The sequence below is a fragment of the Solenopsis invicta genome, chromosome 1, assembly GCF_016802725.1.
Source record: "Solenopsis invicta isolate M01_SB chromosome 1, UNIL_Sinv_3.0, whole genome shotgun sequence".
Lineage (NCBI taxonomy): Eukaryota > Metazoa > Arthropoda > Insecta > Hymenoptera > Formicidae > Solenopsis > Solenopsis invicta.
This window is the reverse complement of record NC_052664.1, coordinates 319,113-391,201: the sequence shown is the minus strand read 5'-3', so window position 1 is coordinate 391,201 and position 72,089 is coordinate 319,113. Positions and strand designations below refer to the sequence as shown.

General features: G+C 32.9%; 7 protein-coding genes across 11 annotated transcripts; 4 read left to right on the top strand and 3 right to left on the bottom strand.

Annotated features, from left to right (window-relative positions):
- The first annotated feature begins 15,146 nt into the window (after nt 1–15,146).
- LOC120358728 lies at nt 15,147–17,319 on the top strand. Its single transcript, XM_039453962.1, has 6 exons — nt 15,147–15,564; nt 15,633–15,722; nt 15,856–16,061; nt 16,471–16,608; nt 16,721–16,820; nt 16,919–17,319. Exons 1-4 carry the CDS (start codon nt 15,294–15,296, stop codon nt 16,606–16,608), a joined length of 705 nt encoding a protein of 234 aa, XP_039309896.1. The 5' UTR covers nt 15,147–15,293; the 3' UTR covers nt 16,721–16,820; nt 16,919–17,319.
- Nucleotides 17,320–31,863: 14,544 nt separating this feature from the next.
- LOC120357652 lies at nt 31,864–36,181 on the bottom strand. Of its 2 annotated transcripts, none has more exons than XM_039448696.1 (6): nt 35,682–36,181; nt 35,208–35,321; nt 34,761–34,949; nt 34,563–34,667; nt 34,364–34,468; nt 31,864–34,119 (listed from the first exon to the last, which is right to left on the bottom strand). In XM_039448696.1, the coding sequence occupies exons 2-6, from the start codon at nt 35,316–35,318 to the stop codon at nt 31,903–31,905; spliced, it is 2,727 nt and encodes a 908-aa protein (XP_039304630.1). In that variant the 5' UTR covers nt 35,319–35,321; nt 35,682–36,181; the 3' UTR covers nt 31,864–31,902. The 2 variants fall into 2 exon arrangements, with proteins under 2 accessions (XP_039304630.1, XP_039304623.1); XM_039448689.1 differs by lacking the exon at nt 35,682–36,181 and adding an exon at nt 35,442–35,652.
- A 296-nt stretch (nt 36,182–36,477) lies between these two features.
- On the top strand, nt 36,478–44,051 carry LOC105205454. Of its 4 annotated transcripts, XM_039448709.1 has the most exons (8): nt 36,478–36,762; nt 37,718–37,905; nt 37,992–38,145; nt 39,919–40,305; nt 41,049–41,146; nt 41,210–41,331; nt 41,586–41,937; nt 42,574–44,051. In XM_039448709.1, the coding sequence occupies exons 6-8, from the start codon at nt 41,284–41,286 to the stop codon at nt 43,104–43,106; spliced, it is 933 nt and encodes a 310-aa protein (XP_039304643.1). In that variant the 5' UTR covers nt 36,478–36,762; nt 37,718–37,905; nt 37,992–38,145; nt 39,919–40,305; nt 41,049–41,146; nt 41,210–41,283; the 3' UTR covers nt 43,107–44,051. The 4 variants fall into 4 exon arrangements, with proteins under 4 accessions (XP_039304643.1, XP_039304650.1, XP_039304660.1 ...); XM_039448716.1 differs by lacking the exon at nt 39,919–40,305; XM_039448726.1 differs by lacking the exons at nt 36,478–36,762; nt 37,718–37,905; nt 37,992–38,145 and having other exon boundaries at nt 39,809–40,305.
- Nucleotides 44,052–48,033: 3,982 nt separating this feature from the next.
- LOC120358532 lies at nt 48,034–48,727 on the top strand (the record flags this gene model as incomplete). Its single annotated transcript, XM_039453033.1, has 1 exon — nt 48,034–48,727. A coding segment is annotated over one exon (612 nt), but the record flags the coding sequence as incomplete, so codon positions are not given.
- A 1,103-nt stretch (nt 48,728–49,830) lies between these two features.
- Nucleotides 49,831–50,528, top strand: LOC120358579. The gene is made up of 2 exons (XM_039453175.1): nt 49,831–50,256; nt 50,344–50,528. Exons 1-2 carry the CDS (start codon nt 50,059–50,061, stop codon nt 50,524–50,526), a joined length of 381 nt encoding a protein of 126 aa, XP_039309109.1. The 5' UTR covers nt 49,831–50,058; the 3' UTR covers nt 50,527–50,528.
- A 2,831-nt stretch (nt 50,529–53,359) lies between these two features.
- On the bottom strand, nt 53,360–53,713 carry LOC120358530 (fatty acid synthase-like). The gene has a single exon (XM_039453027.1). The coding sequence runs from the start codon at nt 53,711–53,713 to the stop codon at nt 53,360–53,362; it is 354 nt and encodes a 117-aa protein (XP_039308961.1).
- LOC120359166 (fatty acid synthase-like) lies at nt 53,707–60,163 on the bottom strand. The gene is made up of 4 exons (XM_039455798.1): nt 60,115–60,163; nt 56,130–56,276; nt 55,699–55,992; nt 53,707–54,936 (listed from the first exon to the last, which is right to left on the bottom strand). Exons 2-4 carry the CDS (start codon nt 56,233–56,235, stop codon nt 53,870–53,872), a joined length of 1,467 nt encoding a protein of 488 aa, XP_039311732.1. The 5' UTR covers nt 56,236–56,276; nt 60,115–60,163; the 3' UTR covers nt 53,707–53,869.
- Between the last annotated feature and the right edge of the window lie 11,926 nt (nt 60,164–72,089).

Sequence of the window (72,089 nt, the reverse complement as noted above, 5' to 3'; positions counted from 1 at the left end):
TAGAAATATTGCTGTATGAAATGTTACATATTCAGCATGGTAATATTGTAAATAAAGAATCAAACGATTTTTTAAATAATGGTGAAACATTCATATCTCAATTTTAGACCTATCTCATTTTTGACAAATATTCCTTAGAGATTTTATTTTGACTTAAGTGCTTTGTTCTATTTGTAATAATTTATCATCCTAGTGCAGTTATTCAAAATTTTTGTCAATTCGTGATGCTATTATTGTACAATATTATTCACGCAATATACTTATCAAAATTATTAATTATCCAAGGAATTGACGAAAATTTTATAATATTGTTTTAAGATGAAGCGTTAAAACGCAAGAATTTTATGAAAATAAAATTTCTAAATAATATTTGTCAAAAATTAAATCTCTGTTTAAGCTGCAAATATTTTATAATTATTTCAATACCGTTTGGTTTTTTTTATTTAAAATGTCACTATGCTGAATATGTGTAACATATTTCATACTGCAATATTTTTACATTATAATTTTGAAAGAATTAACATTTTTGTAAACATTAATATGGATTATATTTATAAGTGTTTCATCCATAACGCAGCTATATTTTTTTTCAATTTTTTTCTAATTTGGTAAATATATCATGATAAAAAATCGATATATATATCGTCATAGTTTTGTCAAAATACTATTTCGAAATTACATCGGCAGTTACTAATGCTTTACAAAAGGTCAATACTTTTACATCTATTTTTCTAAATGTACCTACATAATTGCTGATTAAAATTGTTATGCAAGATTTTATTGTCATATAATTTAATAAATGTTGTCCTATCGAGATTTTCCTACTAATATATGTAATATATATATATATATATATATATATATATATATATATATATATATATATATATATATATATATATACAGCCGCGACTGTTGCGGCGCTGTGCGGTGAGGAGGGAAAAGCAGTAGCTGTTTTTCCCTCCTCTCCGCACAGCGCCACGTCTACAGCCGCGGCTGCCTACGTCTCGGCGACCGGCGGGCGGTCCTTGCGCGCGGTGATACGCGCTTATTCGCAGACTTTATTAATTTTTTTTTCGTTAACTATGGCAAATATTAAATAATGGTACAGGACTTTTCCGCTCAGTTTTACTTGATCTATCAATTCACGAAACCATGGGCGGTAGTTACCTGACACCCTGTATACATATATTATACGATAGTAATAGTATAATATATACATATAACATTTTATAGAACGGGATCCGATAGCGCACGGTGCGATAACCAACCAATCAACTTGACTTTTAGCCGCTGTGAGTGGTGATGGACTATCGGTCCCGTGCGCTATCGAGATCCCCGAGATTTTATAACAAGGCTCGATAGTTAATAATTATTAACTTCAATTTTATCTAACAAAGTTTATGGCTGATATTCATAGCAGAATCTTATACTTAAAATTACTTTAAGTACTATCTTAAGATATAAATTAATTATAGAGCTGTATTTTAGGATCTTAAAATGTTACTTAAGATGAAAACAATAATTGATTTGAATATCGATTTACATAGAGCTGTTGGTTTTCCAAGATTAAGGCCCGTATTCAAAATGAATTTCTAGCAATATTTGTGCTCTTCTGTGACATCCTTATTTTATGGCTTATGTATATGTAAACGTCTTATGTATATGTAATCAAGATATAATGACGCATTCATGTGCTAATTTTACTATAATCATTGAATACGGACTCTAACCTCCCAGATAGCAATGCATTCTTTGCACAAAAGAAGAAATATTTGCTAATTACTATACAAGTTTCCCTTCGGTTGCAGTCACGTTGTTATATTGCAGCCGCAAATTCTTTTGTATAAGACCATCTAAACGCAACAGGAAGGAAACTGTTTCTCAGGCAACTGAAGGACAATAGTGTACGAAACTTATTAGTATAAAATTTCCAAACTTGTTATAAAATTCCCAACTTGTTATAAATAGTTTTCGACAATTCTTTATTATAATATTTTCTCCAGATATAAAGAAATGTGTGTTAACATCATAAATTGATAAAAATTATATATTTATGTATTTTAATGTATTTCAATGAAATATGTATGTTATACCCAGACAGCACACAACATTTAAGATAAATATTAATAAATATTTATCATAATTTTTTTTATAAACATTATAGAAATATTTCATATATATACGTTATATACTTGACAGAAAAAGATTATAAAAATATTTATCCTAAGTATTGTTAAAATATTTATTAAATATTTTTTAAAATATTTATGGTAAATGAAGAATAAATATTTACAAAAATATTAATATAAATATTTATAATAAATAAAAAAATATTTGTAGTAATATTTTGTTAACATTTTTCTAAATATTTTGTTCATTTATAGTAAATATAAAAAAATTTATTCTGTTTTAATAATATATATTATATGTTAATTATTTAATGATTTTTTGTTTTTACTGCCACATATATTTTTCTTATAATAGAATACAAAAAAGTACTGTGTATTTAATGTACACACATGGAATTTGATTCTGTCCATGGGGAAATTTTCTAAATTGAGAAGTCACCACTTTCTCCATACTCGCAGTTTATGATTAATGTAACGACTAGATTTTATTGGTCGTTACGTTAATCATAAACTGTAAGTATGTAGAAAAATAGCGACTTCTTAGTTTGACAAATTTCTTTATGGACAGAATCAAATTCCATGGGTGTACATGTATAGTCGTGAGCTAAAAGGTTGCAACACATTTTCTTCGATGGTTTTTGGAATGTAAACTTGCTCATCGATAGGCGAACGTAATTGGTTGGATCCACAGGTAAGAACCAATGACGTTTGCCGTTCGATGAGCAAGTCTAGATTTCAAAAACCATCGAAGAAAATGTGTTGCAACCTTTTAGCTCACGACTGTACATGTGATGATACATACGCTACAAACACAAAATAACTAGTGATATCGTTACATTATCGTTGTGCAGTTTTTTTTTCTTTTTTATACTGTGCCGATATATAATCATATGAAATTATAGACGAAATAGATTCATAAATGAAGAAACCTCGATCTACATCTTAATGCGCAGACCATATTTTTTAAATGTTTTTTAATAAGAATATTTTGTATTTAATTTAATTATAATTATATATATAATATATTGTATCATGTATTTTCTAGTTGCATTTTTATTTAAAAAAATAACAAAAGTTATTCCAGATACTATTCCGCATTTGTGAAAACTATAATTTTATACATGTTTATATAAACAATATGCTTTAATTATACATATTTTATTTTTTCGATAAAGTATATTGATCTGATCTACCAGTTATACAGGGTGTCAGATAACTACCGCCCGTGGTTTTGAGGATTGATAGATCAAGTAAAACTGAGCAGAAAAGTCCTTTACCATTTTTTAATATTTGCCATAGTTAACGAAAAAAAAATTAAAAATTCTGCGAATAAGCGCGTATCACCGCGCGCAAGGACCGCCCGCCGGTCGCCGAGACGTAGGCAGCCGCGGCTGTAAGCGCGGCGCGGTGAGGAGGGAAAAGTAGCAATAACTCGAGGGCGTAGCTACTGCTGCTTTTCCTTCCTCACCGCGCCGCGTCACAGCCGCGGCTGCCTACGTCTCGGCGACCGGCGGGCGGTCCTTGCGCGCGGTGATAGGCGCTTATTCGCAGATTTTATTAATTTTTTTTTTGTTAACTATGGCAAATATTAAAAAATGGTAAAGGACTTTTCTGCTCAGTTTTACTTGATTTATCAATCCACGAAACCATGGCGGTAGTTACCTGACACCCTGTATATATATATATATATATATATATATATATATATATATATATATATATTTTATATATATAGCCAGCAAACACAGTTACATAACGGCAATGTTAATAAAATAAAATCGAAAGTAACACGCAATGTAACATGCGCGTTACATGTAATGTCCATGTCAGTTGTAATTTCCCACTCATAAGAAAAATAACAGTTACATAACAATTGTATCATATTTGTTATACAGCCCTGCCAAAAATGTACGATTAAAACCGATAAAAAAAAGTAATTTATATATATATATATATATATATATATACGTAAAAAACGTATATAGAATAATACGGCGCGTGCGCGCGCGCGCGTTGCAACTCTGATCCGCGACACAAAAATCTGAAATCGTTTCGCTAAGCTGTGCAGTATTGCCGGCTTGTAATGAGAGAAATCAAGAACGCTCGAGACAGAAGAGAATAGGTCGAGAAGAATAGACTGCTTGAGAAAGAAGAAGACAGTAGAGTTCCCCACGCATCTTTCTTACTTGACGCTAGGCCGAGAGAGAAAGCATGATGTGACGTAAACTTATGGACAACTGCGGTGTCCTCGCCGTTACGGATGTCGATCGAGTACACGTGTATTGGTCGACGATAGTTAGCGTGCACGGAGCGCCGTTCTAGGCGCTTTGTTACATCCTATTAAGGTTTTTCTACTAAAAAATATTCTCGTTTTTGTTAGCGATAGAACAAAAATTTTGCAATATTGCGGGAACTCGGCGATCCCTGATCAAAAATTTCATGATTATGTAGTATTCGTTCATAAATTTACTACATACAGCAAAATCATAGAACCGGCTATTAAGGCATTCTCGAGAAAATAATAAAATATTTCTAGCACCTATAGTAACATTACGGAAGAAGAATTACTAGTTAGCATGCGTGGAAAAACATTGACTACTATGCTCGAGTTTCCAGATTCGATCCTCAGAATGAGAATAATTCTTTTTCGTAAATTTTGAATTACAAAAGATCGAGAATTCAAAACTGCTCTTCTATTATTAAATTAAAATTGAATACAAAAGATATATAACAATTTTAATACTTAATTTGACGTTTTTAAAACAATCATTATAAAATTTGATGACAAAAATATTTACTATGTTCATGAAAATAAACATTGAAATTTTAATTTTATAATAGAAAAGAATTTTTGAATTTCTTAATTTTTTGAAAAATAATTTTGTATTAAATAATTAAAAACGATTTAAACATTTTATATGTATAATGAACGAGATTAGAATAGACAGCATCTCAAGAAATCTTATTGGCTTATGTAATCCACTAAAAATTTCAAAAAAGCATTACAAAAATAATATTTAAAAATGCAGCAAGGTATCTTTTTTCTCTTAGGTTCCATATAATTTTGATGAAAGTATTAAAATGTAGATGCACATTTGCATCTACTGATACATAATTCACAAAAACAATTTTATATGCAATATGTCTACACAAATTCCAACTTATTCTTTACTAATGAGGCATTAGGAAAGTATATAAAATCACACAAATAAAAACAAGCACAAAAATTTAGCTGCGACCGTAGAAGGCAAAATATGTAAAGTTTTATAGAACAAGTTTCCTCTAGAAAGTTTCCTATAAATTAAATTACTTTTTTTCTCATTTTTTTTTCATAATTTTAAGAAAATAAACTACGTTCATGGTCGCATTTACAATGTTACCTCAAGTTTGCAATTCAACACATTTTTATTTATGTCATCATGTTACCATACAAGAGTTCTACATAATAAAAAAAAAGTAAAATATGTAAGTTCTTCTCAAAGGCAATGCAAAAATTCTAGTATATTATGAGAAATGAATATTGTAATTGATATTAGTATTCTCAACTTATATATTTATAAAGTAATATGATTTATGCAGATTTAAAAGGTTACGTTATAGTAAGAAACTGAATAAGAAGTTCAAATATATTTGACAGTAAAAGTAAATCTAGATCAATAAGTAAAAAATTGTTTAACATATATTTTTTATTTATAAAAAATTTGAGCGTAATTTGATAAAAATGAGTTATAAGTACATGTCATTATAATATAGCTCAAGAACATATTATAGATTTATCATTCATATTTTATCATGTCACTCGAACTTTTCATAGAAAAATCCCATTCCTAATTAATATAAATAAAAGTATATGTGAAACGGTTTTTAACTTACTGATATAAATTTATTTATACTGCTAAATATATTTGAATTCCTCATTTACTTTCTTATTATGTAATTATATTTAAAACTGCATAAATCACATATTACTTTAAAGTAAGAATATTTTAGACTAATATCAATAAGACATATATTACTTATATAGCAAGTCTTATTTATATGAAAAGTTTTATGTATTGTTTATTTTTGATTTTATTTATGTTGAATTCTTGTGTGCTAACATAACAATATAAATAAAAATGTGTTAAATTGTAAACCTGATGTAACATTGTAAATGCAACTATAAACGTAATTCAATTTATTTTCAATTATAAAAAAATTAGGAAGAAATATCAATCCAATAATTATTTTATAAAACGTTACGTCTTTATTAAGTATTGTTCGCCTGTATATAATAAAACATTCATATTCTCTCTAAATTGGAATCAGTGTATTACTCATTGACAGACAGTGAATAGTCTAGCTGTTTTCAGTGATATACTTATAAGTATTTTATTCATTGTCAGTAATGTATCACTAAAAAACAATGAATATTCACTAATGACACAATTATAAGTATAGCACTGTAAATCGGTAAAATTTCACTGATTCAGTTTTAGAGAGTAGGTAATGCAAAGGGCTGCGTTTCGAAATTCACTTACTGAAAATCTATAGTGTACATAACGTCTACAGTATATGGAACTATAGATTTGTAATACTAGCAGTGAATTTCGAAACGCAGAATGCCGAAGCAGATAATCTGCTTGCAGAGTTAAATTTGACAGGAAACCTAACCTATTATCGCTTAGCTTAGATTCAATCTAATCGATCGATAAACAGATCGATTCCCATACAACACAGAAAATTCCAGCAACATTGCAGCAACGTTGCAATGTTACAGATTGCAATGCAATATTACGGAGATATTGCAGAAACATAAATTAACAATATGCCTGCAACATCGCATGGCATATGCCAGTAATAATCCGGAAACATTGCAATATCATAATTTTTTAATAAAATAATGGCAATAAAGAGCCAAAGCAGAATATTCGCATATAATAATTTATTAACTTATCCATAATTGTTAACCGAGAAGGTTTCCGGATAGATGCCACGTGCGGGTTGGGCACTTCGCCGACGTTTCGCAAACATTGCAGCTTGCATCATCAGAGCTGAGAGCTCCGATATTGAGCTTCCTTCGGTTGTGGTAGTCCTTATATATCTCCGTTGCGCTCGGTGGGGGTTGGGATGGGGAGTTTGATTTGGTCAGCCAATCGGAGCGTTTTGATTGACCGGCCGGTCAATTAAAAAACCATAAATTATCCATAATTATTCATCCGCATACAATAAATTTAGGGTGGGCAACGTTACTAAATTTTCCGCTGAATCTCTACATTGATTTATTAAATTATTTTTAAAAGTAAGAGCCAATCACGCGCAATCGCCTCACAAACGGTTGGACGAGGCGCGAACGACGAAGATTATCGTGTGCGTTTCCGGGTGTGACGGACGTGATGATCGAAGTACGGTATCGGTGCGCGGTTTCTACCGGCAATATCGTGCACAAAGTGGTATTGTGTCCGACGAGAGTGGCCTCCGTAGGGGCGAGGTTCAGGAGGCATTCCCTTGCTAGAGTCTGCGGCGCTATTTCATGAGAGCGTACGTGCCGAGCCCGGCCACGAAGAGGACGTACTTGTAGATGAAAAGCGGTATGCAGCACGTGGTGCATCAGATATCTCCTGTCTCGACTTGCACAGAAATATTTTAATAGCGCCACGTCAATTGTGGTAGCGAGCGGTAAGAAAAAAACAGGGACTATTGCAAATTATTGTACGAGCACAAAGTCCGCATCTGGGAAGTTTGTCGCCCTAAAACAGAATAGCATGGTTGGAGGAATAGGCGTCGCATAATCTATAGAGGCATAATTCTAAAAACCCCCAGCATCGTTGCAATGATTGCAAGTGAATCGTTATTATCATTGCCGTCATCATTATCGTCGTTACTGCCTAGCCAAATGCATCAAACGCATATGTAGTACGCAAGTACGCATCATCACAACTTCTTTTTATTAAGAACGTTTGACATATGTCAAACAATATATGTTTATTGATTTTATAAATAAATTTAGACAACATTTAAACTATTAAAAAATTAAAATAAATGCCCAGATGACATACCAATTGTGTCTTGTAGACGTCTAGGAAACGTCCTTCTGACGTCAAATGGACGTCATTAGGACGTCTCAGCAGGACATAAAAAGGACTTTTATGGACGTTGTTTGGACATTATTTTATATTGCGTGATTAGGACTTTATTTAGCAAAAAATAATATTTATTAGTAAAAGTAGTATTAACCCTGCTGAAAATGTGCGATTAAAATCGATTAAAAAAAAGAAGTAGTCCGAATCGTTCGAGATTTCTGCACCGAAAATATGGTGTTAAGACAGATTGAAAATATTATAAAATCGGAACCCAAATAGATTTATTAAAACAGAATACATTAATATAAAACGTTATAAATGTTTAATTTACAAAAAAATATTTCTTGTATCCTTTTCGTTAAAAAGGACTAAAAAACGATTAAATTTGAATTAAATATTTATTTTTTGTACAAGATTAAATAACAATACAAATTGTTATTTACATGTAAAAATTATAAAAATTTATGTGGAACAGCGTTCCACATACACGTCACATTTGAAAAGACTGAGAGCAAGTATTCGTCTCGAGATTACAACAAGCAGCTCCTAAAAATCTTTCTGAAGTTATGAGCTGGGGAGTCGGCCGCGGTGGCGCCTAGATATAACGCCCGTGGCCGCATTCGACTCACGAGAAGATCTCTCGCGGCGTGGCCGCCTAGCGGTGGTGCCAGCACTCACTTGTTAAATTCATTTCAATCCAAAATTATAGGATTTCATAAATTATAATTAAATCGAATTTTAATGTATACATGTATTTGATTCACAGAATCATGTAAACAGATATGATTCTGTAAATCAAATATATATACCTTGCTGCTAGATGTATAATTACTTTCTTTATATTTTAAGTTTACGTTCCAAAACTTTTTTTCTGAGAAAAATTTTACTTGATATAATATACTGTAAGGACGTCAGGGAGAATTGAATAAGGCGCCGGGAAGGGAAAGACTGAGAGTCGCTTCAACGGCAACACTTAAATTAGTTAAGGAGAGAGATGAAAGGGCATCACCACAAGGAGCCTCGCGAACAAACACTCACGTTAGTTATAAAGGCAATGTATTTAATCAGGGTTCAGACAATACAAGTCCAGGGGAAGTCGGACAGACCCGACTGCACGCGGCTGGTTCGGCCCGTAGTCCCCAACGAACAATGACGACCCCCTCGGCGGTGCTCGGTTCCCCAAGAAAGCTTCGAGGCGCGCTCTAGTAGTCAGGCGTAGCCAATCGCAGTAGCGGGTGAGACGCCTGGCGAATACGCGAGCAGTATTGCCGTGACGTAGGCAATATGGCTTATGAACCACGCCACTAGCGGTAGAGCTAGGCCCTAACGGGTAAGGTTAGCGGATATAGCCGATAACTTACAATACGTTATTATTTAAATAATATATTTATATTTTGAGTAGGATTTTCCTCACAAATAAAATAGCCATTAAATAGCATATTAAATTAATCGTTATAGTATTATACATATGTATTAAATATTACATAATTTAAATATTATATATAATGAAATATTAAATATTAATGAATAATATATTTTATTAAAAAGCTATATACTGTATATTAAAGCTTCTCATATTATCAAAATTTGTAGTTTATGTTTATATATGGTTAAATATATCTTTTGTTAAATATTTTTTAACACGAAAAATTATCTTTCTAATTTTATAATTTATAAAATTCTTGTGTTATAATAATAATGATAATGATGATAATAATAAAAATACTCAACTTCGTTGACATATACAGGGTGATTCAAAATAACCTATTGGTCCCGAAGCTGGCATATTCATAATCGAATTCAGAGATTTTTCCTTTTGCAAAAATTTGTCCGGAGCTTAGTTTTCAAGTTACAATAAGAATTAGTTAGCGTATGACGGGTCAGGTACAAGTGGTAGACAGGGGCGGCGCAACTCACTGTTACACGTGGGTGTTTCCGTGGGGCACCTCCTGCGCTCAAATGACTGACAAAAGTACATGGACAGCACATTCCTATTTAAACTTTCTTTCTCTCTCTTTCTCTCTCTCTCTCTCTCTGTCACTTTAATTGTGCTACATTTAACTTGTCAAATTTCAATCTGTCATCCGGCCGTCAAATATCGGGATAACCGTGAAATCTTCAAGTAAGTTTACATTATTATAATAAATGTACGCCCGCGAATAATAAAAATTAATGCAAATAAGATTACTTAAATGTGCACTTGCAAGTTAAAAGTAGCACTTTTAAAACGCACAAAAAGGGATAGAAAGAAGAGAGAGAGAGAGAGAGAGACGGGGGGGGGAGGGCTTTGAACAAGTTTAAGCACGTTTACTTACGCACACGGCGATCAGCTTATTGTTTCCACGATGCGACAGTTCAATTTAAATTTGTCCTTTATCCAGATCTATCCCTCGAGGTTGTTTCATAGTTCACCACATTTACACTATTTACTCTGCATTTGATTGATAAACGCGGAACTACGCGACGAACCGATCGATCGACTTTATTAATTACTATTAATCACTACTGTAAACACTACAATCATTTGATGCGTTAAAATTACTCGAAGAAACATATATTTACGTTATGATCACACAACACGTGTTCACTCGATGATATGAAGCAGTCGACTGAATGTTATTGGTTATGTCATTATAAGAGTGTCGAATGATTGATTAAAGCCATAAGTCAAAACGCGGTAATTCAAAATGAAAATATTGATTAATACGATTTACATCGATACAATTTATTAGAAAAATGTGGCAAATGCATGTTTATTATTACTTGTTAAAAATTGTAAGTGACTTTATCAAGATAATTATTTAGAATATTTATTATAAAAAAAACTTCAAAGATATAATTTTTGAAATCTCCTTGCAGCAACGGATAATCTGCCCTTTTCAGGGCAACCAAATATTTTATTTTGAGGAATATTTTCACAGTTTTCGTAAATATTCAAAAATAAGAAATAAAAAAAAAATGTTTAGAAAAAATTGATTTTGATAAAATTATTTCTTGAATATTTAGAATGAATAATAATTATCTTGATAAAGTCACTATCATACAATTTTTAACAAATATTGATAAACATGCATTTGCAACATTTTTCTAATAAATTGTATTGATGTAAATTGTATTAACCAATATTTTCATTTTAAATTGCCGCGTTTTGACTTATGGCTTTAACCAATCGTTCGACACTCTTATAACAACATAACCAATGACATCCAGTCGACTGCTTCATATCGTCGAGTGAACACGTATTGTGTGATCGTAACGTAAACACGTGTTTCTTCGAGTAATTTTAACGCATCGAATGATTGTAGTGATTAGAGTAATTAATGAAGTTGATTGATCGGTCGCGTAGTTCCGCGTTTATCGATCAAGTGCAGAGTAAATAGTGTAAATGTGGTAAAATATGAAACAACTTCGAGGGATAGATATGGATAAAGGACAAATTTAAATTGAACTGTCGCATCGTGGAAACAATAAGCTGATTGCCGTGTGCGTGAGTGAACGTGCTTAAACTTGTTTAAAGCCCCCTTCTTTCCCGTCTCTCTCTCTCTCTCTCTCTCTCTCTCTCTCTCTCTCTCTCTCTCTCTCTCTCCTTTCCTTTTTGTGCGTTTTAAAAGTGCTACTTTTAACTTGCAAGTGCATATTTAAGTAATCTAATTTGCATTAAATTTTATTATTCTCGGGCGTACATTTATTATAATAATGTAAACTTACTTGAAGATTTTACGGTCATCTCGATATTTGACGGCCGGATGACAGAAATTTGACAAGTTAAATGTAGCATAATTAAAGTGACAGAGAGAGAGAAAGAGAGAGAGAAAAAAAGTTTAAATAGAAATGTGCTGTCCATGTACTTTTGTCAGTCATTTGAGCACAGGAGGTGCCCCACGGAAACACCCGCGTGTAACAATGAGTCGCGCCGCCCCTGTCTACCACTTGTATCTGACCCGTCATACGCTAACTAATTCTTATTGTAACTTGAAAACTAAGCTCCGGACAAATTTTTGCAAAAGGAAAAATCGTCTTAGAATTCGATTACGAATATGCCAGCTTTGGGACCAATAGGTTATTTTGAATCACCCTGTATGTATATAGCGGACCTTTTCGGAACGTACCACCAATATCTGCTAGACATTTAAAGGACGTCCTTAGAACATCTTCAAAATGTCTTATTTAATATAAAGCACAACGCAATTTTCGAATGCATATTTATTATGTATGTATACATAATATGTTAAATATTACGAATCATCCCAAATATGTCCTGCGGATGTTCTATAAACGTCATACTACAGCTATGATAAAGGATGTCCTTCGGACGTCTTTGGAACGTACGAGATCCTATGGACGTACGAGATACTAGGACATTACAAGGACTTTTGTGGACATGTATTGGACGTCCGGGGACGTTCATGTGTCGTGTGGGTATTAATACTTGTATTGAAAATATTGATAATACAGTTTGTACTGAAACTTTTGAAGATGAAAATCATCAACAATGTCTAATAATAACATTGACTTTCAAATAAACTCTGATTATGATGATAAATAATAATAATAATAATAATAATAATAATAACGAGGATGATCATAACTTTTACAATCCTGCCATAAAAATTATAAACGAAGTTTATAATGATGTTGATGAAGATAAAAATTTTACAAATGCTATAGCTGCATGGGCTGTATTGTATAATATTAATCATAATGCATGTAATGCATTACTAAAAATTTTGCAGCAATATACATTATGCAACTTTCCAAAAGATGCACGAACATTATTACAAACTCCACGACAAACCAATGCTATAAGTGTACGTGATGAAGAATATTTTTATTCAAGTTTGGATAATATTATAAAAATAATGTTATTAAAATCACGCGAAGAAAGTATTAATTTACTTATAAACATTGATGGTCTTACATTATCAAAGTCATCACAAGCATCATTATGGCCTATCTTATGTTCGAATACAATTAGTAATGATGTTTATTTTGTTGGTGCCTTTTTTGGAGATACAAAACCACAAGATTCTAATACTTTTTTACAACCTTTAGTCACTGATTTAATTAAGTTAAATAATGGTTATATTTATAATAACGATGTAATTAAAATTTAATTATTTGGTTTAATATGTGACGCACCAGCAAAATCTTTTGCTTTAAATATAAAAGGTCACACTGGATTTGACAGTTGCACAAAATGTACAATCAAAGGAAAATATGTGAATGCCAGAATTTGCTTTCCTCCAAATTCATCATTTTCTTTGAGAACTGACGAATTATTTGCTATCAATGCTTACAAGAAATTTCAAATTGGTTATACTATTTTAAATAATATTCCAGAATTTAAATGTATAAGTCATACTCCATTAGACTACATGCATTTAATATGTTTAGGCGTTGTTAAAAAACTACTACTTTTATGGATAAAGGGGCCACTTTCTATACGTTTAAGCAGAAGATCAATTAATAGAATATCATGTTTATTATTGTTGTTTAGACATACAACACCAAGTGAGATTGTTAGAAAACCGAGATCCCTTAAGGATATTAAACAATGGAAAGCTGTCGAATTTAGAAATTTTCTCTTATATATAGGACCTGTAGCGTTAAGACATGCATTAAGGAAAGACATGTATCATCATTTTCTAACGCTTCATGTAGCTGTGTTAATCCTTGTTCGTCCAGACTTGTGTAAAAAAGAATTTATAGATTATGCTGAAGCTTTACTGCAAAATTTTGTTTCATCTTTCGAAATATTATATGGGAAACAATATATATCACACAATATCCACAATCTTTTAAATTTATGTTCCGATGTGAGAGTATTTGGTCCATTAGATAATTTTAGCGCCTTTCGTTTCGAAAACTATATGATGAGTATTAAAAGAAAATTAAGAAAGAACGAAAAGCCTTTGCAACAATTAATTAAGAGATATAGTGAAAATGAAAATCTTAATTTTCTATTACCAAAACCCATTAATAATCAATGTTCATATTTGCTAAAATATTTACACAATAATGGACCAATATCTTATGATTGTGGTAATTTTCAATCACAATATTTACAATTATTAATTGAAAAATTTAATCTAAACTGTAAATATAACAATAATTATATTAATAGTTGTTGTCTTTTAAAAAACGGACATTATATTGTTATTCTGAACATAATAAAAAAAAATGAAGATATTTGCTAAAAAATGTACGATTGCTAAAAAATGTACGAGATATATGTACAAAATCTATATAAAATACCTTGTAAATTTAGCGAATTAGATATTAAAGTTATGACGATTAACAATGAAAAAATGTTTTCCTATCCAATTACTGATGTAAAATGTAAAGCATGGATCCTTATATGAATGAAACAAATAGATTTGTAACCTTTCCATTCAATCATTCAATGTGAATTTGACATATATAATGCATTACATATATATATTGTCACTATTTCTCAATGTGCACAAGTATTTTATGTCCCCATCACTTCAACTTGCAGAAAAATGGCTTTTATAATAGCAGAATTAAATGATGGTCTGCAATTGATACCGGAATTATGGTACAATGAAGACAAAAAATCATGCATTTGGCCTAGTCATTTTAAAAGTAAATTTCGAATAAATAAAGCCATAATAACAAGAGAGATGCCACAAAATAATATACAATGGGACGAATTACCGATTAAGAGAATTTTTGGTAAAGCAGATAAAAAAGCAGTTATTATATTTTAAAATCACAAAATAGATAAAATAAATATTTGTTGAGGATATTTGCACATCAAAGTACAGTGCCAAGAATATGTGTGTGTGTGTGTGTGTGTGTATTGCTATTTTTTAAATAATTTTATTTAAAAACATTACTTATAATACTAATAATACTTTATTTTAACATATTGCAAATAAAAACAATATTTAACTAAATGCAAATAAAAACAATATTTAACTAAGAAACTTTTTAATAACTTTTTTGCTTTGTCTAACATATTTTAATAGAGATGGAATGTGTAAACACTTTGCTTAAGATACAAATTATTATTTTAATTATATTGTATTTATTGCTTAATGTTGTTTTCATTGGTTAAGGTACTTATGAAGAAGCAATGGACAAATTAGTGCTTGCAGAAGATACATCAAATATTGATATGTCTCCTGATAAATTACACAAACAAAATAAAATAAGAAGACGAATGAAAGCAAAAAAGAAATATTTATCGCACTCATCTTCTTCAGACAAGAATGAAGACGATTGTGTGAGATCAAATAAAAGCCTGCCTGACATTCCACAAATAGGAAATTTTGTATCATCAAATAAACAGCATATTAATAAATCACGCAATTCTATAAGTAAAAATAATACAATAAGCAGTGATGGTGAGTATATGAAATTTTAAATAATGCATGTTATTTTAAAAACAATTATTAATTTTTTTACTTTTCAGATATTGACATTCCAGTTCTTAAAAATAACATAGAAAGAAATTTTGCAGAAAAGCCTAATGAAGATGTTGATAAAGAAAATTATACGTGTGGTATGTTTTACTCATAAATTTTAAATATTTTATTAATTATATATTTACTAAGAGACAGATGAATTTATTTTATGATTCTTAATAGTAAATATTAGTATTTAAAATAATTAGTAAGTAATGTATATTGTTTCAGAATTTAAGAAAATAGTTCTAGCAAAAATGAATAAAGTTATATTTCAACTTTATACTCTTGAAAATAAAATGAACATACTCGAGGAAAAAATACAACCAACCAATACTTCCAATGAAGAAAATGATATTCAGTTACCTATAACTACATTCGAAGAATTAATATATTTTGAAGAACAGTTGCATGAAATACAATTCAAGAACGAACTGGTACGATATTATATGTATTTTATTCTTATTTACATTGTAGAATATTTTAAATATTTAAAACATAAAGATACAATACATAAAATTTAAAGCTCTAAGCTAGTTTAATGTTACTTTCTTTTATTTTTTATCTTTTTTTATGTTTTATTTTTTAAGTTTATGTACATTTATATCTATGTTGCAGATTAGTAGTAAAAATTAAAAAATAATATCTATAAGAACATTTTAGAAAGAAAAAATGATATTGCTGTTTTTATTTAACAATTAAATATTTTAAATAAATTATGTAAATTACAAACATATTACAAATAATTTAATATTTATGCTAAAATTGATTTATAATTTGTTTTTCTATTAATTTATATACGATATCTATACATTAGACTAATATTTAAATTTGTTTATTTTTCAGCTTAATGTATTTGAACGCGTAGGTGGACCTAGTGCGCATATAATGATACGCAATATAATGAAAAAAACTATAACAAATACTTTTGCCCAAAATTTTAGTTGGGCAGGAAAAAAAACAAAGAAAAGTTTCAAGACTTAGGTATGGCACAAATAATTATCCATAAGTGTATTTTTGATGTAATTTTAAATTGGATTAATTACAATTAAAGATGTGTCTAAATTACTCACTGCTTTGAATATTTTTTTATCAGAAGCTGTTCGCAAAACTTTCAAACAGGCGACAGATAATGACATTGCAATGTCTGTATCAAAATGGCTTGCCCAAGCCACTTTAATAGTTCAAAGAACCAAGTACGTATTTATGATTTTAATTTGATTATATACTTTTAATAGTACTATTAATAGTTATTTTATAAGTAATTATTTTATAATTTTATAATTTTTTGCAGGTAAAGTCAATTAAAGTAATAAATTTATTACATAAGCTAAAGAGCACAGTTGCTAATCGGAGGATAAACAGGGAGGAAGAAGTACAATTGTGATTTATTTTGCATCGATGTTGGCAAAACGCGACGACAACGATTTAGTCCGGTGTTCCTAAATTGTTGGTTGGCAAAGCATTCTTTGAAAAACATGTTCAATGACCTATACCAAGGAATGCAGAAGTCCCAATCGGCATTAAGTCAACAGTTGATGCTTTATAGTGCTACGTTTTGTGCCTTGTCTTTACTAGCATATACGGGATCCAGCACTTCCAGAGAGCGGAGTACAGACATTTGAACCTATTTCAAAGTACATACTACGTTGTAGTGACGTTCTTTACGGTACGCTACGGAAATTTTGTGCTGGACATTTGGCCTTTGCAACTTTACATGGTTATTATGATCTGCGTTGCTCTCATAATGTTACCAACACAGTTCGAACAGTTAGCTTTCACATGGATGAAGCGACAGAAGATGGACGACTCGTATTTGTTTCACAGAGCGCAAAGTGAGAAGCATGTGGTAATCTGCAGTACGACGCTACAAGCCGACACGATTATGGACTTACTAAATGAGTTTTACGCCTATCCTTTTACCATTTTCCCAAGATCTATAAATTTTCTTGTACGTACTGCAAATTCTTTTGTAAGTAACGCGACGAATTATAAGCCAAGCAATTTCAACAGAATTCTTATAATTTGTCCCGTTACCAGATAAATGAACACACAAAGAGTTTGCTTAGTCTGGCACAATCCCTCCGTGATTATTTAGTTTCTCGTAAAAATATAATAATCAATTTTGAGTTAGTTTTCTGAAAGTCCAGTGAAGTTGACTTTGTGCTTCACGCTTTGTTTCTTTTTTATTTTACAAAATTAATTTTTATTGAGACGTTCAATTGACTTGAACAAATAAGCATAATTATATGATAGGGCGAAAGAGCATGCGAATCATTGGCAACGATATAACTTCTCAGATATTTTTAAAGACTGATGTACATTTACATGAATCTTTGAAAATACCTGAAAAGCTATATAATTACAGTGTAGGAATAATCAACGAGGGCCATTGAGCCGAATCAAAACGAGTCAATTAATTTTAATTTCCAATTTAGGCAATCCAATATTGTTCTGTACAGCGATTGACTTTCTTGTAACAGCCAAAAGCATTTCACAAATTGGATTATATTAATTATATCGTTCATCTTTGCATTTATTTGAAAGTAATTGATAGATTTTGTTTAGTTTTCTGTTATAGATGAATTTTATCTCACCTCACGTTAGAGATGTCTACTTTTTATTTGAGTAATTTGTATTTTGTGTACGGGATGCGTCAATGGCCTTTCCTCTTGATTAGATAGCCCTTTTGATTTCTTATATTTTTTTGAAAATATTTTTGGATCACACGTCGCGAAAACGTCATCAGGGGGTCAATCATGTAATTTCACGTGGAACTTTTCACGTTTCACTTTTCACTTTTCACGTTTCACTTTTCACTTTTCATTTTTCATTTTTCACTCATAGAGAGTTCATGTAAATCTTTTCACGCACAGCGATTATGTATGAATAATGCGCGGAAGTTTAGTTTGCGTTCCGAAATTCACCATTAGAGGCTCTGTTATTGCAACTATCAAGCGATCGTGAAAAAGGTTTCTCCCTTCTTTTACAGTATAACTTTTACTGTAAAAATTTTATTATATAAAAAAAAATTGTAAAAAAAATATTCATAAATAAATAGCAATATTTCTTAGTTATATTGCATAAACTTAATTTACAAATATAATATATATTACATTTATTTTTAATCCATATACGAGGTGTGTTCAAAAAGTATCGCGAATTTTGAATTTTCGCGGGTTACGTATATTCGAATTTCGATCTTTTTGTGGCGTTATGTTGGTACTCATGTCTCTCACTTATGCCGACAAGCTCGGCCATTTTGAATGTTCACTTAATTGTTGACAGCTGCTTTGCTTGCACGTGTTTTGGATCGTCTTCGATTTTTACCTATTCAAAAAAATGGATCAAAGAACCTGTATCAAATTTTGTGTGAAAAACGAAATTAAGTGCGCGGATGCATTCCGAATGTTGACTGTGGCATACGGAGAAGCTACCTTGGACCGAAGCAACGTTTATCGGTGGTACAAAATGTTCTCAGAAGGCCGAGAAGATGTGAACGACGAAGAGCGTGTCGGACGCCCGAGCACTTCAACAACAGACGAAAAAATTAATGAAGTGGAGAAAATGGTATTGGCCAATCGTCGAATCACCGTTAGAGAAGTTGCTGAGGACCTAAACATATTGGCTCGTGCCATTCGATTTTTATCAATGATTTGGGCATGAGACGGGTCGCCGCGAAATTCGTACCAAAATTGCTCAATTGCGACCAAAAACAGCATCGCATGAACATTGCTAATGAGATGTTGGACTCTGTCCGCGACGACCCAAATTTGCTCCAGAGGGTCATAACTGGTGACGAATCGTGGGTTTATGGTTATGACGTGGAAACCAAAGCTCAATCATCTCAATGGAAGCTGCCGCACGAACCAAGACCGAAAAAAGCGCGCCAAGTTCGGTCGAATGTGAAAGTTTTGCTGACAGTTTTCTTCGATTGCAGGGGCGTGGTGCATCATGAGTTCTTGCCACAGGGTAGAACGGTCAATAAGGAATATTACCTGCAAGTTATGCGCAATTTGCGCGAAGCAATCCGCCAGAAACGCCCGGATTTGTGGAAGAACAAAAATTGGCTTTTGCACCACGATAACGCCCCTGCTCACACATCGTTGCTTGTGCGCGACTTTTTGGCCAAAAACAACACACTAATGATGCCGCAGCCACCGTATTCCCCAGATCTGGCCCCCTGTGACTTTTTCTTGTTCCCTAAACTGAAGAGGCCCATGAAAGGACGACGTTACGCTACGCTTGACGAGATAAAGACGGCATCGAAGGAGGAGCTGAACAAGATAAAAAAAAATGATTTTTTGAAGTGCTTCGAAGATTGGAAAAACCGTTGGCACAAGTGTATAATATCTCATGGGGATTACTTTGAAGGGGACAAAATAGATATTCATGAATAAATAAATAATTTTTGAAAAAACACAAAATTCGCGATACTTTTTGAACACACCTCGTATTGTAACAACTATTTTATTATGTAGTAATCTAATACTCAAAATTACATTGTAATTTAATTCAAACATTGTTTTTCAAAATTAATTTTAATTAGTTTTTTATGTGTGCAAATTTTAAAGTAAATTAATTTTATTAGTCATTAAATTTAACTTTGTTTAATTAAAAAATATTGAATAATTTAAAATACGGACCTTGATCAAAACTGAATTCTCCGCTCACACATGTATTTTCCAAATTTATAAGTTATAAATACTTACATGATTGATTAATATTCTATTTCACAAGACGCACCTTTCTTATATCATTGTGTATCAAAATGCGTTTAAAGTATATTTTTATCTAAATTTGCATTTGATGAAACCTCATTCTATATAATTATCAAAATATCAATTTGTCAAATATAAATATCAAACCTAATTACATCACAAAAGCATTATTTTTATTTATGTATGTATTACTTTATCCTATTAACGCAATGCGGTAAAAGGTTAACCTCTTCAATAATACCTCTTCAAACTGTTACCACACTGTTACCACACTTTCATTCTTATTTCAAAATACGTATAATTTATTAATTCCCTAAATTTTCACCTTTTCGCCATCACGGCTGATGGCGAAAAAGTTCACGTGAAAAAGTTCATATTTCCGCTCATGAGTGAGTTACATGATCCCGTGGAATCGTACATGATCGTGCAGTACACGTGAAACTTTTCACTTTTCACGTTTCCGCCCTAGGGAAAATGTTACATGATAGACCCCCAGGGGGACAATCATGAAACTTTTTCCCTAGGGCGGAAACGTGAAAAGTGAAAATCTTTACCATTGAAGTTAATGGAGAAATTTTTCACTTTTCATGTTTCCGCCTTAGGGAAAAAGTTTCATGATCGACACCCCAGGACACATTATTACTAGGAGTTGTTGGCGCATCCAGTATACGGCGTGCAGATCGAAACTAGATGTAAGGACACTAGACGTAAAAGATATTTTTAGCTATCTCACCAAAATACGACATTGCATTTCTTTTCATAAAAGTGACTTCTATTGAAGTATGGCGATTGTTCAGTTTTTTCTGTTTTTTACAAGCGATACAAATGTTTCTTATAAACTTTTAGTTTTGTCTTTCAATTTGACATTATTTTCTTTTTTAAGATAACTTTACATAATAACATTATTCATACAACTTTGTTGTTCATTATTCGTACAACTGTTTTTTAACAAGTCAAAACTGTAATTTTACTTGTTTAACATACATATTTAATAATCATTACAAAATATAATGCTCCTTATAATGTAATCAAATGTTAATTGGAGCAACTTTTAGTGGCAGCAGAAAAAGCAACTATTACAAGATTCTTTAATATGATTGATTTATTGATACAAAATTAATAATTTTGCTTTTATCTAAACATGTGATATTATAATAAGACTGATATAGGTCTGTGCAATAATCTCCAAAGAAATAAATATTTTTTTGTTATGTTAGAAATTAAAAATATAAAAATATGTAAATTTTTTAAATAAAAATTTGTAATTTTAACAATATTTGTATATTAATACCTAAATAAATCTATACCCAAAATGTAAAGGCTGGAGCATAGACTTTTGCATAATGTATAACACAGAATGAATGAACCAGAATTTATTTCTTTCTCTAAGATAGAAATGAAGGATTTTGATTGGTTCATTCTTTTATGTGTTATGCATTATGCAAGAGTGTGTGCTCCCGGCTTTACTCAGAATTAATACACAAAGCATTTCAGCCCAGAACATTCCAGCAATGTTGCAGTAACGTTGCTGCAAATGTTATTGATCAAATGTTGCACTAGTAATAAATTTTGTGATGCATGTTGTTGTAGCGTTTCATTATATTAAATACATAACATTGAAATGTTGCTGGGACATTTCAATGCAATATTTCAAAAAGCGGACATCTTAATGTTGCTGCATTCTTCCAGCAATGTTGCAGCAATGTTTCGCAATCAAAATGCAATATTACAATGAAATCATTCTGCAATGTTTCTGCAATCTCTCTGTGCTGTATGGGAACATACAGTGCTTATCAAGATTACTTTGAAAAGCAGACACTAAAAAATTTCTTCCAATATCCCATTTGTAAATTTGACATTTGTAACAAACCGCCTTTCCGCTCCCCGCTCGGACCGTCCACCGTTCCGGGCTGTCCGGCCGAACAACCGCCGGACAGCGAAAACACGGCGCATAGCGCCAATAAGACACGCAAACACCGGCGTAGCGCACGTTGATGCATCCGCACGTGAGATCTCCGTGGCAGATCTCCGCGCGCACGCGCTCGACCGGAGTGACGACCGCCGGACCGATCTCGAGCGGCGGGGAGACCCCCCACCGATTCCGTACCGTTCCGTACCCCCGCACCGTCCCTGCCCTCGAGATTCGGGTATATAAGCGCCGCCGCTCCGAGAGTCGAGCGGTCTTCTTCTCCGTCTGTTCTCCTGTCCGTAGAAGAAAACCTTCCTAGTGCTCACAGGGAGTTAAGCGCCTTAGCTTCCGTTAAGAGGTCTTGATAAGAGCCGTCCGCCTTCCTCAAACCGCCGGTTCACGGGCTCAAATCCATCTTGGGCTCCACCAGGGGATCCTGGTAATCGGCACTTCCCGATCCACCGTCCCCGCTTGGGTATCGGCTCACGACCTGGGGTGTGGAGTTCCGCGCCTCTACCAAGAGCTCTTGGCGTGAGTCGATTACCACCGCCGAACATTGCGGTATTAACCGCCCCGCGCCGGACTCGAGACACGCGTACAGCTGTACCGCGCGCGCGTCGTCTACGGCCGTGGCCGCGGCCTTCGGCAAGGCCACGGTACCCGCGCGTCAACAAAAGACTCCGAGTTCCCCGAAATCTCGGCTCGGAAATTCCGCGAACTAAATATTGTAAATAGTGTATACTACCGCGTCAAGACACTCGCGTGTAAATACCGTTCGTCCGTCCGCGCGCTTCGATTTCCGTCTGTCCGTCCGCGCGTAATTTCTAAGTTCTGTTACGTCCGTCCGCGCGTCGTGGCTAAGTCACCCTACTACTCCACTGTACGCTTTCTTACGCGAAATAAATTCGCTTGTCTTATACCATCCAACAAACGAAGAGTCTAGTTCTCTTGGCGACCTCAATCCGCGTCCTAGTCCGCCGAATTCACGCCGCCCCGTGCGCGGAAAAAGTCAGGTCGTTACACATTTTCCAATCGTCAGCGTAGCGTTCTTAACGAAGGTAATGGCAAATCGCGACTTATTTCTTCATATCCCGAACGATCACACATAAATTTATATCTTAATGCCTTTTTTATGGTTTCATTATCCCAATTTGGAACTTTCTTGAATTCGCCAGTTAATAATTTAATTTGATTCTTTGTTAAAACTTTAAAAATAGCATTCTCCATTAAAGTTCTATTACTTTTATTTATTTCTTCTTTCAGTCTTTTAATTTTGTAATTAGCATTTTTTAATTTTATTTGAGTTCTTTTTTGTATATTGAATAATTTAGTATAATGTTTTTGTACCTCTGTTACTTTCATTTATGTCTAAAACAATTATCACATAAATTTGAAGTTACTTCTGATATGTCACTGTTTTTTAATTCAATATCTTTGTGGCTTGAATCTATATAATTTGTAGAGTTATCAATTATATCCATATTGCTTATAGATTTGTCGTTTCTATCCATATTACTTACAGATTTGTTATTTGTTTCCATATTATCTTCAATATTTATTTCTATATTATTTGTTGCTTTATTAATATTTACCAATTTATTTGAAATAGATTCATTTTCAATGCATTGAGTATCACTTTCTTGAATATCACTTTCTTTATCATGTATAAATTTAACTGTATTCTTATAATCAAAATTACTAAAAGATGCCTTGATCATTCAAATTCATATTTGATCCTGTTGTAAAGATAGAAAATAATATATTGGCAAAACTTCTTTTATTTAAAAATAAATTGTAAAAGTTTAATATCATTTTCTATTTAAATAAAAATAAAATAAATAAAATTTGTATAAAAAATAAAAAAATTACCCGCATCTCCAAATATGGCATTAGTAGGTATGGCATTTCCTTTTAGTTTTAAAAAACCATCACGTTGATTTTCCTACATCTTAGGAGCAAAGTGTTCCTATGTATTATAAATGTAATGCCATTATTATTAAAATATTTTATAGTTATAAAAAATTAAATAACCTCAAAGTCAAGTTCAATGTTATTAAAGCTGTCAATGTTCAATATATTACTTGACGCAATGCAAAATGTTTACTAGGTATCCAATTTTCTCGATTAACATTTTTAATTCAAATTCCAAATCTTTCAGGTTCTTTCAAAGGAAAATAGCACATTTCTTTTTTATTTTTCATTGAAGAATTTGAACAATCTTTGGCTGCGCAACGAGGCATTTTAAATCCAAGTCACCGTACATTAAGACATATTTTAAAATTAAACATAAACAATACATTATTAGTATTTCTACTAATACATGCACTATAAGTTGGATATTAGCAAAGTTAGCAATTACAAATGTATCATTATTTATTGTTATTATTATTATTATTTATTATTTTATATAAATAAAATAATTTGCATAAAGACTAAATAAGCATACTCATATTAAATCAAACTTTTTTTTTATTTTAGGTATTTATTTATTTTAGGTATTTTCTTTATTTTCTTTAAACAACCAATGTAAACATACATAAATTCTTAGTTAAATTTATTTTTGTATGTTAATAATCTACATCAGAGCTCGGCAAGAAATGCACATTTCGCCCGATTTTCAGTTGATTCCGCCTAGCGCTCGTCCCTTACCTCGACGTCCCGCGCGCAGCCAACGAGCCGCGCGAGGCTCAGGACCGTGTCACCTCGCGACTCGCGACCGTATCGTGTCACCGGTTACCGGACCTCGAATACATATTTTTAATAGAGTTGAGCAAAAATTCACTACCTGTGAATTAGTCACTGATAATAAAAATTCACGTTCACGACCTGTGAACAAATATGAAAATTCACTGTGAATAGTGTGAATGAGACTTTTGGCTTTCCGCACTGTCGGGTAGTCACCAAATTAAAAAGTTATACATTAAAATGCGCAATTAAAGATTATTTGCAATGCAAAGTACAAATTAGAATCTAAGATTTATTAAATAAAAGTTTTAGTTTACGTTTTTTATAATATATAATATTACAATCCTTCTCCCATATTAACTCTACCATGCCTCGTTTGAAGCACATATGGGCAAACGTAGGGCACACCGCGCGTACGCCGGGGGCAGAAAGCGCTTCTTTCGCAAGATGACGTTTTACCCGCAGCCCCCATATGTAACCATCTACTATTCCGTAATCACGAAAATACATATACATATTCAGTTTAATCATTACACATTCTGTCATTCATTTAATCCCACGCCAAGCTCAAGCACGCACGCTACAACTCCAGTAGCGTTAATAAAACGCTACTACATTTTCTAAACCTACTCATAAATCACCTAATAATATATCTTCCTACAATACCTCCTATTTCCCATACAAAGAATTTGTCGCGTATCCGGCCGTGTTATCACACGATTCGAAGCCGCGACTGGTGACAGCTGCCTTAACACCAAAAGTAATCAGCGAAAAAGATCTACGTCCCGGGATCGCAACCCTCGCGAATCCGCGGACGTAACAATCAGTTTTTTTCTTTTGTTCTAAAATTCTTTGTATATTTTAATACACAAATGTGTACTAAAATATTTTTGTATCTTATCATTAAATATTGTGATTTTTTAAAATCGCAGTACATAATATGTGTATATACATATACATGTATATACGTATGCATATCTGTATAATTTATTACCAACATAGAATGTATTTAATGTATTTCCTTTCATTTTTTTTGCTTTGTGTCTTGCATTACATCATTAGTAATAAATAAATGTATGATTTTACAATTTTGTAGCATGACCACATAAAGTCTTTTATTTGTCCTGTGATAACATCTAGACTAAAAAAAAAATTCATTATGAATAAATAACTATTTGAACACTAATTGTGTTTTGCGCTCTTATACCCGCGCTGACTCTCACTAGCCTGTTTTAGCTGTTTATTTTTTATTTTAACATCTAGACTACTCTAAGATTTATGCAATTATTTCAATTGTGATTGGGATCTTCTACAATATTCATTTTGTGAACAAAAGTTGTTTGTGATTTGTGATTACGGAAGTTTTATATCTTCACGAGAAAACGCTTGAAATCTTAAAATAAATAAACATGCTATTACCCAATCAGCACACAATATTAAAAAAATGTTTTTAAAAACATTTAGAAAACATTTTTAAAAACATTTACAAAAATATTAAAAATAATGGGTTAAGTGCCCTTTTTTTCATTAAAATAAATGTTTATTTTAACATTAAAAAAAATGTTTTTCAAATATTATAAAAACGTTGTTAAAACATTTAAAGAAAACGTTTATTAAACGTTAAAGAAATGTTTTTTTTAACGAAGCATAAATGAGCAAAACAATATTTAAAAAAAAGCTTTTGCAATAAAAAGTTTTTCAAAAACGTTAAAATTAGTGGATTTACACCCCTTTTTACATTAAACAATTTTTTTAAATATTGAGGTTTTTCTCTTAAAAATTTTTTTCTCGGAAATTTCCACACGGTCACCCATCCAAGTTGCGACTCCAGTGAACGTTGCTTGACTTTTATGATCGCTGCGAACTGATCCCTCGTGATGATCTGTAAACACTTTGTGTTTATGCATGTACAGTGCGTTGCATTGATGCCTGGGATACCAATTTTAAGGACCACGTTTCTTTCTTAGTTATTTTTACGTTTATGATCAAATGCTGCCATCAACGATCACCGCAGCATTCAGTCATGAACATAAAAATAATCAAGAAAGAAACGTGGTCCCTAAAATCGGTACCCCAGGCATGGGGTGCGCACGATTGGACACCACCACTCACAGCGGCCGATGCCTAGAGTTTTTCCGTTGGTTTGGTTAGATAAGTCAAGATGATTGGTGTCCAATCATGCTGTGTCCAAAAGAGTGTCACCCCCCAGGCATCAATGCAACGCACTGTACTCGTCACAGTCTTCGCCTAACAAAAATTCATCGCGCGCTACAATTTGCGCAATCTCCATGGCTTCGCGATTATATAGAATTAAACACTAAATTTAGAACTCACGCAAAAAGTAATTCTGAAAAAAATTTATATAAACTAATGAATAACGCAGTATTCAGCAAAACCATGGAGAACGTACGTAATTACGTTGATGTAAAATTATTGACTAAATGGGATGGTAGATTTGGTGCGGAAGCAATGATTTCGAAACCAAATTTTCACAGCCGCAGTGTCTTTGCAGAAAACTTGGTTGCCATCGAAATGAGTAAACTCGAGGTAAAGTTCAACAAGCCGATTTCTGTGGATATGTGTATACTTGACGTATCAAAAGTCTGCTTGTATGAATTTCATCACGAGTACATGTTACCACTGTATCGTGAGAAATGTAAGGTTATGTTCACCGACACAGATAGTCTTATATATTACGTAGAATGCGATGATATATACAGTATAATAAAACGCAATATCAATAAATTTGATACAAGCGATTATCCACTTAATAATGCATATAGTATACCTCTCGCAAATAAAAAAGTACCAGAGTTAATGAAGGACGAGAATAACGGTGCGATTATGACTGAATTCGCAGGACTTAGAGCGAAAATGTACGCGTTGCGCGTCGACGATAAAAAAGACACGAAAAAAGTCAAAGGTGTCAAAAGTAACGTCGTAGCGCGAACAATAACGTTCGATGATTACACGCGATGTCTATTTAACGAGATTAAAATGACTTGTCGCCAATCGTGTATAAGATCGAAATTGCACAAGGTATATACTGTATCTGAGACAAAAGTCGCGCTAAGTCCTTACGATGATAAGAGATATCTTGTACCTAATTCTACCGACACACTCCCATGGGGACATTATAAAATACCATTGTAATACATGTATTTCATAAATAAACAACACATTTTTGTATTTTTTTTATACTTTTTGTATTTCAAAATGTCAATACATAATATGTTTTTTATATTGTAATAAACATGAGTATAAAAATAATGTAGCGTATAATTTATTTTACAACATACTATCCTCGTGTATCCATGAATTGTGTGAATTGTCAAATCCAAGCCATTTCACATAAACCTCATCCCCTCTTTTGCGCAACACTTTTTCAACGAGATACACGTCAGGATGAGTAGCACGATGCAACTGGTACTCGTAGAATCCTCCGGCAACAGGTTTTCCCTTGTAATCTTTTAGTAGATAAGTCACAGGATTAGTTATTTGTACTTTGGCAATTTTAAACACTTGGGTTGTCCAATTGAGCGTATATCCTTTCCCAAAGACTGTCTTGTACTTGCTAACGCGTACCAAATCGCGTACTTTGAATTTTGCAGGACCCACAATCTTAACGTGGCTATACACCGTGTCCAATAGCTTTTCAGCAACAGCGGAAGTAACATCGATGGGCCGCATACCGATTGTTCGATGCTTTCGCGCATTATAGTTTGACACGAGACGTGGTAACAAGTCGATCCATTTATAGTTTCCATTGAGCGTAAATTGTTTCCACATGTCGTTCTTCAAAGTCCGGTTGAACCGTTCAACGATGGATGCTTTCAACACTGAACACGTGGAATAATGGTTGATGTCATGTTTCTTCAAGAGTTTCTGCACATCAGCGTTGTAAAACTGCTTGCCCATATCCGTCTGTAAGTTTTTCGGACATCTTCCGCTCTCTCGAATTATCCTAGCAATAGCTTTAGCCGTCTCTCTTCCACCCTTGGTTTTAAGCGGTATGGCCCATGCAAACTTGCTCAACGCATCGATGACGGTGAGTACGTAGTGATAGTCTCTGTTGGAGCTCGAGTACGGACGCATCTCGACCACATCAGCTTGCCACATATCGTCGTATCCCCGAATTATAACGCGTCTTCGTGGAAAATTTCTTCTTGCAGAGGCATGCAGTTCCTCCACCAGTCGTCGCCTCTCAGCACTAATATTTTGTTTTTCTTTACGCCTATCTGACATCATGTTTCACACCCAACTGTGGTTCTTTGACGTTTCATTCACGTTATATTTAACGTTCATGTACGTTCTTTGGCGTTTCATTCATGTCTTAGCGTTTTGTTTACGTTATATTTAACGTTCTCTAACGTTTCGTTCATGTTTTCAACGTTTAGTTTACGTTATATTTAACGTTCTTGTACGTTTTTTTTATCGTTAATGTCAAACGCTATCGTTTGTATTATCGTTCTTTGTAGTTTGTATTGTCGTTCTTTGTAGTTTTTATTATTCATTATTTTTTTCTGTCATCCTTCAATAACCTTTCTTTGTCTTCTGGTTTCTGCCAATGAGATACTTTTTCATAACTATTTTTGGCCCGATCTACGGCCGCTCGATAACCATCCTTCACCCGTTCTTGAGTTTTTTGATAGCAATCCTGAGCCGATCGATAGTTATCAGACAACCGTTCTTAAACCGTTCGATTTTTATTTAGGAACCGTTCGAAATTATTTGCTAGACGTTCGTAACCGTCTTTTCGACGTTCATTGCCGCTCATCTTCTTTTGTTGTTGTTGTTGTTTCTGACTCAGCTTTGATAATTATACGTTGAAGTTCGTTTACCGCAGTCCACAATGCTTGCACGTCTTTCTCACACAAAGTCTGCCTCTCGTCTGACTCTTTCTGATGATTTGTCAAGATTTTAATGTGCTGCTCCACGAATAGTTTGTTGGTGGCGTCGGTATCAGTCTCGGGCAGCGCTAGACGACGAATCTTGTGCAACCTCGCGTCAAAGTCCATAGCAACGCGACACAAAGCGTTTTCGCGCACGTAATTTCTTACTATACTGTTCCAACGTTGAGACAAATCATCGCTTCTCCGTTCGAATTGCCCAAATTTGTTGATTGACATTTTTCCAATGTGAATGATATTGCTCGACTGGTTAGTTTTGACGATACGTGAGTTAATTTATAATGAGACCAGCCTCGTAAAGTTCTTTGATGATAGACAGTATCTCGTTGTCATGTGCATTGTTACCGGCCTGACGCGAAGCATCGAGCAATTGTAGACGATCTACTAATTTGTTAGGATCGTCCCAATGAACCTAATCAATCGTGTTGTTGTTCAATATCATAGCGCTAGGTAATCTCTTTCCGGATTTATTCTTTCTCTTTGGTGTAGATTCGATCGACATCAATGGTGCGATCACACATCTGTACTTGTATCCTCTGTTGCTACGTAGTCGACTTTGTGTGTCGTAATTGCGTCTATGTACGTTAGTAGCCAACAATATGCTCTTGTACTTTTGCAAATCATTTTCCGTGTAGATAAAATCATCGGGGAGTCTCTTAAAAATCAATTCGTAAAGACCGGGTGTGTCCGCATATCGCACGCCATCGATAAATATGTGATCACTACTGTCCACGTCAAACTTTTTATTACCAAGCATCATTCCATCTCTGTCGAGACGAACGCCATACACAGTGTCTATAATTTTTTCTTTTCCGTTCCCGCTGAAGAAATCTCCGATGTACTTTTGACCCAGCGAACCCAAATGCTGCGCCAACGCTTTTCTACCTTCCAACGTTTGCATCTGTTGTTGAACAGACGTTCCGAACGAATCGTCTGTGGTTTCAAAAACGTTCTCGGGAGCCTTATTTGTTATTAGGAGTACAAATTGAAAACCGCCGTTTTCCAATAGATGGCGCCAGCGGTAAATGCTGGCGCCAAACGTTAGATCAAAAATTTTAAATGTAAGGTTGGGCATCTGGCAACAATTCCTTATCATTGCAGTTGTGAATTTTTATCGGCGTTATATATTTTTTTGTGATCGAAAATGTCGAAATTTGTGCCCAATAAGCGTCATTTGCGGGAAGTTTTGCTTTTTGCCTTCAATTCGAAAAAATCTGCGGCTGAGGCGCGTCGAATGATTGTAAAAACTTATGGTGAGGCTTCCATTAGTGAAAGAACGTGTCGAGAATGGTTTCAACGCTACAAACCCTGGCGGAAAAAAAACTACAAAGAACTACGTGATTTTACTGTTAAATCACGCATTTCTGCAACCAAATAGGAAATATTACGAAATAGTAAGAAAAAGTATGAAAATTGTAAATGTCGTAATAAAACGTAGTTTCTCGTAAAAAAAAGTCTACAACTTTTGAGAATATACAATGAACTTCTGCGATCGAGACGTAGTTTATCGTAAAATCTCATTAAAATAAAAATTTAATTAATGCTGTAATAAGACGTAGTTTTGCGTAAGAAATTTCTACACTTTTTCAAAATATACAATGAACTTTTGCAAAATAAGACGTAGTTAATCGTACATTGGCATTAAAATAAAAATTTATTAATGTTGTAATAAGACGTAGTTTCGCGTAAGAAATTTCTACACTTTTTCAAAATATACAATGAACTTATGCAAGATAAGACGTAGTTAATCGTACATTGGCATTAAAATAAAAATTTATTAATGTTGTAATAAGACGTAATTTCGCGTAAAAAATTTCTACACTTTTTCAAAATATAATATGAACTTCTGCAAAATAAGACGTATTTAATCGTACATTAGCATTAAAATGATTACAATCAATTACAACTTTCAACAGTTGTTCGATAAATATACAATAAAGCTAACTCGATAAATAAAAAACAATTTTTTATAATTACATTAATTTTATTTGTATTACAAAGATTTGTTACAGATATTACTATTAATAAAATTAGGAAGAAAATAATATCAATATTAATCGCCAAGACATCCTCTTGGTATGTCACTAATATAATGTTTACCATTCAACGTCATCATGATACAGTGACCTTGAATAAATGCAGGAGAACATTTCTCCAATAAACCGCCGGTGATGAAACATTCTATAATATGAGTTACGATCACATCATTGGTTGCAAGATACGGTTGACATGATATATTAATTTTTCGAAAAAACACAACAATTTTTCTTACCACTCGATCATTTTCAGTAATCTCATAAGAACATATATTTGTAATTATACCTTTCGTATCGTCTCGAGTAACAATGATGGAATCATTGGACTTATTCGCTCGCGTGTAAATTTCACTTGTGAAACGAAGTCCGTGGCAAAGCATTTTATGGAATACTTTGCAAGATATAGCACTTCCAAAACAATTTTGTTCTTCTAAAGTTAAAGTATAGTCTTTACCTGATCCAAGTAATACACAATCGTCAATTTTACAAACATATTTCAATCTGTTTTGAAAATAATGTGTACAAAAGTCTATAAATCTATTACCATTTGGAAACTTTTTCAAGTGCATGGGCAGTTGTTTATAAAAGAAATATCTCCTCGCAATCTGTACAGCTATAAGATATGGACTAGTCTTCATCTGAAGTACTAATCTGTTTTCATTTTCAAATGGAAAAGTATTATGAGTCCACAAAGGTCCCCAGTTCTTTACGCTCGTACTTAAGTGTAAGAGCAAGTGCATATTGAACGTCATAGAAGATTTTCCAAAATACTTTTGCAATTTGACCAGAAATTTAATCAGCAACTGGTGAGCACGATTAATATTTTCTATTGTTACAGATTTTTGTAATAATATATGAATGGCAGTTATTAATAGTGCCACATGCCGCAAATATTTCATAGGAAATAATCCCCGCAGACATATCAACATGTACCACAAGAGCCAAGAACGCCATTCCGAAGCTTTCCAACACTTTCGTTCTTCAAGTGTTCTTGGTAATCGTGTGATACATGTTGGTGGTCGAATAGAAGTTAGACGCTGATTTATTATAGCTAACTGATTGGGCGAACCAACATAATATTCTTCCCCTCGTGACGTTAATATCATCTCTGTATATTGCCGAGTAACTCCTAATAAAACAGAGTGCATATAATCAGGTACTATTCCATCTACCAAATTAAATCCTTCCAGATTTATCAGTACCGACGGGCCTTTAATTCCCATATTCATAACTGGAAGAATTTCATTATTTAACGCATTTTGCATTCTACATCTTATAGATGTATCTGTGCGATTCGGAGGTACACATGTCGACATAGTATATCGGCGGTATCCATCAACACCTTCGGTAGGATGTTCGCAAAAGTTGCATCCGTAAAAGCCGTTAAAACGAATCATGTTCAAAATACAAGGTCGGGCAACAGAATCCACGCAGCAACTTATAGGGTAGACTTTACTGGTAATAATTTCGTTGTTCAGATTCCATTGTACACCGTCCCGCGCCAAAGAGTTTGCTTCATTGACGAATGGTTGTAAAAACGTGTTCATATTGGGTTCTTTCTTGTGTACCCATAAACCGATTAGAAACATATGTTTTGATCGTATTTCCGACGGCAACTCATGTAACATAACATATACAGGCCAAATAGATGTTTTACTTGATTTTGCTGCTTGACACCCATCTGTATTAAAAGTATATGATAAATTCCATCTGAAATCTAACTGATTACCTGGAGCAGAATATTTTTTGTACACATAGCCATCATAAATATCTTCGAATGCATTATCGTTTTCTTTTCGCCGAGAGAAGCGGTGGTCTAAATGTTTCGAAATATCTGGATTATTCAATAGAATTTGCAACTGGTATGTAAAATTTAAAGTTATAAAGAATGACGATATTGCATCAATATCTCTCTCACAGGCATGACATACTACGTTAGCCGAACATAAGTTTGGTCGTCCACCGAGGTATCTTTGGCAACTTGGACAAAATAAGTGGACTTTAATAGTGTCTTCAACTAATGGAAAATGTTTGAATAAACTGTATTTTGAACTTGGTAAGACATCATTGCTGTACAACTTATTTATCATATTTATGATGTCAAGTATCGCAACCCAAGTTAAACAGTGTTTTTGACCTATAAGTATGGCCATTATTAGCGCTTCTCCTTTTGTTGTTGCTGAACATGGACACAATGTTTCACTTAGAAATTGATCATACTGATTGGCCAATATCTACAGTCACATAAGAAAACAGTTGAGTTAATAGAAAGTAATATTAAGTTTATCTCAAATATTTCAGTTTATTCCCAGCAAACACTTATATAACTGTTACTTATAATGTCCCACTCAATAATATAAAAATGTCATATACGCGTGTTATATTACAGTTATTGTCGAGTGGGAAATTATAACTAACAATTATATAACAGTTACTTTGTATTTGCTGGGTTTCGATTTTATCAATGTTATAACATACTTCCTCGTCGTTTCCGTCTTCTTCAGAAGTGGAATTTTCTTGAAATAATACATCTTCGTTGAACAAATCTGCATCATCATCAAATGGTTCATTATGATGTTGCTCCTGAAACATAAAGGGTATTATATTCTATTATATATAAAAAGTAGATCTCAAATATATTCAAGTTTATTTCAATTTCATTAAAATTATAACATACTTCCTCATCGTTTCCATCTTCTTCAGAAGTGGGATTTTCTTGAAATGACGCATCTTCGTCAAACAAATTCACATCATCATCAAATGGTTCATTATGATGTTGCTCCTGAAATAAAGATCTATTACATGTAAGATCTATTAAATGTAAGAAATACATTTTTTTTTAATGTATAGACGTCTGTATACATTTTTTACTCACAGGAGATGAATGCAGATTTTGTTCACACTTTCCAATATCATTAGCATTATCTTGAAATTGCAAGTCTGAATTTTGAACGTCAGCATCGATTCTCATTTCTTCAAACGATACATTTTGTTCCAACTGATTTGATATTGTCAGTCTTTGCAATTCTGATGCATCAATTGTTGACAGAGAGTGACTGATCTCCTGTAATGTACATAATAAAACATTACGTAGGGAATAAATATATATTTATTATATATATATATATATATATATGTGTGTGCGTGTGTGTGTGTGGTGTGCGCGTGCGTGCGTGCGTGCGTACGTGCGTGCGTGCGAGCGTGCGTGTGTAGCGTGTGTCAATTAAAGCATCAAAGAAAGAGTTCGGTGTAATGATTTTGAGGATATATATACGTATATAATTGATGATGTTTAAGCTTATAGACATAAAAAACCATTTACCTCTCTGTTGGGTGAGATTTTTTCTCGCTTTCTTTTGCTATGAAGGGTTTGACGAGGGATATCCTCTGTTGAATCAGGTTCTAAATATCTTTTATATTTCCGTGGAGGCATTTTCTATTATACGTAACATACATAAATTTAACGTTCACTCAACTCAAAGTAATACAATTTATGCAATCACAGTTAAATCACTATTACTACGTTTACGCGAGCATTACTTCTGTAGTAACTTACAAGAATTCCTTCGCTTAAACAGGATTTTGTAGTAACTTATAATTTACTCCGCGTAAACGAGTGAATTATCGTAAGTTACTACAGAAGTAACGCTCGCGTAAACGTAGTATATGCTTCTATAGAACAAACTGTCACGTCACAACGATACAACGTGTTTACTCGATGATAACTTCAATGGCCGTATTGTCCTCTGAAAAGAAGCAGGAGCCAATATAAATAAAAGAAGAAGAAGATGATAACCTCAACTGGAAGTCTTATCTCTCGAGAGTAGAGATCCTCAAGTAAGAGATTGGATACCGCTTAGACAACTTTGATTCGCCATATTGTTCAGGACACTTTCGGCGAGCTTTCAAAAAATGTTTAAATCAATTTAGTATATATGTAGCTTATTAACATACAAAAATAAATTTAATTAAGAATTCATGTATGTTTACATTAGTTGTTCAAAGAAAATAAAAGAAGGGGCCCCGTTGACAGTTACAAAAATTTATCGGCCGTCTTTAACATTATCTCGACGGTGACTTGGATTTAAAATGCCTTGTTGCGCAGCCAAGGGTTATTCAAATTCTTCAATGTAAACGACAATACTTTTGCAAGTAAAAGTGTAGCTATGCATACTCGTATTAAATAAAACTTTTTATTGATTTCAGATATTTATTTATTTATTGCAATTATGCTTATTTTGTTAAATTGCTTCTTGTTTCTACGGATGCAAAAATTATATTATTTTTTATAAAATTCTCGTAATTTAAAAACATAAGAAATATTAATAATTTTCATAGTGATTGTACATTCCATGCTTCTGTCTACATAATTTATAATGACGTTTTTATTTTAAAAATTTTCCAAAAATAAAATTTTCTTTAAACCAGTAACATAAACATATACGAATTCTTAAATCAATTTTTTTAATAAGCTACATATATATATATATATATATATATATATATATATATATTAAATTGATTTAAACATTTGAAAGCGCGCCGAAAGTGTCCTGAACAATATGGGGGATGGACGGTGGTGTCCAATCTCTTACTTGAGGATCTCTATTTAGGCTTCTCTCTGACCAAAGTGCGCGCGCATTCAACGGAAGACGTGCAGTGCAATGCGTGAACACGACGAGACCAGGGGGAAGTGATAAGTGATCCGCGCAGTTTTTTTGATGAACGTACGACCACATGTGTTATGGCATCAACTCAGGAATAATTATACGTCGCAGTATTGCTCTTGTAGGCCTTCTTCTTCTTATAGAAGAAGAAGTGAACGCGACAAACGCGTAAGTGCATGAACAAAATAGCTTCAACAAAAATTCAAAAATGTAAGTATTTTGATAGCATGTTTTAACACACATGGTACATTTTATGAAATAATCCTCATTATACTTTGCAAGGTTATGTTCTTAGGTTTGGTTTCAAAACGTCCTTCCCGAGGAAAATTCTACTCGAAATATATAGTTATATGTAACGTATCCTACATCTCAACATCTCGAGTACTCGCAACTCGTCGCGTCGCGTAAAAGAGTCACGGTGCGGTCTTGCTTCGCGTGTACTTGGCGCGATACACTACCGTGTTTCTCGATTATATATATCAAGTTACAAGCAATGATAAATTGCGCCTCAAGTTTTAAATATAAATGTCATCGTTATTATCATCAAATTGTAACGTCGTTTTAACACATTAAATTTATTGCCAGTCAGCCGACAAAATTTCTTGTTGTATTATTTTATCACTGGCGAGGAAATCATTTTATTGAATTCTTAATTAAGTTTTATATATAGAATAAATATGAGCCATATTAATGTAGTTATTCAGCATTAATTTAAATCAAATAAAATTTAAATGGAGATTTTATTAAGGTCCATATAAAGTTCATATTTAACTTTTTTCCGCGGGATCGAGTAAAATTTTCCTTTTGAGGACGTTTTGGAACGTTACCTTAAAGATTTATCCAGATAAACTTGCATTGGTGCAAATGGATTAGTCTATTTCCTTATGCAGATGTATATGGACCAATCCATTTCTTTATATGCCTGTGCACATATGCAAGTTTGTCTGGATTGACCTTAAGTGGGAAGCATACACTCTTGCATAAATAATTTCTATTGCCACAATGGGGGGAATTACAAAACTCTGATTGGTTCATTGCCTTATGCGTTGTGCATTATGCCTTTATGCAAGAGTGTGCTTTCCACTTTAAAATCAACGTGTACAAAATGCATGTTTTCTCACTGATTCATTCAATATTGTTTTAAATAATTTTATTTATATTACAGACAATAACATTATGTTTGCATATATATATATACCACAGACCCAAAAATATCGTCTGTGCCTACAGCAGATATTTACAAATTTAATATTGATAATTATGATTCCAAAACTGATACATATAAAAAAAAGACTGATAAATTAATACTGCCTGATGGAAAAAAACAAACTTGTCAAGTTTTAAAGTTAGGAGGTAAAAGTACATACATATTCGATCAAGAGTAATATTGTCTATTCAAAATCATTCTAACTTTGTATGTTCTCACTTTCACCCCATAGATACAGAAGCAGCACTCAAGATGAAATTAAGTGAAAAAAGAGTTCGAGTTCCAAAATTAACAACGTCTATAGTTCATGATAATGATGAATCTTTGACTGATGACTCAGTCAGGAAAAGGAAAATGAAATCAGTAATATTATTAAAAGAAGAAAGGTAAAATTTTACGTCATTATACAATAGAACAATACAATAGAAGTTTTTATGTAATTGGATAAAGTCTATGTAGTCAACCGAACATATTTTTCATATCGTTACTTTTTGCTTTCTCATAGAGGAAGCTTTGTTTTCGTGAAAAAACATTTTTTAGACCTCTACAAATATGTTTACAATGTTACAAAACGCCGGAAAATCATATTTTTAAAAAATGTCTGTATGTGTGAGTGTATGTACTAAATGGTATATGCTCTAATTTCGTAAATCTTGAGATATCGGGCTCGATTTTTTTTGTAAATGTAGGTTTTTTAAATAAAGGAAACTTGGTATTGAATTTGGCGATGATCGGTGTAAAAAGGTTCTTTTTAAAAAATTTTTTGAGAAATTTATGAGAAATGTCCATGGTAACTCTAACTTTCGCAAATTTTGAGATATTAGGCTATTTCTAATTCTATTATATTCTTCAGTCTTTTCTACTCCTATTTAATATATAATTCTTTAAGATTTGGTTGATTAGACCCGGCTTTAAAGAACTTCTGTATGTACGGATTCCTTGAATTTTCAAATTTAGATATTTGTCTATAACTCAAGAATTAATCAACCAAATCTTAAAGAATTATATATTAAATAGGAGTAGAAAAGACTAAAGAATATAATAGAATTAGAAATAGCCTAATATCTTAAAATTTGCGAAAGTTAGAGCTACCACGGACATTTCTCACAAAATGAATCCTGAAGAGATAAAGATTCTTTAGTTATAAAAATTTGAATGAAGAAAACCTGATTAGGCTTTTGTAAATTTTCTATGAAAATTATATAAAAATAAAAAAAATATGCAAATTAGGTATTTACACATTGCTTTCTCATCATATTTAAGTGTACAAATTAGAAAATTGCACATTGCTTTTAATTCGCTCATATAAAGCTTCCTCTATGAGGAAGCCAAACTAATAAATGCTGTTAATTTGCGTCAAATAAAATACAAGCTTCTTCGTAAGAACCAGTCATATTAGACATCGAGATAACCCCCTAAATTTGTCTAATATGACTGGCCTATTCGTAATATGCAAGTATTTATAGATGTATTGATTTTTATCATTAATAACATTTTTTATGTGTATAAAATGATACATAACATTATTTTTATGACAATCGTTTAATTATTAGATACATAACTTGCAAAGAGTTTGAAATATGAATGCACGATTCGGAATCGATTCCATTTTTTCTCTAAAAAATTGGCTTATTTGTGTTGTGTGCACTCTTCGCACTTTTCTGATATTGATGAAACTTGTCATATATATAGGAGGGAGGAGAGAGTAAATAGATAAATTTAGAAATTTTTGCTGCCCAAAGACGATGCTAAGGGATAAAATCACCCCCCTTATGTGTGTAGCGGTTTTTCGCTTGTCTCAATATACCTCGAACACTATTCGAAATATCAAAAAATGTTCTATACAAAAGTTTCATGGTAAAAACATGTTTATTTCATCATAGTAATAAAATTTTTTAGAAAGTTTTTTTTCTACAAATAAAAAAAATTTATTTACAAAATTATTTTTTCTAAATATTATTAATGTAGTTAAATAAAGATATTTTTACCATAAAACTTTTGTATAAAACATTTTTTGATATTTCGAATAGTGTTCGAGATATATTGAGAAAAGCGAAACTTCGAACTCCCTGAAATACAAGCAAAATTCGGTATTATTTATGTGTAAACATAATTTCATTAATCAATTAATTATTATATATTTACATGTGATTTTGTAGCCATTTTTTACCCCAAAAATGACGACCGTTAATACTTGTACGAAAACAAAGGACGAAGCAATGTCGCAGCACTTAAATAACGTGCAAGAAAGCAATCGTACCTCATTATTGGAATTAGATACAATAAATATAAGTCCTTATATTAATTTTAATTCCGATACGGAAACGGATTCATCAGATACAAGTAAATCTTTGCATAAAAATACAGACAAAAATAATCTGTCAAAAGGTCCAATATTATCTAGACCATATCTAAAGAAGAGACTGAAACAATCTCGACTTGCATTTTATCCAATCAAGAATTCAAATATTTCAAAGCAGCTTAACATGCGATGTAAAGCTGACAGAGCAAAGTTAAAAGGCAGGGATTACTGGGAATGTAGAGAAGTAATCCAATATTAACAATATAGTTATATAAGATATGAATAAATAAAAATATATATATAAATCAGGGTCGGTAGTAACAAATTAAAAAGTTAAAAGTTTAATAAAGTTAAAAAGTTGAAAACTTTTTACTTAACTTAGTTAATTTTAAATAATTTAATTTTTAACTTTAACTAGTCATTTTAAAACACATAAACTTTAACTTATTAAGTTTTTTCCTAAGTTAAAGATGTATCTATGCAAAAGAAAAGAATTGTAAAAGAAAAAATACATTTCCACATAAAAATAATATTTCTTTGTTATTTCATATAAAATTAATGTACAAATAAAGTATTGAATTTATTTGATAATCTACATATTCTACATTATAATTGTTTTGGGTAATCTAACTTTAAAAAATTTCGATTTTCTAATGTAGTATAAATAATGCTTTTCAAAATTAGCTTTTAATTTAACTTGAGTTAATCTTATTTTAACGTAACTTTTAACTGAGTTAGTTTTCTGTTCATGTAACTTTTAAGTTTTAACGTAACTAAATTAAATTTATAAGCCATTAACTTTAACTTAATTTAATTAAAGAAATATATTTATTTACTCAACCCTGATATAAATTAATATAAGTATAAATTAAAAAATAAATGTTAATATAAATAAATATAAATATAAATAAGCAAATATAAATATAAATAAATAAATATATAAATATTTTTCTCATAAAAAAGTAATTCATAATATTTGATTTTTAGTATTATAAGACTTTGTCGTTGTCAGAAAAAGAATTACAAAAACGTAAAAATCAATGCTCACGACATCGACAAATATGAGCGACCAAATACACCAGAAGGTATAATATTTTATTTTATTATCACTTTTTATGTTATATATAATAAACATAATGTTTTTAAAGGTTTTTGGGATCCGGAGTTTCCCGAGACAGATTCATCATGACAGAATTATCATGACAGAATAATTATAACTGAAATGTTTCGTCATTTGAATCTGATTCTCAAGGCTTCATTGCGACTCGAGGTACGTAAACATTATGATGTATACAATCCTTAATTTGGTTAATGCATTAGGTAACCAAGTGAAATAATTAATGTCACTGACATCATTTTGACTTGTTTTTACTGGGATGCAAGCAACACGAACAACCCTTTTTCTCCAAATTTGTTCGGAAAAGAATCGATTCAGAATCGTGCAACCTTAGTTTGAAACACTTTCTTACATTTGCTGCGTGTGTTATTCAGAATTCATGTAATTTTTTAATAAATTATTTTTAGATTGATCAAGAGCTTTGTAAAAAATCTACAAAGGAGACTAATACTTCTATTATTGCTGCTTATATAAGTGCATCTAAGCAGCGGTCGTTACATTCCAGTGCTGATCATGAGAATGAAGCATCCAATGTTTCTAATAATAAAGAAGACAAGTGTTCAAGTAATGATTTACTAAAAGAAAAACAAAAAGAATTAGATGAATGTTTACTGAAACTGAAACATGCTGAAAACAGAGCAAAGCATTGGGAAGAACAATATAATACTTTAAAAGAATCTGGAAATTACAACCTTACCGAAAAGACCGGAAAAGATATCGTTACTATCTTAGAAACGATCAGCAACCGTACGATTCATGGTAAGAATTTATTTTATACTATTAAGAACATAAAAGAAAAATTGGCAATAAGAGAGTCGACGCGGTTATTACTGTGTAATGTCAAAAGACACAAATATATTTTCATATTACAAGTTTCCGGACGTTTCTTCTTCGAGCCATCCTCAGCAGTACAATAAACCATTCTCCATCATAACCATGAGCTTTCGGATTAGGAGGTCGGAAAACCATGAGAACTAAATGATTGCTATATTGAGTGTCGTGCGATCTATCGTGACAACAACATGTCATGGACATTTTAATCTTTAATGTATTTTTAATGTAATTTTATATTGTTGACCACCTTCCGTTCTCCGGACTATCTGATAGCAATCATTTAATTCTCATGGTTTTCCGACCTCTTAATCCAAAAGCTCATGGTTATGATGGAGAATGGTTTATTGTACTGCTGAGGATGGCTCGAAGAAGAGCCGAAACATCCGGAAACTTGTAATATGAAAATATATCTGTCTTTTGACATTACGCACTAATAACCGCGTCGACTCTCTTATTGCCAATTTTTCTTTTATGTTCTTATTATTATTGAGTCTTTAATTATTTTTTTATACTATTAAATTCTACATTTATAATACGTTTCAATGTTTCTAATAATTGCAGATGATATTGGTGATAATGCACCTCAATATGAGAATAAAATTAATGCGTTTAAAGAACGAACAACCCATATAGGAAATGATGTTTGGATACCTACAATGATTTACGAGGAACTTATGCGTGAGAAAGAGTTCACTTCATTCATAAAAAGTGCATGCTATGCTGTCTGGGGACCCGGCAAGCTGGCTGAACGTTCTGTGCGTGAACAACGTAATGTTAAGGAACCGACATTAACTCCTACTAAAAAAAGTGCAGTTTCATCATTGTTTTGCCATTGGATGAGAGATAAGAGACATATGCCGCAGACTTTTATTGAGGAGCAAATGAATAGAACTAAACTGAACAAATACTTCAACGGGGCAATTTCAGCAGCCAGGAAGAAAATTAATTACAAGACCATAAAAACGCCCAATCCTGAAGTGACACAAAAAAAGAACCCTACAACTGAACATTTACAAAATTTGGAAGTTTCTGGAGACGACAAGTCAGATAGTGAGCATTCCTGCTCTCAGAGTTCGGAAGCGAGCTGTGATTAATGTAAAGTTTATATATGAGTCAGAAATAATTTTTTTGTTTTCCTTTTATTTACAGCCAAAGCGTACTTTAAGGGGTTGCGCACAATGAAAGGAATAGGGAACAAGGAACAGAGAATAGGAAACAGTTCAATATTAATGTTCTCTGTTCCTTGTTCCCTATTCCTTTCATTGTGCGCTAAGTGTGTTCGTAAAACGTGCAATTTAATCAAAGTATTTTGTGATTTAGTTTAATATATGTACGTTGTTTTTTTTTTATATGAACTACTTTTATATAAACTACAGTTAACACTTCTTGTATAACATATAGATACATAATACTAAATATTTTTGTTTTATGATCAATGTAAACCTACAAAATTGTAAGTGTTCACACAATATTTTTAGGATCTTATTCGTAAAATCCATGTAAAAAGCATCTAAACAATTTTTGTGTTTTTAAATTCATTAGTCCTTAAGCTCGGATGTCTCGAGAGTTTTCTGCTCTTAGAATCTTTGGATTTTGAAATCTTGGATCCCCGTACATGTAGGAAACACATTGCCTCAAGAACTTATGTCCCTTAATTATAATTCCCTTAGTCTTAGAATATTTTGCAGAAAAGTTGGATTATGGAAATTTTGATTATATATTTTGTATTTTTTTATATATTCAATTATATATTTGATAAAGCCTATTAAGATCTCGTAGTATCGAGCGCTGCGCATAAGAGACAGATCTTGCATTCAAGAGTTTATTTCCTAATAAATTGTTTTTGTATACCAACGATGCACACGTTTGCGTTAATCCGTTAATATGTTACGTTACATCGGAGAGTTTGGCGTCATTGTTCTACGAGGACGTTCCGGTAAATTGACCTGTGTGTTTGTAAATCTTGCATAAGCAAGTGATCTCAACATGTATGTATGTATGTATGTATACTGAATAAAGTTTATTAAAATTATTACGTAGATTTATATGTATAAAGGTGACATTTCATGGGCAGTGAACAACAGCAGCAGATCGTACCGATTGTGGCTACAAGACAGAGAATTTCTAAAAACTCAAGAACTTCTCTATTTTGTAGCCAATCAGTACGATCTGTCGCTGCTGTTCTATTGCCCTTAAAATCTCATCTTAAGTTGTAATTAGACGGAGAAAAACGTAGAAATTATGCGTAACAAGTTTCTACGCATAATTAATGATTTCTATGTCTTAGTATGCTTATCTACAACAAATAAAAAAACTGTCCGAAACCGCGCATTTTCTCGTGAATAGTTGCAATTTTAGCGTACTTTGGCATTAAGTTAATTGCATCTCTAACTTAGTTGTAGTTTCCGCGGATTTTTTGTCGTAGTTAGTTGTAGTTTGGCGGAGTTGTTAAAAATGTTTGAGTATTTTTTACACTCATCTACAAACAATTATTAAGAAAGTTTTCGAAATCGCGCATTTTTTGTGATTAGTAATCTTATTGTTTAGCATTAAAACTTCTTATTTTCATGTAGAATCTCTACTTTACTTGTAGTTTCCGCGTATTTTTTTTCGTAATTGGTAGTAGTTTGGCACAGTTGTTGCATAAAAAGTTGGAGAATTATTTCCGCCAGGGAAAGTGGTGATTTTGGCATAAAGGGCAAGGAGCGTCCCGGATCGGTGAAAAAGTTTGAAGGCGCAAAGTTAGAGGTATTATTGGGGTGAAACCATCACAGAACGTCGCTATCAAGCACAACTAATGCGTTTGAGCCAAGCACTGCAGGAAAAACGGTCACAATACGAGCAAATACATGAAAAAGTGATTTTGCTGCACGACAACGCTCGGCCACATGTTGCTCAGGTCGTTAAAATCTATCTGGAAACATTGAAATGGGACGTCTTACCTCATCCGCCGTATTCTCCTGACATCGCCCCTTCAGATTACCACTTGTTCCGATCAATGGCACATGGCCTGGCTGAGCAGCACTTCCATTATTACGAAGAGGCCAAAAACTGGGTCGATTCGTGGATCGCTGCAAAAGACGAGCAGTTTTTTCGACGCGGGATTCGTATGCTGCCCGAAAGGTGGGAGAAAGTAGTGGCCAGCGATGGACAATACTTCCAAGAATAAGTATGTAACCATTTTTCAACAATCAATCCTCAAATTTTGACAAAAAACGGCGGTTTTCAATTTGTACTCCTAATAATTTTGCAGCTTCCATCGTCGTACGCGGTGTGGACGTTATCGTCGGTGAATCCATCGTGTCGTTTAACGTATGCCACATCAATTTGGGTGATTCGCTTAACGCGTGATCCACTGAAATGTCTTTTTGTTTCCTCTTCATATTACGCTGTATCGCATCCTTCTGGGTGAATGGCGTTTCAATGTCAAAGTCATCGTCATCATCATCATCATCATCATCATTATGCGGTTCGTCTTTTATCGCGTGCCAGCTAGAGTTGTCAACGATCTTTTGCAGTGGCTCAATGATTGGTTTAAAGTGACTCTTGATTGCTATATTTTTCTCAATCTTGCCAGTGTTCAAAGCGCGATGTTTTTTGCGGATTGACTCGGTCGTTTTTTCAATCGCTTTCGCGATCTTCTCACGTTCGCGTATATCTTTTTTTTCAGCCATGTTAACGTTGACGTATCAATAGCGACTAACCACGTTACGGTACCGCAAATTCGTTAAATCCTCTTCTGTATCGTCCAGTAGTAATCGCACTGTCCTAGTCTATTATTAGGAATCCATACTTTTGTTGCCAACAAGTACGACACAATTCACAAAATTTCTCGTACGACATGTCGGTGTTTACATGATCGTTATATACATGTTTGAGGTTGGTACCATCCTGTTTAAATAAGCAGATTTGTGTTGTCTCGTATGAGATGTTTTGGTATTCTAGCATACGTCTGACAGAGATAAAAGCAGTCAACGTCCGCGTGACAACCCATTGCAAAGTACTCTCTTATCGTATCTTGCTTGTCGCATGCCACATCATCAAAAATAAAAATAGAATTTGGAAGCGCCTCGTTCGTCGGAATAACGTCGCTGTTGTTGGAGAATGTAAAATAGCCAATTTCATCTATTGGCGTCAATAAATTCTCCAAGTATTGATATTTCGGCTATTGCAGCGATTTCGAGTACACGTACACATTTACAAAGCGCACACCGTGTGGACTTTCCAGCAAGCTTATTAGCACGTTTGTCTTGCCACAATTTGACGGACCGCAGATAGTACCGCGTATAGAAACCGGCAGCATGTTTCCATGCTTGCGCACCTTTTTTTTCAGACATTAATTGTATCTTGTCGTCAAAATTTGTCACTTTAATCGCCTGCGACTGTTGCACGAACCGCATTTTCACCCCTCTACAATGACAAAAATGAAGAATGGTACCGAAGCTGGCCCCTATTTATAGAGGCACGTAGAGCAAAATAGTTCAGTACACAAAATGTTTCTCTGTGTCGGATGAGTGTGATATATACAGTTTAACCAACGAGCAGTTACAGTACATATCGAAAATTGTCTTGTTGCGAAAATTTAACAATTGCATCGACCACGTGTGGGACAGATTACCCGAGCATATAAAAGCTGATTGGGAGATTCAACAATATCGTCGGTGTCTAGAACACTATAATTTGCAGCATCATCGAACGCACGTTGACGGACCGGCACCGCTGAGAAAGAATTATAGTGAATGTCAACGAAACGTAGGGGCTGCGGCGTGTTAAACAGTGCGATAAATGCACTTCCTTTTGAATTGCACATTCCCGGATATCAGTTTTGCGGCCCAGGAACGCATTTAAAAAAACGATTGGCTAGGGGCGATCGAGGTATACGAGGTGTGATCAAAAAGTAAGGTGACTTTTTGAATTTCGCGCGCTCTGTACACCCAAGGACTTTGATTCTGTCCATAGGGAAATTTTCCAAACTGAAAAGTCGCTAACTTTCTACATACTTACAATTCATGATTAACGTAACAACCAATAAGCTCTAGTTGTTTCATTAATCATGAACTGCGAGTATGTAGAAAGTGGTGACTTCTCAGTTTGGAAAATTTCCCCATGGACAGAATCAAAGTCCTTGGGTGTACACTCTAATTTCAAAATTTTTTCTTTGTGTTGGTACACTCGTCACGATCATATGTTCACAGTTTTGACTATATAGCATGTGTTGTTTTTATGTGAGAGGCATAAAGGTTAAACTCGTATTTGCTTGCTCGGCGATTTTTTGCTGTTGAAAATAATGGAGCAGAAAGTTTGTATTAATTTTTGTGTAAAAAATGATATTAAGTGTTCAAAAACTCTTGAAATGTTGACAGTGGCGTACGGTGAGTCAACTTTGAGCAAAAAAAAATGTTTATAAATGGTATAATTTATTCCAAGACGGCCGAGAAAATGTTAACGATGAACCTCGCTCTGGACGCCCCAGCACGTCAAAAACCGACGAAAATGTTCAGAAAGTGAAAGAAATTGTGTTGAAAAATCGTCGAATCACGATTAGAGAAATAGCTGATGATCTTAACATATCGTTTGGCTCATGCCAATCAATTTTAACGGATGTTTTGGGTATGACACGTGTGTCAGCGAAATTCGTTCCAAAACTGCTTAATTTTGATCAGAAGCAGCGTCGCATGAACATCGCCCAAGACATGTTAAACGACGTCAATGATGATCCTGATCTACTCAAAAGGGTTATAACTGGTGATGAAACATTTTCCTCTTCCCAAAATGGAAAAGGCCTATGAAAGGACGAAGATTTGCGACGATTGAGGAGATTAAGGCTGCATCGCTGGAGGAGCTCAAGGCAATACCCAAAAGTGCATTTCAGAAATGTTTTGACGACTGGAAAAAGCGCTGGCACAAATGCATTGTATCAGAGGGGGATTATTTTGAAGGGGATAACATAATTTTGGATGAATAAATGAATATTTTTTTATAAAAATGAAAAGTCACCTTACTTTTTGATCACACCTCGTAAATCCATTGGATGCAGCGTGTCGCGAGCACGACATAGCTTATTCGCAAAGCAAAGATCTCGCCGATAGACACGCGGCTGACAATATACTCGCAGTGTCTGCGCGGAAACGCATTACCGCGAGAGACTCGACTCTTGGAGAGAGAGCTGCTGCTGCTGCCGTTTGGGCAGCTATGAGGACCAAAACAAAAATGGGTATGGGTTTGAAAACAAAGACGAGAAAGAAGAAGAAGACGACGATAAAGAAACGAATACTTCAAGTGGCAAAACGCGGTGGTATATTACCAATTTTACCGATGCTGGGCACGCTCGGATCCTTCATCGGTGGAGCGGCCACCGTAGCGAAAGCGGTGACACAAGAAACCGGGATCACCGCAAGCGCACCGAGCAACGACGGGGAGACGACAGCACCAATACAGCCAGCACACAGAACCGTCGGCCGCCCTGATCGACCGCCTATACCCGTGCGCGTGAGGGACGACTTGACGGTATATGTACCGTATTACGCGGCCACGATATCCCGGGTGTATAAGGTCCGTCTCGCCAACCGCCGCTTCACGCTTCGTTTTAGTCGGGATGGCCAGTGCCACTACATGCGGGAATTCCCGGCGTAGTGGCCAAAGTTCGCCACTCACAGAGGGGGGGGGGGTGATGTAACAAAACGCCCCTCCACCTCGCGCGCACTGCCACTCCGCTCCGTCCACTCGAGCAATACACCCGCAGAACGCCACGTGCGCACATCGAGCTAACCTGCCGTCGCGATCACGCGGCAGCACGCGCGCCGCCCGTGGCGTTCGGCAACGTTCCCACTCCGGGCCAGCCGACCGAACGCGCGGATTGGTCCGCCCTACCGTGCGTTCGGATATATAAGTCGACAGTGGGAACGCCGAGTTAGATCTTCTCGGTCCGCCAAACCCGACAGGTCGAGAATCCTCGACTGCAACTCCGACTCCCAAGAGGACAAGAATACTCGCCTCATCCAGACTCCCCTCGACGAGAATCCTCGGCTAATCCTGCTATACCGAATACCGCTCCGCAGCCAATCACGGCGAGCATCCTCGCCGTGCTCCGTAGCCGAGTATCCTCGGCGAATCACCGTCCACGACAAGCATCCTCGTCGAGTCAGGCTAGGTATCCCTGGCCAATCACCTCCGTCCTCTCCCTCAGGGAAGATTCTCTCGTAACCTAAAGCCTCGTCGGGGCACCCGCGCTCTGACGAGATCTTCGCCTCACTTTGCACGAGGCGGCTGGGGCGAGGTGCGGAATCGCCGCCGTCGCTCCGATCCCGCGTTCCGCGGCTCCCCGATCACCCCGGACACTATGTCCGTTTAAAACCACGCGATTAGTTTAAGTTGGATTATTTGTAGTTTTACGATTTCGTCAGTATTACCGCAGTTATAGTAATTTAGTTCTTATTATGTTTCTTTTTTAAGTTAGAATTATTATTTGTCACTTTACCGTTTCATCCGTACTATCGCGGTTATCATAATTTGATTCTTGGCTTGTAATTCAATCTCGGTTCTCGCCTAGCGTTCTCGTTATTCCACGCGTCGCCGTACTTTTACCGTTACCAACGCTCGCAGTTCGGACCGCTCAGCGACGATTGGTCGTCGCGACCACCGCGAGTTAATTGCGTCCCCGCTTGGGCTAGGTCCACTTGTCACGAGGCGTTAGACTCAATAAGCTATCAGACTACACGTAAATATCACATCTAAATAAAGATTTAGTATTTTTGTCAACCAAATTCCGAGTGCGATTATTCCACCGAACCCGGCCAATCCGGCGAGTTTATCCGCAACCGTATCCTGACACCACCGTAACCGCACGAAGACCACCAGCGTTACAAGTTATTTTTTTACATTTTCGAGCTCGAACACACTTTTCGATCAGTTTTAAAACAGTCTGCAGAGCGATCGCAACATCTCTCCAACGATCTCTTCAATATATGCTCGTCATTTACACTAATGGTGTTAAAACATGAGATAGGCATGGCTACATGCATAACAGATAAGTGTGTGTAGTGCAATATGCAGCGCAAAAAATTCCAAACAAAGTCGCGGTATTACTGCAAGCGACTTATTGATGGTAGAATCACCAGTTGGACAGAACTGGATCGCGCCAACAGCATATATGAACTTCAACGGAACGCCACAGACCGGGAGGATACTCCCACATACCCCGCGTATTCGCTGGGGTATTTTGACATCTACGAGGAGGAGCCAGACGTAAGTAATATCTCTATTTTTTATTTACAATTATTGTATATGTAGATATACCATTTTTTAATGTTAAAATATTTTTTCTGTTTTTAGAATTTCGACAATATCCAATTAATTGGATATATTGATAGCGTAGATGTTCAGTATTTACGCCATCACCGCCGCATCAACCGCGAGCTAAATGAGCAAAATTGGGATCGCATAGATATCGGCGATTACTGGGCTTTGAACATCTTATTTGGGGAGCAGCCATATGAGGAGGAGAAGGAGCAGTAGGATTAAAGGAGAATTTTTTTTTAATTAAATATTTTTTTTAATTATAAAATTTTTTAATTACAAAATAAATTACACGTTTAATAAATGCAAGAAGTTTTTAAAAATAATAATGTCTTATATTATTTCTATTATCCACCTTCCCATAATAAATAAGGTGTAAACGTTACGAGACGGAAGCGAGAGCGTACGCAGATATCAGATATTTTGACCCATTTTTTGTGACACGTTCTACCCATAAGCAGCGGTCAAGGGTCTCATCTCTTTCGGAGATGAATACCCGATTATTTGCCTTGCCATAAAATTCCGTTTTCGTGTCAAAATCCTTTTTAGTGTTATAATACGCGAGCGAATATGCATGCATAGCGTATGGAAATAGTACTATTTGTAGTAAAAATTGTACTATTGGTAGTATTCGTAGTAAACTGTCCGCAGCGGGGGGTACAAGTGAAAACATTACCCCGTACGGACCCGTAAAGATTTGTTTGCAACGTGAGTGCCATTAATTGAAACATATATTAAATTTAAAAATGATTTGCCCTGTCCACTTTTCCTCTTTAGTATATATAAAAAAGAAAATGCGAGCGAGCAAACAATAGCCGCAACGCGTGCGGCCAAAAACATGCGACTGACGCAATAGCATGCCGCAACGGGGGATGCGAAAACATTACCCCAGGTAAAAATTCGTCATCTACAACGTCGACGACAAATGTACGGGTTTTAAATGATGGGTCATAAAATATTTCTTGACAATAGAAGAGGAAAAAAACGTTTCTTCTTCCTAAAAGGCTGAAACAAATTTTTAATACAAAAATTTAAACAATATGTAAAAGAGAGATCGACAATAGAGAGAGAGCGATACGTTTTTCTAAATATTTGTTAAATAAATATTTTAATACGAGAAAAACCTAAACTATATGGGAAAGAGGGAGAGGGAGAAGGAGAGGAATACGTTTTATTCCCAAATAATTGTTAAACTAATTGTAATAAATTGATATAAAATTTATATTAAATTGATACTAGGTTAATATTAACCTAATATAAACATAATAAAAATTTATATTAATTTATTAAAATTAGTTTATCAATTATTCGAGAAAAAACGCTATGGGAGAGAGAGAGAGGGAAAGAGAGAGGGAGAGAGAAAGAGATACGTTTTATTCCCAAATAATTGTTATTTGCTAAACTACTTTTTAATAAAATTGATATAAAATTTATATTAAGTTTATATTAGGTTAATATCAACCTAATATAAACATAATAAAAATTCATATCAATTTTATTAAAAATTAGTTTAGCATATAACAATGATTCGGGAAAAACCGTTATTGGAAAGAGAAGGAAAGAGAGAGGGAGAAAGACAACAAATATACCTGACCCTTGTAACGTCCCTCACACACACACACGTACACGTATACGTATACACTAACACATTGTGGTCCGGAATCGGCTTATAACAACTACTTACTAGATTCACTTGTATCCTTATGACGCGACATGATGACTACAATTAAAATATGAAGAAATTACAAAAACTAATAAATTCACTATAAAATTGCATGAAACATCCAAATTATGCATGAATTTTGCGAAATAAGCATGAAAAATGCAAACTTAAGTTTAAAAAATTGCAAAAATATAGTAGCTCACAACACCCAAAAGTGGTGGCTCATAATTTCCCAAATGCTGCGTTATCAAAATAGTCGCATAGTAATTAACACGTCGAATGTTCATGCAAAATTCCTTTTGTGCATTGAAACGGTAGTATACTAGTAATAATTTGGTAATATATTTATTTTTGCAATCAGCTCAAAAAGTAAGTAATATTACGAATACGTATGATCGAAAAAACTTTATGAAAAAAATTAAAAATCAAAATCTGGAGAGACAATTAGATTGTGTGTTGACGCGACAAGTGCTAGTCAAAAAGTAAGATTGCATGGAAAGAAAAATTTTACCGTAGATGAAACATATTAAAATTTCATTTATGGCCGACTTTCATTGCTGGCTCACAACTCCCTAAGCTCCCTTAAGTTAAACGTAAATTAACTTTAATCTCAGTTTAATTTATTCTTTACCTTTTTCCAATTCTTAGAATTAAAAAAAGATAAAGAGTAAGTTAAACTGATTGTGAAATTAAAGTTAATTTGTGTTACTAAAAATAGGCATAGTTTCTGCAAAAATGCGGCACGCAATTTTGAGGAATATGTAAATTTTTCTAAATTTATCTAGAAAATTATTATAGAACTAATTGTTAGTTCTATCTTGAAAAAATGGCATATTATTCTGTCAAAAAGTGATAACCTTCGATCTCGAAATCATACATATTTAGGAGAAGATAATAGTGAGGACAATATGAGATTGTAAATTATGAATAATAAAGATAAATCTTTGGAGTCAAATGCCTTTTTTTTTATTACAAACGCTTATACTTATAAGTTCAAAATTGTAAGACTTTATGTCCCGAGCTGAAGCAATTAAATTAAAAAAAATTTACTGGCATTGTTTTCTTATTAAAATATAAATATTAAACTATATTTGCTAATACAGGTTTTTTAAATTTTATTGATTTGTTCAAAAGTTACAAATATTTGAATATATCACTACCACACCAGCAATTTGGATTATATTATTTCTTTTATACTTTCTAATTTGCAAGAATAAACTAGTAAAAATGTATAGTTTACAACATAATGTATAGCTTTACAGTATAATATTTAGTTTTCATATTTTTGTTATATCAAGCAAAACTTATGCGCTATCTGTCGAAGATAATTCTTTTGTAATGGTTAAGGCACGGATCGCTTGCGCTGATAATACGATGTTAAAATTCTCCTCAAGAGTCTGTTTTATCTCTGTGCCTATTAGCGAATCCATACCAAGCTGGAATGATATTTGATGGGCACATCTTTCTGGCCTCCTCCCAACTCAAACCAACTGCCGCCATAGCGCCCGATTCCAACTTGGACTCCACAATAGCCTTACCCTTAGAGTAAGCGGCTAAGACAGTTTGTTCTAATGTAAACGCACCGTCAGCATATGCACACGCTATTTCTCCAGTGGAATGTCCGACTATACCATCCGGCAATATACCTATCGATGTTAAAACATCTACAAGAGCAATCTGCATAGCCGCGATAGTCACGAAAGAATTCATTACGTCTTCGAACATTTCGTCAGTGGCGTTCATGATAATATTCATGAGGTCGATGCCATGGGGTGCTAACGCGTCCGCGCATCGTCGCAAACTACGTTGAAAAGTTTTGCTTTGGTGGCACAAATGCACATATTATCCTAATAAGCAATCCAAAAAACAAACCAAAACTGACATCGGCATTGAACATCATCAAATTGTTGCCCAAATTGATTGCTGTATCGGATCGAACAAAGGAAGCGGTGCACACCTTACTGGATAAAGAAAAAGAGCATCGTAATGACGACCATCGTCATTACGATACTCTTTTGCTTTATCCAGTAAGGTGTGCACCGCTTCCTTTGTTCGATCCGATACAGCAATCAATTTGGGCAACAATTTGATGATGTTCAATGCCCATGTCAGTTTTGGTTTGCTTTTTGGACTGCTCATTAGGATAATGTGTGCATTTGTGCTACCAAAGCCAAACGAATTAATACTCATAAAACCACCGTTCCACGGTGTGGCCTTGTCGACCACTCGAACGCGTCCTTCCTTTAAGGCAGGAATGTTTGGATTCCGTGTATTAAAGTGCAAATTGGCCGGTATCACGCCTGTTTCCATTGTGATTAATACTTTGGCAATCGAGCATAATACACTGGCCGGTTCCAAGTGACCCATGTTGGATTTAACCGAGCCTATTAGTAAGGGAGTCTTCCGGTCTTTGCAGAACAGTTTGTCGATGGAAGTTATCTCCAACCTATCTCCTACCTTAGTACCGGTGCCGTGAGCCTCCACGTAACTCACGTCCGCGGGTTTAATTCCTGCCTCGGTATAAATATCACGTATCAATTCATACTGTTTTTCACCATTGGGATACGTAATACCTTCAGATTTGTAGCCGTCTGTATTTGTCTTTGTTCGAACTACTGTCGCATACACTCGACGCGCATCCTTTGCTTTCTGCAAATATATTGCCACCGCCGCTTCAGCCCTCACAATACCGTCAGCCGAAATGTCAAATGTTTTACATTTGCCATCTTGGGACAGCATATTTAATTTTAGACACTGCAGTGAGACGTTCGGTCTCAAAACGAGATTCAGTCCACCAACAATTGCAGCATCGCACTCGCCGGCACGTATTGTAGTTACAGCTTGATGTGTGGCATACAAGGAGGAGGAACAAGCTGTATCTAATTCGTGACTAGGTCCAGTAAAGTCAAATGCATAGGAAATTCTGTTGGCGAACATAGATCTGGAACTGCCGAGCAGATTGTATCCTAGAAGCAAGTGCAAATGTCTCAATTTATTTTTAGCAAACCGTCATCTTTCTAACGCTATAAGATATTTATAATATATATTGAAATATGAAGAACAATTATTTACATGTAAACTCAAAAAAAAATTATGTTTAAAGGAAAGAAATTGTTTCTTTACTAGATTTTTTTCAAGTTAAAATGAAAATATTTTTGAACAAAATAAAAATTTATTCGGTTTCAAAAAATAACGTTATTGGTTTTTTTATAATAATTAATTAATTAATTAAATTTATTAATTTATTTTAAACAAATAGTTTTTTAATTCAAAGAAAATATTGATATGTAATGGAGGAAATAATTTAGTTCTGGTTATTTTAATATATATCTTTTATTTAAAATAGATTAGCGTTGTACAACTGAACTATTTCTTTTATTATTCTATTAAAAAAAAAAAAAATAACCAAAAGGTTTCTTCAAATTATAGAAACTTTTCTTTAACCGTATTGCAATGCTATACTCTTTTAACCATAACAATCAATTTCTTTGATTCAAATTTTTTTTAAGAAACTTTTCTTTGTGTAATATAAGGCATTGGTACCATCATAGTTATTTTTGTATATTTAAATAAATTTTTAGATTTCTAGAATCTGTAATTGTAATAATTTCTTAGTTTTCTTTACGTTTACATGAAACTTAAACAAATACCGTGCTCCTCGACAGATAGGAAAAATTAAAACAGTTGACTGAGAAAATATTTCGGCATCATTTTTCATAGTTACGCACCATTTATGTTTTCTGGATCCCTCAACCAAAATTCTTCCGATTCCGAGATAAACGTACCGACGAATACACCGGTACGCGATCCTCTCGCGGTCGTAGGATTAATACCAGCGTCAATTATGGCTTCATAGATTGCTTCCAACATTAAACGAAACTGCGGGTCCATTGCATGTGCCTGTTTAAAATGTATTTTAAAAAAAGTGGCATCGAAGTGACTGAGGTCTTTTATCTTGCCAGATCTGGCTGGAAGCCCATAAAGTCCTCTTGTCCAACGCCGCTCGTTATCTGTCACCATATCTATTTCGTTCATTAAATTCTTTTTAAACTCATCAATATTAGTTGATTCGGAAAATCGGCCTGGTAAAAGTGTTTATTTAGCCGATCCGTCACGCTCTCATAACGTTCCAGCAAGTCGTGCCATAATGGACAATTACCTGATATTCCCGTAATAACAATGTCACTATCGGAATACGGTATTTCATTTTTGATCACGGACTCCTGCGTCTTGGGACTATTGACACTTTCTGAATGAGCAACCATTGCCTTGTCGTAGAAGAATCGTATTAATTTTTATTCTGGCTCTGCAAAAATAAAACCAATTTGACCTTTTTACGTTTATTAACACATCTACCGAGTCAACAAAGTGTTAGCAATTTGCTTATATATTGCTACAATATCGCCGGATTTATAACACTGCTAAAAAAATTTCTTTAGTTTTTCAAGATTAGGGACAGTACAAGCATCAAATTAATAATTAAATCAATTAACAATTTAATTTTGTGCTTTACATTTGGATTCTTCTTTAAAACTGTCTTTTAAGTCCGGTGAAATTGCGATACGCCGTTTCGGGGAATCTTGTAAATGCCTATAAAGTTTACTTAAAAAAATTGTTGAGCACTAAGAACTGTTTTCAAACGGTAATGCCGTATTTATTATTTCAGAAGGGTCCTAATTGCGCACAGACCCAATTGGACACCACCAATTATAATGGCCGATGCCTAGAGTATTTTCGTTGGTTGGGTTAGATTAGATTTCGTGATTGGTGGTGTCTGATCAAGTCTGTGCGCATCTGAGAGCCTCCCATTATTTCTATTTGTTATTATAATACAATTCTCAGTTTTATTAGGATTTGTATTGTATTGTTTAAACTTTAAATTATGTAATTTAAACTTTTTTGTATACGTATTTTGTATTGCCTAATTTTTTAATAAAGTAAATGAAATTAGAAAGCGATTTTTTACAGTAGAAATTATCTCATATTTATAAAAGGTAAACGCCGGGGTAATTAGAAAAATGGCGTTTTAGAAAAAAAATTAGTCGCAAATATTAAAACATCTCTAAATATTAAAACATACAAAACACATTTCTTAGAAGAACTGGAGAACTATCTTAATTATTTGATTATTTAACGTTGATTTTTTTAATTGGACAATATCTACACAGAAATGTACAATATTTGAGAACGCATCTTCTACTGATAAAGGTTTATCAGAAAGCTTTACTTATTCTTATATCTCTTTTATTTAATTCTCGACTTTTTGTTTATCGTAAATTTTTGTAATTTATTAGATAATCATTTGTAATGATTTATTCATGCGTTTAATTAACAATTGTTAAATTTTTAATTAATAATTGCGCAAAATAATGTCAAATAATTTAAAAATAAACTGTAACGTAATAATAATAATGGAATGGTAAGATGAACATTGATGCAGTGATACTGAGACGACTCCACAACAAGGTAATTGCAAGAATTCACCTCTGCTTGCATCGAAACAAGTGGACGTCATTTTAAACATTTATTACAAAATAATTATCTTATTTAAACCTATTGTTTGTAGTCAATATGTAAAGTATTATAACATTACATTAAAATTATTATTCGTGAATAAAAAAGAAATAATCAATAAAATTTTTAATTAAATTAAAAACTAAAAAAGGAGAAAATAAATGTGTAAGATTAAAAGAATTTTAAAGCTATTGTAATAAAATAATGGCACGCATTTATATGATTTTTAATTGCAAATATTCAAATCTTATCGAAATTTTTCATTAATTATATTGTATATAATTATTATATAACGAAAATTTCAATAAATTATGAATTTATGTATTTACTTTATTTGTTACATTCATTTGTTACATTAATTGAAATTGAAACAAATATTGTACGCAACACGCAGTATTACGCGATATTATGCGCACGATCGTTTGTCTAATGTCAGTGTAAGCGTGAAGTGCGCAGTCACTAACAATACCGACGCGCGACTCACGGACAAGCTTCAGTTTAATCGTAATCTGGCCAAACCGTAATCGTAAATTGGCCAATTAAAAATTTTTATATCTCAAAAATTATTGCTCAAAATAAAAAATGCAAAATACTTTTATAATTTATTTTTTTCAAGATCTTTCTTGCTGTGATATTTTGATTCGTGAATTTCGAAACACTCTGTGTGTGTGTGTGTGTGCGGGTATACACACACACACACACACACACACACACACACACTCTCTCTCTCTCTCTCTCTCTCTCTCCTCTTTTCGAGAAATTATTTAAATATTTTTATCAATACAAATTTAAAGATTAAACAATGTCGAGTCGAACAATTTTATAGCTCTAATAAATTATAAATTTATAATGTATCTACGAAACTGATTTATTAATTAACAAATTTACCACATTTACATGTTTCGGACTTACTTATCTCTCATTAATATGTTACAATTCAAAATACTATAATAAACCACGTACTTAATTAAAAGATGCTCATAGATTGAAAAAAGTCCGCGTTAACAAATGATCTTGCAAGGCATTGATTGTGCCATTGAATTTATATCATTCTGCACATCACAAATGTAATTTATAAATACTTTTGTTTAACTAAACGCAATTAAAAAAATTTTTCGAAAATGTAACTTACAAGAGCATAGATTGTACGAATGCTGAATCGAAGTAACGCAATAACATTGTGTACAATCTTAACACACCTCGACTAAATGTTTGTCTCAAATATAACGAGCATAAAGACAAAAAAACTTATATACAAACACAATTTCTATACTTAAACAAATTTGTTATTTTAACGAATCTAGAATATTTGAGTAAGTATCGTTCAATTAAGATCTGTGTCTTTTTTTAGATTAATACCATATCTTTGTTCTTTAATATGGATTATCCCTGACACTAATCTTTTTTAATAGTTAGATTCTCTGTCCAATATCTCTATTTTCCGCCTTGCATAATCATGTAATTGGCTATCTGAGATAAAATCAGCTAAAACTTCTAGTTATGAAGAAGACGATAGACAGTTTATCGGTAATTTTTTGAATAATCCAAAAAAAATTAAACAGTTTGAACCATTTCCAAACATTCCTGTTGAATCCAAAACAAATATCCGCCTTTGTAATCTTCAAATGAACGTTCTATACAGTGCTGCTGGCTATACTTGTTTTTATTATTGTTAAATCTAATACTGCAACATGCGAACTATGTTTAGCTTCTGTAGGATGTAGAAATTATAGGGGCGTAAAATATTCTAAATTAGTGCAGTTAAAATGTTTTAGAAAAAACACATTATATTTTGTTACTGAGCAAGTGTTTGAATATTTTTAAAGATAGAGATTGTTATTCGCCGATATCTTCCATATTAAATCTATAAGAAATAGTAAATGTAATTTTATCCATTTCTTTTTGGAAAAAATGCAAATAATTCATTGTGAAATGATAAAAAATTCTCATCAATTGCCTTACAAAATAAAAAAGCGTTTTATTCAATATCGAATGAAAATCTCATGTCAAAAAAATCGCTTGAATAATATAGTACATAACAGTAAAACTATGGCCATGCATTCTGTAGTTAAATAATTTTTAATGTTATAATTTATGTATGTGTGTGTGTGTGTGTGTGTAAAGATTTATTTTTATAAAATATTACTATGTTAGAGTAAAATTATATAAGATGTTATTTATATAAGAAAATTAAAAGTCTACAATGAAAATTGTTGTGTTATTATTGTTTTTGTTAATTTTATTTTATAATTTATAATTAATTCTATAATCTTAATTTTATAATTTTTTAAACTAATAATTTAAAAAATATCGTCAAATCAAATTTTGTTATGCTAACTTCACAGCTTCTATGCACTGCTTCTATGCGCATCACGCGTATTCTTATAGTAACTTTTAATTAGTTCTGCCATTTTATTACAAAGTTTGGCTCCATCAATGCGCGCAAACACGGACGGTGGCCAATCTCTTATTATAGGGTCTCTTTATTTTTACAAACTAATTTTCCCAACCCAGATTATATCAATCATATATAATTTTTTTTCTCAAGCATCTATATTTATTAAAATAAAAATATTTTTTTACTTATATTACATATAAAAATTAAGGTTAGAAATGATTTATTTACTTACAATTTGCCGGTCCAATTGGATCGATGATCACATGCACTTTCAATACAATTAGGTACGAAAAAACAGAAAGATCTCTTTTATAAGCAGTCTCAAACATACTTGAAACCTTTATCATATTTATTATTTATGTGATGAGATATCTTCAACCAACCAATGACTCTAACAACAGATATTGGTGCGTTCAAAGTTCAAATAATTCACTACCGCGCTATCAACGCTAATGCTATCAGCGCTGTTTTCATAGCTAAAACAGCATCAGCGAATACAAGTTTCGTGAACAGCTTATAGCATTTCAGACCAGATTCATGTAACTTTTTCTTTAGGATGGAAAGATAAAAAGTAACAAATTTTGCCATTAACTTCGATGGCGAAAGATTTCACTTTTCATCTTTCCGCCCTAGGGAAAAAGATATATGATCGCTACCCAGAGCGCGTATTATAAAATTCTTTGGAATAGATTCCGACCGTAACGGTACATTTCAATAATTATATATATATATATATATATATATATATATATATATATATATAGAGAGAGAGAGAGAGAGAGAGAGGAAAAGTAAACTTTCTTGTAGTGTTTTGGAAAAATCTCAAAATAAGCTACAAAAATATGCAATAAAAAATATAGATTGTTAGAGAAGTACCGATATTCTTTAATTAAGGAACTACCGATCAGTGTTGATAGACGGGCCGAATTTTTTCGCGCATGCGCGTCCATTAAAGCTGCAGTAAAGATCCCCGCACACACCCTTATAAAAATTGAATTTTGGTCGAATCGTCTGAAACTTTCAGAACAGTTATTTCTACCATGCTAATCGAAAGTCATAATGGGCACAAAGTTTAGAAATGGCCAGTTTTTGAGATACGTATGGTAAAAATTCAGAAAAATAGTTTTTTGAGAGCACTAGATTGTTGTATAGATTATTATATTATCTATAATATAATAATATTATATTATTGTTATATTATATTAATAATAATATTATTATATATTAAATAATAATAATATTATTGACCACTGTTTCGATTGACCACCGTCCAGATTGATTACATTAACGTGATAAGTAAAGTTAAAGTGGTTTACGTAAGTAAAGTGGTCTTTATTAGAGAAAATCAGATAACAAAAAATTTTATCTTAAGAACTTAAAACGACAATGGAGAAAATACTTTCTTATGATAGTATCTTAGTCTTGTGATAAATGCCTCTTCTCATCATTGCTTATCTCTTGAACGTAATTATAATAAAGAATCCAGTTGGCACACAGATTCAAAAAGAATTAAAAAAGAAGTCAGACTTATGTCATCAATTTAGTGTTCATTTTGAAATGCAGAAAGAATTCTTTTTTAAAAAAGAGTTCTTTTTGCATTTGAAAATGAATTTTGAATGATGACATAAATCTGAATTCTTTTTGAATTCTCTGTGCCGATTGGGAAATATACGAAGAGTCAAAGATACTCGGTATCTGTTTGTAGATTTATATCATATTTTTACTGCTTGATATGTAACATTTTTGAAATCAATTCGATAATTTTGTTTTGAGGCGAGAATTTTAACCAGAATCTACTCAAATATATGATTATAATTGACAATATGTTTAGTTATTATAAGAATGCTTACCCGGTTCCATTTTTATGTTGTTAATGTGTTCCTTGATCCTTGTTCTTAATTGTCTTTTAGCCTTATCTTTATATACTTTTATCAGATTATTATTTTTATCCAAATACCTATAATCGAGAGTAAATAAGGATTTATTAATTATAATTACGTATTTGAAAGTGCGCTCGATTCAAAGATCACAATTGTTTCGCGTTCGAAGGCAAAAGTGCAACAGTGAGAGTTCGGCAGCCCGGTGGATCTCAGTTTCAAGATTATATATTGACATTATAATGCTGCCGTAGTTTCAGAAATGCCACGAATGTATGGGCTGACGAAATATCTTTTAGTAATTTGTCCATCATCAGCATTATCATGATCATTGGCAATATTTTTCAAGATAGTATTTTTAGTTATAAAGTCCTAAATGCTTCTGTCAATGTGTTTGAAAATAGATTCTAAAGGATATCCATTACGTAACAACATTTCTATAACCAGTTCTAACAAGCAAACCTACTCAAATGTTACACTCCGATTTTGATGAGCTTTGAATATGTTGTAGTCTAGGTCAAAATAAGTGACACGTATTTTAGGGGGTGAATACCCCTTTGAAGAAAATTGATTTTTTTCTTTCAGAGCTTATATCGTTGAACCTATATAGAAGATAGAAAAAAATGTTTTAATGAAAAGTTGAATGGCTTGTAAAGTACTATATAACAGTGATAAAAAAATTAAAAAAAGTTTTTTTAATACTTTTCTTTCCTTATCTTAGGTTGAACTTAGATGAATTCAACTTCAGCAAGTGACTGCAACTTGTTAGCATTGATTGGCTTCTCCGACGAATATTTTGGTGGCAGTAACATGACGGCAACATGAAGGCAGTTTATCATCATTAGAAGTTATTTGCAACAAATAGCAAGTTTACAACAATATGATGGAAACATGTGCAAAAATATGAATACTGTGCATTCAATGAAAACGTGATTGTTTAAACTATTAATATTCTATCCTAATAGATAGATAATGTTTCACTTATACAATTATCTTTATTTCATTTATTTCCATCATCTTGATACTGAGATCTACTGGGCTGTCGAACTCTCACTGTTGCACTTTTGCTTTTGAACGCAAAACAATTGTGATCTTCGAATCAAGCGCATTTTCAAATACGTAATTCTTGAGAGGTTATGTCACAGTACACTGAGAGAAAAAAATTGTTAACTTTTCTAAAATTTTCAACACAATTAAGTATTTTCAGCTCAAGTATTTATGTATTTAATTCAAATACATAAAACACTTGAACTTTGATTTAAGCATTTATATATTTAATTTAAATACATAAATATTTCAATTAAAGAAATTTAATCCAGTTGAAAATTTTAGTCGAGTTAACAACTTTTTTTCTCATTGTCAGTGTAGCGCACGAAGAAAACAGCCTATTTTTAACAAGAATTCATGGACATATGAAATTCAAGAGAGAAAATTTAAATAAACCTTATTACTTATTTTTTATTGTTAAAATATTGATATTATTTTCTTTTTTATAATAAAAAATGGCGGCGATACGTATCCGCTTGTAGAGACCTTCTATTTTGACATTATCACACACGGCCGTAAATTTGGTACGTGAACCATATATCAATAGTATACGAATGATATATGAATCATATCTAATTGTATAAGAATTATATGCGAATCTTATACGAATCGTATGCGATCACACGCTAATCGCATGATTAGATATATGGTATACGAATTACATATCACCGTTGGACATTTGTTTCGAAACCACATGTGACATATTTGACGTATGTTCCGAGTCATACAAGATTGCGTATAAGATATACGATTTTTATATGACTCGTATGCGACCACACGGCAATCGCATTATTAGACATACGATCGTTATGCGATCATATACGAATTACATATCACGGGCGGAAATTATATAGAATCACGTGTTTAACATGTGGATTTATCGTATAAGAATTATATATGATTCTATACGATAGCACATCCATCATATACGTCGTATACGATATACATCTCATACGAAGTACATGCATATTTTGCCAAACTCTAATTAAATCATTCAAAAAGTCTTCTAAAACCGAGTTTCTTCTCGCATAACGACAATAAATGTTAACTCAATTTATAAATTATCTTACATTTGTTTATTTATTTGCAATAATTATAATTATATACATTCTAAATAAATAATTATTTTATTTTGGCTGTTACATATTGAATAATATACATATATTGTCGATGTATTTAAAATCAGTTTATTTTTCATAATCTATGCAGTATTTAAATCTTTTTACAGATTATTAATGATATTAATAATTAAAAATATATAATCATATATAAACTTTTAGACGAAATAAGTTCATGAATGAAGAAACATCGATTTATATCCTAATGAGCAGACAATATTTATTAAAAGTTTTTTAATAAAAATTTTTAATTTAATTTAATTATTGTATTATATTAACATATATTTTTTAAGGGGGGACATAGGGTTAGGAGTCCGATTTTTCATGTTTTTTTGAGAATTTTTTTTAGGTAGAAAAAAAAATTTTTTTTTTTGCAACTTTGCAACTCATTTTATACATATTCTGGAGTACATGTCCAAATTTTTTTAAGTCATTATATTTAAAAATAGAGCAGTTGTAGGCCGCAACCCGTGGACGTTTGCCGCACGAACATGTCGCTTGCATGACATGTAAAGGTCGTAATTTCCGCCTAAAATCAAAAATCCAAAAATTTTTACGTTTATTACAAGTTTCTCTTCGATATGAACCTCAAATCGGCTAAAAAAATAAAAAATTTGAAAAATTACGCAAGTTTGAAAAAAAACCATCAATTTTCACCGTTTTTTTTTCAGTTATTTGCCCTTAAAAATGCACTTAAAACCCATTTTTTATTCCGATTGGAGGTTCATATCGAAGACAATTTAATAACGAACAATAATCACTTTGGTTTTGGTTCATTATTTTTTGAGCTAGACGTCACGCAAGCCGAAAAAAAGTCGTTTCGAGAAAAACGCGTTTGAAAAAAAGTTATGAAAAACTGAACGTTTATGGCTTTTAATGAATTATACGAAGTTCCTACCTTTTAGTCATCGATTCCTGCGCCATATAGCAAGCCTTCTTCTTCTTCATAAGCGAGATTTGCGGCCAACATTTGTTCTTTTCGCGCTATTCTTGCTTCTTTGGTCCCTTCTGCCTGCTACAGCATCAAGTAGTAAACTCGAGCGCGCTCCGTATAATTCTCATAACTTGGGAAGGACTTCGAATTTTGCTTTGAAATTTTCAGAACACATTCTTCAATAGTAATACTATCGATTCATGCTAGTTCCAAAAATTCGAAATTTTGAAACCTCTAACCCTATTTCCCCCTTTAAAGTAGTAGATAGATATTTTGACCGTTACTGTATCAATACAAATTGAACAAGAATGCCTTTAACAGTCGCAGCTAGATCTTCGTGCTTGTATTGTTTGAGTGATTTTTATATACTTTACTCAAATCTTGTTCAATTTAGAACTGTGTTATGACTGAAAATTAATTCGGCACGCCGTTCATTGAATTTGGGTAAAGTATATAGAAATCACACAAACAATACAAGTACGAAGATTTAGCTGCGACCGTTGAAGACATTCTTGTATAGTTTTAAAAGTTTGGGAAAAAACCCGTTTTTTTCAATTTTACCGCGAATTTTTTCGGTTTTTTTCTCAGAGGTAGAAAAATTCATTGGAAAAATTCACAAAGTGTTATACTATGGTGGTACCTCATCAGTATCAAAGTTACCTGTTTCATGATATGATTTCTTAACTCTAGCCTGTTACACTTATGTTCGAGTTTGTAGTTTGCCATACTTCTACTCGTAAGACATCTCGATTTTTCGTCTTGTCACTTTCATTCTAATTAATATTTTAAAGCTTGTATTGTAAAAATTAAAAAATACATAGTCTAAATATCATGCTCATAAGATAATAGCAGGTTGAGAGGACGAAATAATTAAATTTACAATTTACAAATAATTAACAATTATATACAGAAAGAAGTAAACTATAAAACGAGATTACACTTCAGGATTTTACCGGATCAGGATATGGCTAACTAGAGTTAAAAATCTGTGTTAATGAAAAATAATTAGGAAACGGTCTGTATAAAGTTAAACTAATATTAGTTTTTGTCCTTAAAGTTTTTCTTTTTATTTATGATAATGTGAATACGAGGGAAATAAAAAGCATATCATGAAACATAAATAAAAACAGAATTCATGTATTTTTTAAATAAAATGAAACGTATATACTTCTTGCTAATGGCTAATATTCTAAAAAAATTCTTTAAATGATTAATGTAAATATTAACTTAAATTAGTCTTTAAACTAATTGCTAGGATTACATTTGTTCTTAAAACAGTTTGTTTAATAATTATGATAATTATTAAACCTCAAGTGATGTACATTATTGCAAATATAAACATAAAAATGAGCTCAATATTCCAGAACTTATACAAGGTGTCTTACTTTAATATAATATTGTAAAATTAGCTAGCATGTCATTTACACAGACAAAACAGCAATTTTTCAGAAAAAAATCGGAATTTTTCTAGTTTTTTCCGGCGATTTGAAAAAAGCGGTTTTTTTAAAACTATACATTCTTGTTCAATTTGTATATATTTTTTAGTTGCATTCTTATTTAAACAAATAACAAAAGTTATTTTAGATGCTATTTTGCATTTGTGAAAATAGTAAAAAAACTATAATTTTACATATTGTATGTAAATATAAATATTATATTTTAATTATACATATTTCATTTTTTCGATAACGTATATTGACCTGATTTATCAGTTATATACGCATTTCAGCATAAAGTGTTCATAGGTCATCATGAGGGATCAGTTCGCAGCGATCTTGGAAGTCAAGCAACGTTCACCGGGTCGCCACTTCGATGAGTGACCGCTTGGGAATTTCCGAAAAAAATTCCTAAGAATGGATTTTTTTGCAAAAACTGTTTTTTAAAATATTATAAAAATATTGTGTTGCTCATTGGGTGGTGTAATATAATATATATTTATGTAGATGTTTCAAAGAAACTTTGCGCTTTTTTTCGTATGCGATAGATATATGAATCGTATATCATACACATACGATCGCATCCCCAAAACACATGTAACAATATCATATACGATCGTATATGATTTTATCACATACGACTTTTACGGTAGGGGGGCAAAAAAATTTTTTTCATAATTTTTTAATTAAACTAAAAATTCAAAGATATTTTAAATTTAGATATGTTTTTCTATAGAAATATGTACGAAAATTTCTTATTTTTTGTTTTTTGCAAAAATGGTGCACAAATAAAAAAATGTTTTAGTTTTTGACAAAAAAAATGACAAAAAATTATTTATAACAAAAAAAGTTTACAGTGAAATTAAAATTCCGTACGTGCTTCGGTGTAGAATATTGTTTTAAAACTGCAATTCAAATTTGCAGTAAATCTGTAAAGATTTGACCGAGTTATCCTTCTGCCCGATTTAAACATGTTTTCGAGAAAAACGTGTTTAATGTTTCAATTAATAAGCTATAACACGGCTTAATGAGCTTATTACAAAATTTCCCCTATTTATAAAATATTTTGTATTTTATTTCTAAGACCTTAAAGTATTATTTAAGCAAAAAAATTTCAAATTTTTTTAAAATTCTACTGTGGTTTAACCCCTTAATGCAAGAATAAATGGTTTTCAAATAATAGGATCGTGAGTTTGTTGTGTAAACAATATAATATTACACACAAGAATGCGATCTTAAGAATAAAACATACTTCGTACAGATCTATCTATTATTGATGCAAGTGAACAGTTGTAATTAAAGAGAACTGTTCAGTGGGAAACACTTAAATTTCGCGCACTGGATTTTCAAAGATTTATTTTATTTATTATTGTACAAATTGCAAATGTTATAATTTGTATTAATTTATTCGTGTATTCACATCATACAGTGTCAACGTTTAGAGAAGATGTGCGTATCCACCGCGACGACGCGGAAACGCCTAGAGGCAGTGGCCCTGAGTCCGTAAGGACGTCGCCTAGGAGTCACTACCCTGGGTCGCGGATTCGTCGATGTTCTTCTGCTTATTGTCACTCGCGCATACGTTACAACAAACGCGTATTTTATCGTGGTTTATAATAATATTGCGTTATGAAGCCGTGGAGCAATGCGATCGCGTTTAACACTCTTGAATCGGAAGAAGGCTCAAAGAATTAATGGTTTTACTGAAATAAGGAATTCACACACGTGTTATGTCTGCTCTAGTTCGGTGGTCAAGAACGTAGAGAGGCCGAGACGCGTATTCAGGACAAAAAACACCGATAACAAATTGCACTTTTTTAATAAACAAGCGTGCGCATGGTAACGCGGAATTCCGATACATAAATCCGCTTAGTAACAGTAAATCTCGAAGTACCAAATATCTCGAATTGCCTAAGAATTCTCTTTTATTTAAATTCACTCGGCATCACTCGTCCGTAGTCCGTTCTCCGCAACATACATATGTGTGTGTGTGTGTGTGTGTGTGTGTGTGCGCGCGCGCGTGCGTGCGTGCGTGCGTGCGTGCGTGCGTGCGTGCGTGCGTGCGTGCGTGCGTGCGTGTGTGTGTGTGAATGTATATTTTCATTTACAATTATAACGTACGCATTTATATATATATATATATATATATATAGGTGTGTGAATGTGTCGTGCATGACATTTTATAATATGTCACGTATGTAACAAGAACCATTCATGCTTAAATAAAAAAAAATAAAAATTCATTCTTTTGTGTGATTCAAATAACCTACCACAATATGTCGTGATTCGATTTTGTTCATGAATTTATAAAATGTTGTGTTTACTCGATGTGATTAATCACGCTTGGTTATCAGGGTCACATTGACAAATTCATTTACATATTATGACACACAGTAAATAATATTATTTGAAATTCATATTTAAAGCTTTTACATTAGACTAAAGATAAAAGATATTATTATATTATATATTATTTATATATTTAATTTATTATTTATCCTGAAATCTTCTAATATTTTTAATTGTTACATTTTTAAAGTTATTTTAATCTGAACATAGTAGTGCGGTAGCAGCATGTACCCACAAAAGAATTGTTATCAAGAGTTATCATTTTACTGTTTTTATCTTTAATTATATCAAAAAGATAGAAGAAATTCCAACGTCTGAGTCGCAGAGCGTTCGCTCTCGCTCCGCGAGGGGCTCGGGCGATGTTGCCAAGCAATGGCGTGATTGCCTTATTGTGACTACTGTTCCGCGCTTTATACAGGATATTGCTAAACCCACAATAAATATTTTAATGGACAAATTTTTTGGAAGATTTTAGCACAAAAATTCTAATAACAAAATGTCGAAGCTATAATAATATTCAAATGGGAACAGTTTAAAGATTACAAATGATAAGGGTAGAATTTTGCGCGTTGAGGAATGGCAATGTGCTTCTTTGAACGGAATGCCTATTACAATAATAAAATTATGTGAAAATATGCAATAAGAGTTTTATTAAGAATCTATTTTTGTTTATCTATGATAAATTTAACATAAGATAGATAAATATTTGTACATAATAGTTTAATAATTATGTCGATATTGATGTGTCAAATGTCAAAATTGCCAAAATGTCAAACATCGTTTATTTGGTTCATACAATAAAAGTTTTTATGTAAGATCGGCCTGTAAAGACTTTTTTATCATTACTAGAGATTGGATATTAATGTAGGTAAAATAATGCATATACTGCACCCACATAACATCGGACATTCTATGTATATGTATTTTTTCTCCATTATGTGAAAATAATATCCTGTATATAGAATGTACATACATTTCATATACTTAATTTAATTCACATGCACCGGTATTTATAGCTCAAGAATATCTACTCACTAATATCTGATAAGGAGTTAACATACATACATACATACATATATATATAGGTGTCTGGAAAGTGTTCCCTATTTTCTTTTGAGTAGTGTATATATATATATATATATTATATATACTACACGTATATTCAAATTATGTATATGAAATGTATATATACATTCTATATACAGGTTATTAATTTCACATAATGGAGAAAAAATACATATACATAGAATGTCGGATGTTATGTATATGTATCGTGTACAAGACACACTATAACTTATTATTCATCTATAGATTCTATAGTGTCTATTAAGAAATCTGATTCTAAACTTATAACTTATAACTCTGTTTCTTAATATCTAATATTCTTTTATTGTGGCTGTGTTCCGAAATTCACTGCCAGTACTGAATTTCGGAACGCAGCTTATGTTTAAGACCTACGACAATCATAAAATAAGAGCGTTCTAATCTCATAAGAGATTAGAAAATATAAATTCAGATCTATGATTTTTACACGGGGCGCGACAACGCTTGCCGCGTGGCAACCAGCGCATGGCAACAACGTGGTAGCCAATCCCGCTTTTCTGTAATCGCGCGCGTCTACTTTTGTTTCTCTATCTCGCGATCTCGCGCGCTTCGTGCCTCGTGGTGCCAGTCGTGCCTCGTGTCTCGTGTTCCGTGTGATGGTGTGGTCAGTGTGCGCCTCGTGCCTCTGCAATTTGATCCTGATTTGTACCCTGGGGGTCGATCATGAAACTTTTTCCCTACGGCGGAAACATGAAAAGTGAAAATCTTTACCATTGAAGTTAATGGAGAAATTTTTCACTTGTCACGTTTCCGCCTTAGGGAAAAAGTTTCATGATCGACCCCCTGATAACTATTGGACTTAGTCCTCTGTGGGACTGAAATCCAGGGCCCAAGCCATGACGTAAAAAACATTCTTCTTAAACTTCTTACATCATCGCCCAAGCAAGGAAGGAAGTATCAGTTCATACCATTTGTGCAGCTTGGTCTTCTCAACGACTGTGGAAATCAAATTGAGAAGCCTTCTCAAGTACAGTAAGTACTCATTTACATGCAAACATAATATTTGTAAAGGTGCGTCTAGATTATCGAACCTCGAGCCATTAGCATTTTGGAGAGCATTTCTTTATCTTTTGCCAAATCAAGTAACGAATACTTGCCGAAATGCTCATGACTCGAAGTTCTGTTTGATTCAATAATCTGGATGAACATTATCATATACAATTTACGCGTACTAAGTAACCCACATAGCACGTAATATTGCAGTGATATCACAGCAATATCACTTTTACATTGCAATATTACAAATGAAATATTGCAGAAATATCACGAAATATTACTGTGATATCACAGTAATATCAAAATGTCCGCGAAAACGCATCACTGTAATATTAATGTGATATTTCATAGTAATATTACTGTCATATTTCAAAATATTTCTGCGATGTTTATGTGATATTAAAATAATATTGCAAGAAATTAAATAAATAAATTATTTTACTTTATTTTATTTTTATTGTTATTCTTAATATTATTTTCATATTGTTATATGTAATATATATTAGACATAGAAAAAAATAATTATATTTATTAAAACAATACAATAATGTAAACGTAATAAATGTTAAGGCTACGTTCCGTTTCACGCATGATGTATTCGTCCTTGTATCGGACATTCTATGAGTATGTATTTTTTCGCCAATAAAAGGAAAATAATATCCTGTATATAGAATGTATATACATTTCATATACATAAATTGAATATACTTTATGGCATATAATATGCATATTCATTAATGTATTTTGTATGTACGTACATTGCATAATATTAAATGTACATAAATTGAATATACTTTATGGCATATAATATGCATATTCATTAATGTATTTTGTATGTACGTACATTACATAATATTAAATGTACATACATTTCATATACATGATTTGAATATACGTTATGGCATATATTATGTATGTTCATTAATGTATTTTATATGTATGTACACCGCATAATATTAAATGTACATACATTTCATATACATAATTTGAATATACATTATAGTACATAACATGTATAGCCTAATGTTTTGTTGGAATGGTATGCCATGCGCATTATACATGGAACGTAGCCTAAATATTCATAGTGTTACACATGTGCTGATGAATACTATTTTTATTTGATACGTCTGTTTGATACGTATCAGATTAATACATTATCGTTTATACCATGTTAATTTCTAATGAAAGTTAATTTCTTCAAAATAATGTATTTGGTATGCATTCAAACAATCGGTGTAAATTAGATCATTAAGTGAATATCGACCATAAAATTAAAAATTATAATTGTATGAATAATTTTAATTATATATTAGTTGTTAATGCAATGTACCATATTCCATTAGAAT

Excerpts from the sequence above, each read along its gene's own strand:
- LOC120358728 (XM_039453962.1), top strand. The coding sequence starts at position 15,294 with ATGGACAAATTAGTGCTTGCAGAAGATACATCAAATATTGATATGTCT. Across the intron at positions 15,565-15,632 it reads TAATACAATAAGCAGTGATG|ATATTGACATTCCAGTTCTT; the intron begins GTGAGTATATGA and ends TTTACTTTTCAG. Across the intron at positions 16,062-16,470 it reads TACAATTCAAGAACGAACTG|CTTAATGTATTTGAACGCGT; the intron begins GTACGATATTAT and ends TTTATTTTTCAG.
- LOC120357652 (XM_039448696.1), bottom strand. The coding sequence starts at position 35,318 with ATGCCTCCACGGAAATATAAAAGATATTTAGAACCTGATTCAACAGAG. Across the intron at positions 34,469-34,562 it reads AAGATGGAAACGATGAGGAA|GAGCAACATCATAATGAACC; the intron begins GTATGTTATAAT and ends TTTATGTTTCAG. Across the intron at positions 34,120-34,363 it reads AAGACGGAAACGACGAGGAA|ATATTGGCCAATCAGTATGA; the intron begins GTATGTTATAAC and ends ATGTGACTGTAG.
- LOC105205454 (XM_039448716.1), top strand. The coding sequence starts at position 41,284 with ATGTTTCGTCATTTGAATCTGATTCTCAAGGCTTCATTGCGACTCGAG. Across the intron at positions 41,332-41,585 it reads AGGCTTCATTGCGACTCGAG|ATTGATCAAGAGCTTTGTAA; the intron begins GTACGTAAACAT and ends AATTATTTTTAG. Across the intron at positions 41,938-42,573 it reads CAGCAACCGTACGATTCATG|ATGATATTGGTGATAATGCA; the intron begins GTAAGAATTTAT and ends TAATAATTGCAG.
- LOC120358579 (XM_039453175.1), top strand. The coding sequence starts at position 50,059 with ATGCAGCGCAAAAAATTCCAAACAAAGTCGCGGTATTACTGCAAGCGA. Across the intron at positions 50,257-50,343 it reads TCTACGAGGAGGAGCCAGAC|AATTTCGACAATATCCAATT; the intron begins GTAAGTAATATC and ends TTCTGTTTTTAG.
- LOC120358530 (XM_039453027.1), bottom strand. The coding sequence starts at position 53,713 with ATGAACGCCACTGACGAAATGTTCGAAGACGTAATGAATTCTTTCGTG.
- LOC120359166 (XM_039455798.1), bottom strand. The coding sequence starts at position 56,235 with ATGGTTGCTCATTCAGAAAGTGTCAATAGTCCCAAGACGCAGGAGTCC. Across the intron at positions 55,993-56,129 it reads TGTTATTACGGGAATATCAG|ATATGGTGACAGATAACGAG; the intron begins GTAATTGTCCAT and ends TGAACGAAATAG. Across the intron at positions 54,937-55,698 it reads GGATCCAGAAAACATAAATG|GATACAATCTGCTCGGCAGT; the intron begins GTGCGTAACTAT and ends ACTTGCTTCTAG.